The sequence below is a fragment of the Capsicum annuum genome, chromosome 3 (genome assembly GCF_002878395.1).
Source record: "Capsicum annuum cultivar UCD-10X-F1 chromosome 3, UCD10Xv1.1, whole genome shotgun sequence".
Classification (NCBI taxonomy): Eukaryota; Viridiplantae; Streptophyta; class Magnoliopsida; order Solanales; family Solanaceae; genus Capsicum; species Capsicum annuum.
The window spans coordinates 244,045,933-244,118,021 of NC_061113.1; the positions used below are offsets into that span (position 1 = coordinate 244,045,933).

Consider the following 72,089-nt stretch of genomic DNA (forward strand, 5'->3'; position numbering starts at 1 on the left):
GATCCTCCCACTTTTACTGGATCAGATTTTAATGAGGACCCACAGGACTTTATTGATCAAATTCAAAGGGCCTTAGATGTTATGCATGTAATGGGTAGAGATACAGTGAAGTTAGCGGCGTATAGATTCAAAGGGGAGGCTATATATTGGTACGAGGACTGGAAATGATCTAGGGGTATTGATGTACCCCCAGCTACTTGGAAAGAGTTCAAAGAGGCATTTCTTGATCATTATCTTTCATTCGAGATTCGTCAGGCCCGTGCAGATCAGTTTTTAAATCTTCGTCAGGGGAATATGAGCGTGAGGGAGTACAGTCTCTAATTTAATTCCTTGTCGAGATATGCTCCTAAGGTTGTAGCTACTATGGATGACAGAGTTCATCAATATGTGGATAGGCTGGATCCATATCTGGTTAGAGATTTTACCATTGCTGCTTTGAACAAAGATATGGACATAGCGAGGATCCAAGCTTTTGCACAGAAAATAGAAGATCAGAGGCAGAGGAGAAGAATACAGGAATTAGAAAGAGGATATTCCAAGAGGTCCAGATCTATAGGGCAGTTCATGGCATCCCAAGGAAGGTTCAGATCACAGTTTTCTGCTAGACCACCTAGGCCATTATCTTCTTATTCTGCAGCTAGTGCCCCACCACAGTTCCAAGGGTCCAGAAGAAATCAATTTAGGTATAGAAGTGAGAGTCAGAGTTCGCGGATAGTGGGGTACCAAGGGCAAGGAAATATGAGCCAATTGAGACCTCCTCGAGAGCCATGCAATAAATATGGAAGGTATCATTTGGGCGCATGTCGACTAGGGACCAATGTTTGCTTTTGGTGCAGTATGTCAGGGCATATGATGAAAGAATGCCCACGAAGGGGCATAGGGGGTATGGAACGACCTACGGGGTCATTTGTTACATCATCATCATCGATGCCTTATTCAGGAAGGGGTGCACAACCAATGGGTCGTGTTAGAGGTGATAGAAGAGCCACGAGTTCTAGCGGGGCTCAAAATCGTACGTATACTCTAGCGGATCGATAGAATTTAGAGGCTTTTCCAGATGTGGTTATGGGTACGTTGTCTATCTTTTCATTTGATGTATATGCCTTAATTGATCCCAGTTCTACATTATCTTATGTTACTCCATTGGTTGCTGGAAAATTCGAAAGAACACCCGAACAGTTAGTTAAGCCATTTGAAGTATCCACACCAGTTGGGGAATCTATTATAGCTACAAGGGTTTATCAAAATTGCATAGTAACTATTTGTGGTCGTGATACGATGGCTGATCTCGTGGAGTTAGAAATAGTAGATTTTGATGTTATAATGGGTATGGACTGGTTGGCGTCTTGTTATACCACAATTGATTGCTGCACAAAAAAAGTATATTTCCATTTTCCAAATGAATCAGTCCTTAAATGGAAAGGTGAAATTAGCACGCCAAGATGTAGATTTATTTCTTATTTTAAGGCAAGAAGAATGATTTCCAAGGGATACATATATCCTTTAGTTAGAGTAAGGGATACAGAAGCAGAACCACCAAATCTTCACGCTGTTTCGGTGGTAATTGAATTTTCTGATGTATTTCCGAAAGATCTTCTAGGTTTGCCTCCTGAACGAGAAGTAGAGTTTGGTATTGCTGTAATACCAGGTACCCAACCAATCTCCATTCCTCCATATAGAATGGCCCCAAAAGAATTACGAGAATTGAAAGAGCAATTAAAAGATTTGCTAGAGAAGGGATTCATAAGGCCTAGTATGTCCCCCTGGGGAGCACCAGTATTATTTATGCGCAAAAAGAATGGCTCGGTGAGGATGTGTATTGACTATCAGCAATTGAATAAGGTGACTATTAAGAATAAATATCCTCTCCCAAGAATTGATGATTTATTTGATCAGTTACAGGGAGCCAAGTGCTTTTCTAAGATTGATTTTCGGTCAGGTTACCACCAAGTGAGGGTCAAAGAGAAGGATATACCCAATATAGCTTTTCGAACACGGTTTGGTCATTATGAGTTTCTAGTTATGTCATTTGAGCTAACAAATGCACCCGAATCTTTTATGGAGTTGATGAATCGGGTGTTTTAGATGTATTTGTGATAGTTTTTATAGATGATATTCTAGTTTATTCTAGATCAGAAGAGGACCGTGCCAATCACTTACGCAGGCATTACAGACTCTTCGTGATTGTAAGCTTTATTCAAAGTTCTCTAAATGTGAGTTTTGGTTAAAGTCGGTGGCATTTTTGGGTCATATTGTATCTAGTGAAGGGATAAAGGTTGATGCTCAAAAGATAGAAGCTGTGAAGAACTGGCCAAGGCCCACAACGCCTACAGAGATTCGTAGTTTTCTCGGGTTGGCCAATTATTATAGAAGGTTTGTTGAAGACTTTTCTTCCATTTTAGCACCCTTAACCAAGCTAACCCATAAAGCATCCAAATTCCAATGGAATGATGCTTGTGAGAAGAGTTTTCAAGATTTAAAGAACAAGTTGATTTCTACACCCGTGTTGGTACTTCCAGAAGGCATCAAAGGGTATACAGTGTATTGTGATGCTTCCAGAATTGGTTTAGGACGTGTATTGATACAGCATAGTAAGGTAATGGCATATGCTTCTAGACAATTACAGCCACATGAGACAAATTATCCTACACACGATCTTGAGATAGCAGCAATTATTTTTGCTTTAAAGATATGGCGCCACTACTTATAAGGGGTTCATGTTGATATATATATTGACCATAAAATCTTGTAATATATTTTTAATCAGAAGGATCTAAATTTAAGGCAGCGGAGATGACTTGAACTATTAAAGGACTACGATGTTGATATCTTGTACCATCCAGGGAAAGCAAATGTGGTAGTTGATGCGTTAAGTCGTAAAGATATGATGACACCTATAGTAAGGCAAGGAATGATTAAAGATCTTCACCAGTTAGCTCGTTTGGGAGTTCGCCTTCTTGAAACTCCGGATAAAGAGCTTATCGTACATAATGCTGCGGAATCTTCATTAGTAGCTGAAGTGAAAGAGAAGCAATATGCAGATCCTATTTTATTACATCTTAAGGAGAACGTTCAGAGTGGTGCAACCAAGGCATTTGAGCTTACGCGAGAAGGAGTAGTTCAGTGTCAAAACCGATTGTGTGTGCCGGATGTGGATGAGCTAAGAAAAAAGATTATGACAGAGGCACATTGTTTAAGGTATTTCATTCATCCAGGATCAACCAAAATGTATCAAGATTTGAAAGATATGTATTGGTGGAATGACATAAAGAAGAGCATTGCAGAATTTGTAGCTGAATGTCCAAATTGTCAAAGAGTTAAAGTTGAGCACCAAAAACCCAGAGGTTATATGCAATGCATTGATCTTCCAAGCTGGAAGTGGGACATGATCAACATGGATTTCGTTATTGGTTTGCCTCGTATATCTCGGAAGTTTGATTCTATATGGGTGATTGTTGATAGGCCTACCAAATCCGCACATTTCCTACCAGTTAGGACCACTTACACAGTTGAAGAGTATGTGAAGCTGTACATTAAAGAGATAGTTCGATTACATGGAGTGCCAATTTCTATTATATCAGATCGGGGAACCCAATTTACCACAAACTTTTGGAAGTCTTTTCAGAGGTGTTTGGGAACACAAGTGAAGTTGAGTACAGCTTTTCACACTCAAATAGATAGACAAACAGAACATACCATCCAAATACTTGAAGATATGCTACGAGCTTGTGTAATAGATTTTAAGGGCAACTGGGATGATCATTTACCTCTTATTGAGTTTGCCTACAATAATAGCTATCATTCAAGTATCAAAATGGCACCATATGAAGCTTTATATGGAATGAAGTGTAGATCACCAATAGGATGATTCGAAGTGGGTGAAACTCTTTTGTTCGGACCGGATCTTGTTAATCAAGCCATAGAGAAGGTTAAAGTAATTCAGCAACTACTGAAAATAGCCCAAAGTCAACACAAGTCATATGCGGATAGTAGAAGGAGAGGGCTAGAGTTTTCTATAGGTGATTGGGTATTTTTTAAGGTATCACCAATAAAAGGGGTAATGAGATTTGGCAAAAAAAGAAAGTTGAGTCCACGTTATATAGGCCCGTATAAGATCACTCAAAGGTTTGGACAAGTTGCATATGAATTAGAGCTACCCCAAGAGCTCTCATCAGTACATCCGGTATTAAATGTGTCAATGCCTTGAAAGTGCATAGGAGATCCATCACATATCACTTTTACTGAGGATGTGCAAGTTGCGGAAGATCTTACCTATGAGAAAGTGCCTATTGCTATTCTAGATCGCCAAGTTAAGAAGATGAGAAATAAAGAGATAGCATCTGTGAAAGTATGTTGGATAAATCGTTAAAGAGAAGAGATTACATGGGAAGCTGAGGAAGCAATGAAATCTAAGTACCCTCATTTGTTCAAAGATGAAGAGGAAGTTCAAGAAATGGAGTTAGAACATTAACGAGTAAGTTTTTTTTATACATGCATGGGATTTATGTGATGATGTGAATATTAATGATGGACTTGAACTTGTTTCGGTTGAATAACTACGCTAACATTCGAGGACGAATGTCCTAAAGGGGGTAAGGATGTAACACCCTATATTCAAGTACGTGTATTGGCGTATTCAAGTACTTGTATTGGTCTTATTAATATGAAATTAATTTTTTTTATTTTATTTATACCAGAATTTGCCCATCGATGGTTCCATGCGAAGGTTATAGAATAAGCTTTCCAACGATATAAAGATTTTCAAAAACGGATAGGTTTCGGATATAATCGAGCACGTTCGAAACTATAAAATGGTGGCCGGAATATTTGGGAATAGTAAATGTGCAGGAAAATTTCCTGCACACAAACTACAGAGGCCAGCCGAATTTTTGGGTCAAATTCGAACAATCATAACTCTCTTAATATATTGAACTGAGAGAGTTGTGACCTATGAAACTAAAGATCTTTGAGTCTTCTTTCCAATACAATTGGTTTCATCCAAATCCAATATCTAAGTAAGGCTTTATACTCATTTTACTTCAGCCTATCAAAATAGATTTTTAGGATCGACTTCAAATGACCATAACTCTTTGTACAGGACGAACTGGGTAGCCTACTTTATATGAAATAAAATAACTTTGAATTATCCTTCCAACAATACCAATTTAATCCAAATCCGATATCAGAGCAAAGAGTTATGATCGATCTACTTTAGCTTACCAAAACAGTCCACCAAAGGACAGATTTGACATTATTTAAATTTTAAGGGAATTTTGGTCATTTCCTATTATATTATGGACGGAAATATGTGTATATATACATGAATATGAGTTCAAAAACTCATTTTCATTATCAATCGTTGAGGAAGAACAAACCCTAGCCAAACTTGACATTTAAATTACTTTTAATTCAACCGTAGAAATTTCAAAGTAATCCGATAACTGCGTTTGTCATCTCGAGAGCTTCGAATTGCACCTATTATTTGTGCAAACAGGATTGCATAATCAAGAGGTGAATTCTAAGGTATGAATATTGTTTGCCTTTGTTCTTTTACATATGTATATGTGTGATAGAGGATTATATGTATTGATTGTTATTGAAAGGTGATGGAAATAGGGTTATGGACTATTTTGCATGGTTTGGTTTCATTGAATTATGGAAGGTGGATATGGTAATTGAGTTATGGAAGGTGGATATGGTGATATACTATTAATTGATGATTATTTATGTTTATGGCTCAATTTGGTTTAATGGATTGGTTGGAAGGATAAATGAATATAAACTTGATATTGGAGGATATTGTATGAATATGCATGGCATGTGAATGTAATTGGAGTATAAGAGGGTTAAAGTGACACTCTGTATGGTGTAATTAAGGCTTACTACTTAACCACTAGTTTTGTGAATTCAAATAATTGAATTCTGACATTTGGTTGCTAATACTAGATTGCTATATATGTTCATTGTAGATAAGTAATCCGAAAAGACGGGAAGTCCATTTGGAACTAGTATTGAAGGTTGACAGTTAGGTATGTAAAGCATACTCCATACCATATCTTTGGCATGAAAGTGAACAATTTAAGAAAGTTTCCAAAGTTATTCAGTAATATGTGATCCATAATGGTTTTGTATGATGTCCTACGTTACCAATGAACTTGTTTCAACCCTACAAGATGTGAAGACATTCCAATACTTACTTGTTTTCCAAATCTTACATATTTATTGCACTAATGAATGTCAGAAGGTATCCGGTTACTCAAACAAGATCCATGTGCTATTAATGACTCCAAAACGTTTCATTAATATACCAATAAGTTCCTACTTCATTGTTATGGTATTGATGACTCCAAAATGCTTCATTGATATGCCAACGAGTTGTTACTTCATTGTTATTGCATTGATGGTCTATTTATATATCTCTTTTTGATGTATCATTGTTTTAAAGTATCAAAAATAGGGTGGCGACCGAAATAACAAACTCAAAGATTAATTGAACTAAGTGAAGGAAGTTCTCTCTTATCGGGTGGTATCCTAGGGGCATAAGCCTATCATGGGTCGATCCCTATTTATGTGTTTATGGGTGGTATCCCAGGGGCATAGCCTATCATGGGTCAATCCCAGTTGATATGTACTAGAGGCAGCCTAATGGTCATAGTACAGTACAGTAATGATTACAAAGATGATAAGAACGAAGGTAAAGTGATTGAATAAATACAATGTACAGATTGTCACAAGTTCTAGTAAGTGTGGTCCACTTATATTACGATTTATTCACTTGTTTCTAATTTCTATTGAGCTCCTATATCATATGTGATTATCTACAGATTTACATACTCAGTACATATTTCGTACTGACGTCCCCCACGGGGGACCTGCATTGCATGCTGCAGGCACAGGTACCTCAGCTCATACATTGCAGAAGTAGGAGCCAGGATATCCAGTTGCTTTTGGTGAGCTCCAGTTTTCTCAGGGCTTTCCGTGTCATATCCAGTCACTTTTGGTATTGTATAGAAGTTAGTTATACGGCGGGGTGTGTCCCGAGCTTAGTTAAACTCTGTGTATTATCTAGAGGCTTTGTAGACCTAATGTACAGTCAAGGTGGTGTTTTGTTAATAGACGTAGTGGCTCCAACGGCCAAGTATTGTATATACATATATATGTGTACTCGAGCTTATACAGGTGATTATTTTCTTTTACATGCTACATGATGTTGTCCGAATTTCGAGTTGTCATAAAGGTATGCATTGGAAGTATAAGGTTATGAGCTAGTTCTCCCGGGCCTCCTCGGTTACGGGTGCCAGTCCGCCCCAATAGGATTTGAGGTGTGAAACCTATGTAGTGCCCATTATAGACGGTTTTGGAGCCTCCAGCACACTTAACGCGTGCACTTTCTCGATTGAGTTCAACAAGCTCAAAAATATATCCATCTATGAGGTCGTACTCGTATCACTCCCCCCTCCTTCTGTAGTTAACTAGACCAAATCTAATTATCCAGAAACCCTTCAGGGTGGAATCTATGTGGTGTAACCATAGTAATTTTCCCAATCTTGTTAGCCACTATTTTCCAGAAGGATGTGACCTCACCACTGTTACCATTGACTTTGAGGAGAAGGCCAGAGCCCGGAATAGGGATATTTTTAGTAATATTTTTCAAAGGAAGAAATATCTTCTTGCCGTACTATTTGGTATTCAAAACTCTCTCTATTACCCCACAAGTTTTTTCCTTTAAAATCTAGAGCATCATCTTCTTGAGGATTTTAAAACCTTTCTGAGAAATGAATGTGACTTTTGGATGTTGAAATTCTAGAATCAACTGGCTTATGGAAGGGGATAGGAATGCCAAATTCTTTCATACCTCCACCCTAAATAGAAGAAGAAACAGAAATAACATTTAATTTTTTAATGAAAATGGGATTTGGATCCATACCCAACATGATATCAAGAATACTATCTTCTCCTTCTACACTTCTCTCTTCTATACTGCTCTTACTGTAGGGTCCCTTGTCTGCCAATCCAATCCCTTCATTTCTGGATCCATTAGCCCTTTCAGCCACCTCCTCTTGGACTCTGTCCCTTCTTACATAGAGGTCAAAAAATGTTGTCTTCTCCTTCAAGCCCAATAAGGGTCCTGGCCCTGATGGGCTTCACCCTTTCATGTATTAAAAATACTGGGATACCCTGGGTCACCTTCTGTTGACTTCTATGATCACACCTTATCTACCCTCACTATGGATGACAGAGTGAACTACACTTACCTTTGTCTGATTCCTAAGTGTAACAATGCTACTACCCTTAGGAACTTCATACTTATTGGCCTCTACAATACTCAAAATAAGATAGTCACCAAGATTATAGCCAATAGGATCAAGCTCTTTCTCCAAAATATCATTGGGCCTAACCAAGCCAGTTTTCTGTCTAAAAGAGGGGCCTCTGCCAATGCCATTATAGTCCAGGAATACTTAAGGCATTTCAAGATCCAAAAAGGTAGAGCCCTGACTATGATTCTTACGATTGACTTAGAGAAAGATTTTGATAGGCTTGAGTGGTCTTTCATTAGGGAAGCCCTCTTTTTCTTCAAATTTCTTACTGATCTCTCTAAATTCATTATGTCCTATCTTTCCACCTCTTCTATCTCTATCTTTGTTAATGGGGGCAAAACTCGTGCCTTTCAACCATCAAGGGGCATTCGTCAGGAAGATCCCATATCTCCTAACCTATTTATCCTCTATATGGAACTCTCATCTAGAAGGATCAATCATGAGGTAGACACTCTTCAATGAACTTCTAATCGTATTAGCAGAGAGGACCCCCTATCTCCCACCTCTTTTTTGCATATAATCTTACCCTTTTTGCTAAAACAGATACAACTTCTTGCAACGCCATCATCCGGACCCTCAATGGTTTTAGCACCCATTCTAGGAAAAATATTAACCTTATCAAGTCCAAGGTCATCTTCTCCAACAACTGTAGCCCTGCCATTCAAGCTGACCTCTCCTTCATACTGGATATCAAGACCAGTGTATCCTTTGGGAAATATGTTGGTTTTCCAATGTTTCAAGAGCCTCCTAAACTTGCCAATTTCCAATTCCTCTTTGATAATATGCACACTAGACTGGTTGGATGAAAGACTAAATTTCTCAACATGGCTGGGAGGGTCACTCTTGTTACAATATGTCTTGGCAGCATTTCAAACCATGTCGTGCAATTCATTCTCTTTCCTAACAAAATTCATAAGCTTACTGATAGAACCCAAAGAAACTTTATTTGGGGAATAACTGATGCTAAAAAAGATGTATATGGTAAATTGGGACACTGTCACCCTTCTTAAACATCGGGGTTGTCTTGATATACAAACTGCTAGACTAAAAAATGACACTCTTCTTTGTAGCCTTGCTTGGAAATTTCACTCCACTCCTTCTCTACAAGTTCAGCTTCTGAACCAAAAATACTATACCACCCCCACAAAACCTCCTCTATCATTTCCCTTATCTGGAAGAACATCCAAAGAGGGTGGTCCTTTTGTAAAGATGTTATTCACTGGTCTGTTCATGACGACAGAAATATTGATATATGGAATGACTGTTGGGTCTCTTCCCTACGCCCACTCCTCCTCCCTTATCCCAGGCCCCCTTCCCGGATCTTCTCCTTCCCCAAAGCTTGCTTCCCACTTGCATAATGGGGTTTTAAAATTAGACACTATACCCTTCCCTATTCCTGCTTATTTGGAAGCCAGAATTAAGCATACCTTCTTTATAGATCCCACAACCAACTCTAACTCTCCTCGTTGGCTGCTTTTTGGGAATGGTTCCTTCTCTTGTGGCTCTGCCTACAAACATCTGTTTACAAAGAGAAATGGTGACCCTACACATGTTCTCCATTGGAATAGGATTTGGAAATCCAAAATTCCTAACAAACTCAAATTCTTCCTTTGGCTATTATACCACAATAGTCTTCCTACTAGAGCCACTCCAGCTCATAGGGGTATTAACACCCTTACCTCCTGTCCCACTTGTACACACTAGTGGAAAACATATACCATCTCTTTTTTGGTTGTATCAATGCCTCCCCTCTCTAGTTAACCCTCCCCCAGCACTACAAGGGTAACATTCCTATCTCTCTGGACTCTTTTAATGCAGCTAATTGGGTTAATACTAGCAATTTGCTCTAGTATTCCCACTTTGACAACTCCATCTCATGGTACACTTTACTCCTCTTTTGTCTCTGGACCATTTGGGAAACAAGGAACTCAAATCTGTTTGACAACAATTCTTGTATCCCCTCCTTTACCCAAGCTTACGTGAAAGCTTCAGAGTTTTCTCACCTCAGCCATAATCTCCACCCCACTACTCGTATTTCTGTCCTCTTCTCTTGGAGCCCTCCCCCCCCCCCCCACACACACACAAAAAAATAAATATTTTTAAGCTCAATACAAACGGGTCCAGCATAGGCGACCCTGGTAAGGGAGGGACTGGTGGGATTATTAGGAATTCTAATGGGGACTGGGTTGTGGGCTTCTCCTAGCACTTTACCCATGCTACCAACAATATAATGAAGCTCTTTGCTCTCATCCAAGGCCTCAAGCTAGTGTTGGAGCATCGATTGTTACCCATTCAAATTAACATTGACTCAAAAGAGATTATATTGATGCTTGAGCAAGGAAATCTTATATATAACCCTTTTCTTCTTGAATGCAGATTGCTGCTAGACAAGTTGGGATCACTACCAGTCCACCACTGCTATAGAGAGTAGAACATGGCTGCTGATGCTTTTGCTAAACTTGGAGCAAAAATGGAATGTCTGGAAAACTACAATGTTTTTGTATCCCCCCTCCCCCCCTCCCTTTGTAGCCCGGTTTGTTTGGGTAGATGTAGAAGGAACTACCTATATGAAAAGGATCCCAATACCTTCTCCTGGGCATAGCCCAACTGTTTTTGTTTAGAGCCTAACTAAACTCTATCTCTGTAAATACTAACTTTTTATGTTAATGCATCTCCCGATAACCCAAAAAAAATAAAAAATAGAGTTTTGTATTTGATTTAAAATAGATAGATTTTTACTTCTGATTATAATCTTTTCTTTCTTAAAAATCTTATAGAATAACAAATATGTTAGTCTATCCCAAAATTAATAATTTGACATTATTGTTTCACATAGAATATTATATAAATATAACAACTATTCTGATTTAAACGATCTAAGAATTGCTAGTCTTAAGATGTTAGTTTAAGGGATATTCTTAAGCCAAAAATATAAGTCAGAGATATTTTTAGACCATAAAAATAGATGAAGGTTATGCATGTATGAGCCCTTTCCCTAAGTTAAAAGAGTACTTTGGATGGTTTTCCAATTTATAACAATTGCTTCATTCACCTACTTGTATGACCATTTATTACATTAGTGGCTGAAAGTCTCATTGAACCAGCAACAAGAGAATAACGTGACTCAATCACTCAATTGAGTTGAAATAATTAGAAAGAAAAAGACGTGACAATATACTAGTATATAGTAGTAGTAATTTAATCTGTAATAGTAATGTATAGAAATTAATTTTGGCCGACCTAAGGAGTATGACAATTCGCATAAATAAATAAATGATAAAGCTACTTCAGCGGTTGTGAGATTTTAATGACACATCTACCTCACCCCTAATTTCCTTTTAGTAATTAGTGTTTGATAATCTGTTTGACATATAGCATGATTTGAAATCAGTGCATGTTTATGAAATCTACATAAAACTAAAACTTCAATTTCAACATCAAATCATAATTTTTAAAAATAAATTAAATTGCATATCAAAATAAAATTTTAATTTCAAATTATTTCAACCATTCCATCACAATACTCTTACCTATGGAGTTGTGCTCCTTTATTATGGGATGTACGATGGTTGGTGGTCAAGGGTACTATTACAATTTGCCTATCATCAAGATAGCTTTATGTGGGCACCAATTGTTCACTACTGTTCTAAGCAAACATGTATCTATGTAGTCCCACTTTCTATATTTAGATTCCGATGAAATGACAAAGAGAAAAGCTTATGATAATTTTATCTAGAATTAGTGACTAATGTACAGTAAAACAAATAAAAAGAAGACAATGGATTAGCCGTCGGACATGTACTGGTAGTTTGAAATGACGGTTAATACATCGATAGTTCCTTAAATTTTCACTAAGCTTCATCTACATTGATAATCTTGAGCACATTCTATAATGTTCATATTAGACGTTTTTAGCTCAAATTTTTACGGGTATTCTCATGTCGAATATTGGCATTTGCAAGGGGATAAAATGAATATTATCATGCGTTCCATATTGATTTTCAATTTACTTTTAGTGTTTGAATGGCAAAATGAATCAACTTAACTTCAATTGAACAAATTATGTATTATCTACCTTTTTCACAATGATATTGTATTATCTACCAACGTACTATTAGTCGTTTGTGGGAGTGGCAGCATCAATATTTTTACAGTTTATGAATTCAGTTTTCTAAGTTTTTTGGTATTTATGTCATCCCTAATTCTTCCCCACATATTTATTTGTTGAAAAAATAACATAAACGTACAATTTAACTTATCATATTTACACGAATTTTCACTCTTACAAAATAATTATAAAAATCTAAACTAATTATGAATCTTCATTAAATATATCGAGAGCTAATTATGTATCTCGACAAATTCAAAATTGAAAAAATATATCGGAATCTAATCATGTATCTCTACAAAGGATAAAACGTATTTTTGTTGAATGTATTATATGTATTTCGACATGCCCAAAATAAAAAAAAAATGTACCGAAAACTAATTATGTATTTTTACATAGAAAATTGGATTTATCAGAAACTAATTATGTATCTTGACGAATCCAAAATCAAGATTTTCAATAATTATGTAAAATGTCGGAATTTATTTTGTTTGCATGGTATAAATAACATAAATACCAACCTTTTAAAAGTAATTACACTCTCTCTCACTTTTTTAATTACTTTACCCTCTCTTCCTATTAATATACATAACATAGTCGACATATACATAACATTCCGTGTACATGTGAAATTTTTGTAATATGTTTAGAGAGTTGGAATTTCTTGTAATATTGAAAACATAAGATGTGTATTTGTGTAATTTTTATAATTTGTTTCTTGACAGATTGACAAGTACAAGAGCAGTGCTTGTTCATTGATGGACTTAATTGGTCCATTTCAAAAGTGTTAACCCAAAAGCTCAAGCCCAATAATTCTTTTACAATGCTATTCGCAGTTGGGCCCTTCCTTTTAAAGCCCAAGTTTACATGGGCCCATTTTTGATGAGGTTTAATGCGAAAGATTAGGCTTAGATTATGATAGCCCAATCACTAAATTAGTCTGTCATATAAATATGGAAATATTAGGACTTACACAGGGGTGTCATATTAAGGACCATTTTCTAAGAAAAAGTAGTGCAACTATAAATAAATATTTGTGTGCTCTTCCTCAATTGTCTTCATAAATGATGTTGAAAATTAAAAATTCATCACTTATTTGTGATTGGTTTGATTTAAAAAATTGAAAAATAATATTGTTGGAATTTGTTGAGTATGATTGTTAAAGAAGACATAGCAGATCTATTGATTTTTGTAGGACAGAATTGTGTTTAGCTATTGAGAATTATTGTGGTTGTTATTAATTATAATTTTGAAGGAAATAGCCACTTCTTAATACGTAAATAAAAGTTGGTCAAAAACTTTAATCAAACTTTGAAAAGCTTTAAGTATAATGTGCTAGAGTTTGAAACTAGTTAAACTCTAAAGAGAAAGAAAAAGTTATTGCTTTTTTAACAGTATTGATTTATCACAGTAAAATTAAGGTTTTGGTTAACCTTAAAACAGTAGAGTTAAATTTATATATATGATTCAAGAACACAGAAATTAAAATGATCAAAATATGTGATTTATATACTGTAACTTGCTTACTCGGTATGAACAAGGCAAAAGAAAGAAGAAATACATAATTGAAACGAAATAATGAGTCGAGTGAATAAAGTGAGCCTGAGGTCCAGTTCTGATAGTTAACAACGTCACCAGATAAACTTGAACTTATTAATATTATTTGGAACAATGAATATCAGATTCAGAACCAACAAAATAATATGATAGTCCATCATTTGTGAATGAATAAAAATTCGATGATAATCAGATGATCTACAACAGGATTATCTCCATCGTCCGTGCTCCGAAGATGATACTTAGTCGTATTCTTGCTGAGTCATATTTGACCTATTCTTTTGACCACGTATCACTTCCTGATTTTTTTCTGTTTCCCCTACAGCCGGCAATCGTGAGATTAATCACCCGTTCCACTGTCAACATATTAAGTGGTAGAAAACTGATGACAGAATTTTTTTGGTTCACCGGAGATGATCACTTCCTGATTTGCTCATATAGTATGTCTAATTTTTACCCCATGCTGTAGGTTAAAAAGACAGCTGGAAAAAGAAATGATTCACATTAGAATTAGACCTAAACCATATGTAATGATTATTATTTATGATTGTTTCTTTTTTTGCTCCTAGTGGAAAAAAGATTTTGAAATCATATCATTTTATTACTGTCTTCTACCCCTTAATTACTCCAAAAAAGTAAACTCAAAGTACAATGAGTCATGCATTCAATTAGAGCTAGTAGAACCTATATATTCTATTACTCCCACCATTTCAAAATAAGTAAATTATTAGGGTATTTATTGGTGTTTCAAAATAATTGAATCATTGAATTTATTTTCAAATTTACCCTTATGATTTGACAACCAATTAACTTTTGAAAAAGTATTACAAGGTCAGCTTTTTCTTTTTTTAGGGGTAAAAATGAAAAGTTGTGTTAAATTTATGTATTTAATGTTTTTTCTTTAATCTGTGTGTCAAAATCTAACAATTCATTTATTATAAAATTGAGGGAGTACTATATATTACTCATACACTTCAAAGGTTTTATATTGCATGATTATTGAAAAAGTGTGAAAATGTCTAAATTTGTCCCTATAATATACAAAATGGTTTATATTGCCCTTTATTAATTAGTAGTTATAGTTAGGATCAAATTAAATATATCATTATCTTTATCAAATTAGTTCAAATAATTTTGAATACATTGTTGGTTGGCACGTATCTTCACGTGGAAAAATTATAATACACCCCTTTTTTTCTTGAATTAGTAGTAGTTGTTATTTTTTTTTTCCACTTCAATTGATCCTTACTGCTCTAATTGACCAAGTGTTATACAAGTAAAATACTTAAGATGTAATAAGGACAGTTCATGATTAAGACTATTGAATATCTTTCTTAAAGAATGCATAAAAACGTTATAGAAAAGAGATTATAGACCATAAGTAATGTAATTAATATGTAATTTTCGTCATACATATCAATATTACTTCCTTGTTCAATTAGTAATTGAAACAGATATGGGAAATACTCCTTTATCTTTAATCGGAATTCTTAAACTTAAATTAAATCTTAACTATGAAATTGTTTTTGTTAGAAAATACTTTACCCCAATATAAGATTCCCGATATGATATAGTTGAATTTCAATGTGAAAACAATCTCGTCTACGAAATACATTATTTCATCCAATATTAAAGGATCTGTCGACACATAACGTGTCAAACAAAACTAGATCCAAACAAAAATTAACAATTTTTTTTAACTAGATTTTGCGAATAGGCCGTCAAACGAATTTCTAAAACATATGTAGCTATCAAATATGCTAAGCTAAAAACAATTTTTTCTTCTCCTTTACACTCACTTTCATTATCTAATTTATTATTATGGGTCCGTGAACAGAAACAAGATAAAGAGTAATGGGACTTTGGCTTTTGGTTATGAAATATATAATATATAATAACCAGAAAAGGCTATCTCAAATAATAGACCTATAATCTCAACTAGACCAAGTTTCTCCACTTGCACATTTAATTAATTTAAAGCTAATTGTGTCAAGCACATGGACTAGAGGAATTAAATAAATTCCATAAAGATTATTTGAGAAGCAACTCATGATTCCACGAAATATATTTCTACCCAATGAATGATAACTTTTCGGAAATTTGTAGCCGTTTGTCCATGAAATTTTTTTTTTTTTTGGAGTTGGAATTAGAGTTGAAGATGAAGTTGGAGTTGTGTTTGGTCATGTCTTTTTGAATTTTTTTTTAAACTTTTAAAAAATCTTTTTTAAATGTGATTTTATGCCCTCAACTTTTAAAAATTATCAAAATCACTCAACTACTAATTTACCTACTAACATACAACCAAATATTGAGAAAATAATTTATATGTCTTCAATTGATAAAATAATTAACAACAAACTAATTATTATGATTGTTATTCTTCGAAAAGTTGAATAAAAAATATCACAAACACGAGCTAAATAAGTTTATCTAACCATAATCGATTGAATAGAGTAAATATATTTTGATAAATATGATTGATGGATACAAATATATTTTATATATTCTTTAATTTGTTGATGAAAATTCTTAATTACTTTCACTTGAATTAATTTTTTATTGAATTTGATCTTTTTAAAAAAAATTACGGATGAATTATTTCTGAATAGATTAGTGCTAATTTTTTTACTTTTTCTTTATTGATGATATTGATTTTCCTTGAATATTATTGTATCGTAAATATGGATCGTTATATTATGTTTGATATGCGACTTTATTGACCACTTTTTAATAATTTATTAAAATCATAATAGCTATGATATGACATATACAGGAAATTAGAATGACAAGAAAAAAATATTAAATTTCTCACTTTTAAATAACATAATGTACTAGGCCTTATATTTCTATAATATAGTTCATTCAAAACAAAGCTGATATATTTTCGCCATAGATTGTCATTTTTTACGTTAGTAAATTTTGATTAAAAGAAGAAAAAGTGATTAGAATATCTGTAACAATTAAAAATAATGTTGTACCATAGAAAACAAATAATAATTTTTTTCTTGGTAGTTGGTTGTAGTTATAAGAGGTGTTTGTGTAAAAATTTAAAGATTGAGATTATATGTAGTAATAATGGAAGTTAAAAATGGGAGTGAAAAATTGTGAAAAACAACAAAAAGTTGTTTTTACTTTTTGGAATCCAACTCTGGAATAATTTTTCGAATTTTCATGACCTAACACCATAATTTTCGGAAAAATGAAAAAAGTAAGAAAAAAACATGGAAAAAAGGAAAAAAAATTTATGGCCAAACTGACAAATTTGAAAATTTTAGGCAATCTTTATGAAATACTAGGACTAAGTGACTAACATAATTGTCCCGAGTCTAAAATTCGAGTCTAACTCAATTTCAAAAATAAATTCAAAAGATGAGAGTTATTCAACATTAATATTATATAAGTATCAAATTGCGTTTCACTCTCCGATGTAGGTTTACTAACACTATCGACATGCCTAGGCTTGACAACTGGAACTAAGCAAAGATAATACGGGAGCCCTGTGTGAAATAAGAATTGATTAAACATAATTATGATATAAGATTAAAAAAAAGGAAATATTATATATTATAGACAAAATACTATATTAATTACATGATATAATTAATGTTATAAAAAATTACAATTCATAGTTATTTGATAGTTAAAAGTCAATTTTTTTTGGGGGGGTTCTATATACAAATATATTAAGATTTGTATATATCAATTTTCTCTCTCGTGTATTTAGTTTTGGTATTTTTTTTTCTATTCTCTCTATCTTATTGGCTCAAAAAATAGGCAACAATGGAATATCAAAACACAAGATTTTTGATGATCTTCTTCAACTATTTTTTTCTTAATTTTCTCTCAAAATCACTCTAATATCCTTGATTTTAAATTAAAGAAACGAAAACATTGGCAACATCATAATACATGATTATTCAAGAGATCTTCTTCAACTTTCTTCTCCTAATTTTCTCTCAAAGTCACCCTAATATCACAAAATATAATCCTTGATTTTTCTGTAATAAATTATTTTTGCGGATTTTTCACCACAGAAAATCAGTTTCGGATATTTATTGACATTAGATTTAATTTTTAATTTTTTTTATATATTATGTCAGTTAGTCATTAAATTTCTTCGTTGTTCATCTATTTTACAAAAAAAAAATAGAAAAGGGAGCACTCCCCCGTTTTTTTAATTTCTTCATTTTTGCGAATTTTTATTTTATAATATAAATTTTTATATATTATGTAAGTCACTCCCCCTTTGATGGATGATTTATAAAAAAATAAAATAAAAAAAAAGAGGAAAGAATTTTGCATCTTTTAGCAAGGCGGAAAGGAAAAAATATTTTAAGGTATCTAAATCTAAAAGGGGAGCAATGAAGTTCACAGTGACTACGAGTTTGTTTTGTATATATTCTCGTGAAACGAAATTGTTGGTCAATATACATTTTTATTTCAATATATATAGATACGTATATTTTTTTTTGTAGAATAATACATGCATATATATATACAGAGTTAGAGTGTATGTATGTATATACAGTTTGTATTTTTTATATATGCATATACAATTTACATATATGTATATACAGTTAACTTTCACATATATATTTTGAAGAATAATGACAGTTTTAGAGTGCATATATGTATATACATTCAAATTTGTTATTATGTAAAATATTCAAATTTATATATACAGATATACAAATGATAAACATATATGTATATGTTTATTTCGTTTGCATATATGCATATACAGATATACAACAAACAACAGATATACAAATATGTATATTTCATTTGCATGTATATTTCGGTTACAAACAACATTCAAATTTGTATATACAGATATACAAATAACAGATATATAAATAATAAACAACAATTTTGATTTGAATATATGTATATTTCGTTTGCAATATCGTTTACAAACAACAAATATACAAATAATAAATAATAGTTTTGATTTGAATATATGTATACTTCGTTTGCATATATGTATATATAGATATACAAACAACAGATATACCAATATCAAATTTATGTAAACTAATATATAGATATACAAACAACAGATATACAAATAATAAAAACAATCTTTGTAACCTTTAAAACAGATATACAAATACAATTATACACTTATGTTAACAGATATGCAGAAATTCAAATATACTATTACTAGATATACATAAAAAAGAATATTAATAGACTGTCAATACGTATACTATAAAATATGTAGTAGAGTAATGAATGAATATATCACACAAATTGCAATTATAAATGGGATTTAGAAAAAAAAAAAAAATACAAACAAAAATTATAACCTTTTAACAGTTTCTGTGAAAAAAAAATCAAAATTACGAAAATAAAAATTGAACACGAAAATTGAAACACAAAATTACAATTGAAGTTATTGTATACAAAAATAATAGCAATTACAAAATTGACAAATTGACAATTTGAAAGTGTTTGAAGTTTATATTGTGCATTCAATTTTGAAAATCTAATTCGAACCAATAATAAAATCGATTTTCATTATGTTGAAACTGAATCACTTTTTATTGCGTATTAGATTCAAAAAAGGATTTCAGTAAATAAATTTAAGTAAAAAAATAATTTGTGTAAATCGTATATACCAGAATTTTTGTATGCACGAATTATCAACTTTCTCTTGTAGATCACAATTTTTTTTTTTAATAAAAAAATTATCAACTTTTGAGGGAGTAATTAACGCACAAATTTATATTTATTGATATGTTATCTGAGAGAAATAAATGGAAAGTTAGAGAAGATTAAGGACATTTATTAAATTAAAATTTCCTTTTTTATCTCTTTTTGCTTTTATGAATTTTTCCTTCTTTTTTGTATATATATACATAAAACTGTCATTTATTTAGTTTATGAATTGTAAATATTAAAATTTAGACTAGGAAGTTAGTTATAGATACTCCAATGAGACTACATATGAAATTTTGCCAAAAAAAAAGTTGAAAGTCTGATTCAACTCAAAAACTAGTTGGCCACGATAATTTATGAGCCCAATATCGAGTAAAATAAGAAGGATAAGGTGTTCTTGATCCTTGTATCTTATTAAAGAAAATCTACCCTGTTAATTCTAACTCAACCAAAAAAGTTTATTTTAGAGATGAGAAAATATTGAGAATTGCAACCACAATGTGGGACTACTTAATACATCTTCATTCCCATAAATATATTATAGGCAACATCTATCTTTGTATTTCATTTTTTGGGTTATCTATTTTTCCAATCGTCATTGTTAAAATTAGCTAAAAAACGAAAAGAAAAAACAATCATACCTACTTGTTCATTATATTATTCCTTTGATTTCTTTTTTTACCTACTTGTTCATTTTTCCTTTTGATTTCTTTTATTTTTTGTCTTTGATCAAATGCATATATATCTTCTCTTCTTCTATCATATTCTTCCATAAGTCCGTGACAAGTGACATCGTGTTCAATTTACGTAATTCTATTATCTAAATTAAAGAAGAGTAATTAATTGGTATGAACACAATTTTGTGGAATTAATTAACAGTGGAAAAAGACAATTAATTACATGCATCACATGACTTGAGGTGAACGATTCTGACCTTTGTTCCAGTAAAAGTGGAGTAAATCAAGGGAATCTGATTTTTGTTGAATTACTATGAGAATTAGACAAAATTGCATTTTGAAAAATTAGTGTCCGAGTTAAGACCTTTTTTTTTTTTAATTTTTTCCAAAGAAAAAAGAAGAAACTATTTGTTAGGTTGTGGCATTATTTGAAAGATCAATTGTTGCTACCTTGAGTCGAGAATAGAAGTACTAAATGGGTGTATTGGGTTGAATTTTGGTACGTTCGCGAGTTATTAATCTCCTGAAAAATTATTTATATCGAAATAGATTATGTGAAATAGTCTAAACAACGGGCCATAACACAAAACGGTCCAACTCTTTTAAGTTTAGTTCTTTATTTGTTTTCTTATGGTTTGTTTAATTTCTTAGTTTTTTTATGGTTATATATATAAAACAAAATCAAACCAAAAAAGCATTTTTAAAAATATTTTGACAAAAGTGTCTCATGGATCAATTCGCACTGTATAGTAGCCCAACCTTTAGATGCATTGAATCAAAGGAATCAAAATACATTGAGTTTATAACAATGAGCGACTCCTTTACTCGTCTAAACTTGAATGTGTGGCGGGATCAAAATTTTCATGAAATAATTTTACCATCCTTACGTCCAACATCTATGGTTTAATTGGCGATACTATATGAAAAATACATCCATATCATTATGTTTTTCAATGTCGAACCTTCATGTTAGGTCACTCTTCAATAGTATAGGTTTGGGCGTAGTAAGGATGGTGTTGGATTGTCCCACACTTTCTCTATTTCATTTTTCTTGATTTTTATATTCGAAATATATATTTATAGTTGGTTGTCTATTTTAACAAATTAAAAATAAATCATTATTCTTTAATGTTCTCTTTATCATTAAATATTTTTCTAAAGCAATATTAATCGAATTTAGATTTTCAAAAGCTAGTTAATAAGATTAATTTAGTAAATAAACCTCTAACAAACACTTTCTTAAATGTAATGCCATATCTACATTAACCACCATCAACAACATACTAGAATATTTCTATTAAGTTGTGTCTGAAAAGATAAGTGTATGCAGTTTATATCACTACCTCATAGATGAGATAAAAAAATTATTTTTATAGATTTCAACTCAAGATTAGATGAGCATAAAACAAGTAAAATAAAACGGAGTGTGTATTTATATAATTTTAGATTGATACTTGAGATTGAATTAGACTTTGGTGATCTTTCTTTCTTTTGTCATTATAGTGCCCACTCTTGCATGTGCAAATTTGTGGCATCTAACCAAGCTAAGTGCCACATCAAGGAATTCAAAAGAGAGGGAAAGGAAGTTATCAAGTAACAATCAACAAATGTCACTACCCTATCTGTCACAATTCACACCCAACCCAACAAGGCAAGTGGAAGATCCATTCCATTTTCACTCACAATCCATTCCATGCAGTGGAAGATCCAGGATGAAGGGTCGTGGGTACACGCGAGGTTTAAACGCACATATTGACGCTCAAAGCATTAAAGTTCTGCCTGAAGCACACAATTATCTTCTTAATTTTCTGGGTGTTTTTTTGAAGCTTATACCAATTTTATTTTTTTTATATATATATAATGATACTTAATCTGCGTCAAATAAAAAAAATGTCGGACCACTATAAAAATCATATAGGTCCGACCCTGATTCCATGATACTGTATCCCTTTTGTATCTTTTAATCTATTGTTGATATTCATCTGAATTCAAAGAATCAGAACCCGGTGCTTTTTGAGGAAGCAAAAAGATGAAATCATACTAAGATCAGTAGCGTATTCTCGGCGGCTCATACATATTAGTGGCCTAAATAGAGCGGAGATTTCATACTATTAAAAAATAAATATATATTTTTTTGATATAAAGTTCATTTTTGTAGCACTTTGAGATGCAAAATTACTAATGACGTTATTATAATGAATTATTCAATTGATAATGTAGGTAATCCATTAAATCTTTCTTAATTTATAGCACTCGATATGTGTCAAACTTCTTCTAATAATTTTTTTTTTTTTTATGAGAAAAGTTCATTTTTTATTTACGAATAGCACTTAATATTTTTTTTAAAGAACACCTATAACCTTTTAGAGCTTAAAAAAGAAAAATAAGCCTCTCAAATTTGGAAGTCTAAGGTGTCTTTTTCCTATCTCATTATTAGTCATTAGAGCCACACACCCCGGAGAGCAGTGGCGGAGCCACTTTTGCTCCAGGGGTTTATTCGAATCCCCTTCAATTAAAAATTATACTGTTTTTATACTATTCCTATCTCATTATTAGTCATTAGAGCCACACACCCCGGAGAGCAGTGGCGGAGCCACTTTTGCTCCAGGGGTTTATTCGAATTTCCTTCGATTAAAAATTATACTGTTTTTATACTATTTTAAATAGTTAAAAATACTTTTTATACATATATAATAAATGTTGAATCCTCTTCGACTAATTTGTATATATAATTTCGAACCCCTCAATGAAAATCTTGACTCCACTACTGCCTAAACGTACACATAATTTTTTGTGAATGACTTCAGCAATTAAATAAATTAATAAACCACTAAAACAAACAATAATCATAACACATACAATGTAAGTTCACAAGCAAATCACTATAATAACAAACTACGTTGTTTTCTTATATTGATACCCGAATTTTTTTTATTTTCCTTATTGTTTATATAAATATATCTATAGCTTGTATGATCAGCCTTCCAAAATTAACTTAACATGAAAAGTGTCTTTTGCCATTTGTGTTTTGCTTCTTGATTTTAAAAAAAAATTGTCAATTAAGGTATCGAAAGTATTTTCGGAAAAAGGTTTTTTTTTTTTGAATTTTGAAAAATAGTTTCTGCTATTTCTATTCTTACTTAATTTTTTAAAATCATTTTAATGCTAAAAACTTAATTTTTTTTTTTTTTGAAAAATAGTTTCTGCTATTCCTATTTAAATTTTTAAAATCTTTTTAATGCTAAAAACTTGACCAAACTCTTTGACTCTCTAAAGTACTCCCATCATTTAAAAAAGAATGATCTACTTTTCTTTTTAATCCGTTTAAAAAAGAATCACCCTTTTCCCTTTTTGGCAACACTTTAATGTCAACTCTCCACATGACATGTTTAGGACCACAAGATTAAAGAACATTTTGATACATTTGACACAACTTTAATTTAAGGCAGGCCACAAGATTCAAAAGTCTTTTTTATTTTCTTAAACTTTGTGTCAAGTCAAAGTAGGTCATTCATTTTGAAACGGAGGAAATAAGTATTTTTTCTTCAATTATTTTTTTTTAATACCTTTTGAGGGAAGGTACATCTGCTGTGGGTGAGGATTAGGAAATGTAACTATCACTTTGCATCATTTTCATTTAGAGGTCCATGTCCATGTGTCTTGTTTGTCATGTGGACGAATGGCGCTCTTCAATTTGCCATGTCATCATAAGTGGATTTTTCTTATTGTATTATAGTAATATTTTTTTTCAATAATAGTATTGGTTTGTGGAGTCACGGCGAATTTTGCGGCCAAGAAATATTTGAGGGAAGAAATTTTTGATTTGTTGAGGACATTATGAATCTCACTACAGTTGGGACCATATAACTTTGATTTATAGGCCAAAAGCATGTGCTAAAGTTCTACTACTATTAGTGATTTAATGTGTGATGTTCTCTAACATGTCTTTTTCTTTGTGGTTTAATGAATAGTTAGAATGGATAAGACTTTTAAGTCAGTTTAATTAAAATTTGTAAGTACCCAGCTAGCTCGCACTTTGTGGTGATGAGACTTAAAAAGTCTCTCTTAGTAGGCGTTTGGCCATAAAAATTAAAAAATCTTAAAGTTGGAGTTGCCGTTCGAGTTGGAGTTGTATTTGATCATGTATTTTTTAAAGATGTTTTTAGACTTTTGAAAAGTCTTTTTTAAATTTAATTTTATGCCCCAAACTTTTTAAAACTATCAAAATTGTTCAACTAATTTATCAACTGATTATACTCATGAATGGAAAGAATTTTACATCAATGATGAAAGGGATCCTGAGCTTAAAAATAAAAATATACCTATAAATAATGAAAATATACATGTCTTTTAACTTAAAAATCTTACTAAACTATTTACTAACAACATTATTAAGAATAAAAGTAAATTTTTTTTTTCTCCAAATAATGAAGAATCAAATGATCGTGGCAATTTTCATTTCATCTTCATTATAGATGCTAATATTTGTTTACAGTGAAAACAGTTTCTTATGCTTAAAGTAAATTATGAAAGCAATGTATAAGACCAAACAAAAGCTCTCAGTGATGATAAGAGTCCAGTTAAATCCATTTGGATCATTAAAAACTGTGGTTTTCAAGTTCATTCCAAATACTGCATAGCAAATATTGTTGCAACAAAAGTGGCAACTGTCAGAAGCAACTCAAATTGTATTAGCTGATTCTGGACATTGCCAAATTTTATATTGATCAAATCCTCCGTATTATCAATATATTCTTTAAGTGATGACAAGTTGTGTAATATTAAAAAAATTGGGGTTATATGTAATAATAAAAAAAGTTGAAATTGAAATTGAAAAAAAGTGAAAACAACATAAAATAAATTTGGAATTGTTTTTGAAATATATATGGCCAAACACCATAAATCCTATAAAGTGAAAAAAAAAATTGAAAAAAGTGAATAATTTCTATGGCCAAACTATAAGGGAGGGGACATTTTTTTATTTTTTTTTTTAATTTCTACGAATAAGGTGAGGACTTACCATCAGTGAAGGAGCCAGAATTGACCCCCAAGGGGTTCACCAATGAATATATGAACTAATCGAAGAGGTTTGATATCTACTATATATACATAAAAAATAATTTTAACTATGTATATACAATATAATTTTCCATCGAAGGGGATTCGGATGAATCCCCTACCTTATAAGTAGCCCCGCCCCTGTTTACCATATCGGTTTTGTTTTACTTGACATCTACATTAAAGATAAATGTTTCATTAATAAATAAATCAAGATAATTTTATTACTCTTCCCCCTATATTATTGTCAAATATCTATATAAAATAGTAATAGTAGTTAAATTTGGAATTCAAAGTATCATAAATAAGATTAGTTTATCTAGTAAAACATTTTTCTACTTGACACGTTTTTAAGGGTGTATCAAGTCAATAGGGGCTAAGTAATATTAAACCGAAGAAGGATTTTTTAAAAGTTTGAACTATATTAAATTAAATAATACGTGGAAATGAATAGAATACTTTATGAATTTTCAAATTTCAAACTTGTCAATGGAATTTTAATATCCACAAGCACAAAGTAGGTAGATTTTAATACTTACAAACCTAACTCGAAGTCCCAAAATCCTGGTAGCGTAAAGAAGAGAGGTTTGGAATTTACAATGGTGAATGATATTAATACCACCTCTTAAAGAATTGATCAAAAGCAATTAATCAAATGTCGACTTCTTTTCTTTGATATATACGTTATTCAGTACTTAATTAATGATACATTTTTTCACGCTAATTTTAAATGTCTACTTTAATTTGATGTAGACATCGAGTGCCAAATAAGTTTAGAACATACGAAGAGCAATGTACTACTATAGTATGTTGTAATGACATGACAAAATAAATGAATTTCAAACATTATTGACAGTTAGTGTTTAATTTGTAAGTTTAATTACAGTTACCCCCACAAAAGAAAGAAAAGCAGACAGTAAAGAGAAAAGCAAAATAATGCATTAGATTGCTTGTAACTAAAGGGTAAATCAAGACAAATAATAAGGGTCCCATGCAAATCTAGTAACTTTATATGCGTGATGCCAATGATTTTTCATAAACAAATATTGCTAGACTCAGTTGGCTATACCTAGCTTTAATTTGGGAAAGAATCATCATTATAATATTTGCATATGTGCGTGGACGCAGAACATGCCATTCACTAATCATTTCTCATTTCCTTTTTCAATATAAAATATTTGCAAACAAATTAAACGATTCAACTATACATCTAGTGGTTTAAATAACAGACAATACCATATCAAACTTTGAAGTTTGAACGAAATAAATACCGTAGAAAATTAATATGACATAATTAGGGTCGGTGGCATTTGCTATATACAACTGGTCCATTGCTTTCTCACTCATTACAAACATCCTGTGCGAAAAAGTGAAAAAGGCCAAAAAAAGAAAAAAGAAAAGGGCAATACATGGTTATTGGTCATAAAAATCAATTTTAATGTTTTTTTTATTTAGACAATTTACATGAAAGATAAGGAGATAAGTGAGAGTATGCTTTGATTGTCAAGTAAATATATAACTTGCCCTTCTTCACATGTGCATAGAGAATAAATAAATCAACAACAACAAAAACCTATTCAGTGTGTATCACTACCTCAGATGAGATAGAGAAACCGCTTCAGATAGAAGCGCAACTCAATAAAAAAAATATAGTCCAAAAAAAAGACTTAAAAAGAGGTATAAAAGACAATAAGAAATAGCACAATACAAATAATAACAACACATTCACGAATTAAAAAAATCATGTAAATTTCAAGTAAATTAATTAAATTTTGAAATATTTCATGAAGTGCTTTTTTTTTTGGAGTAGAACAAATAATATATGTCATTACAAAAGAAAAAAAAAAGGTTAAAATTAGCTACTAATTTTGATACCTACCGATCGCTAATTAGGGTTAGCAATTAACATTTATTATTTAGTTATTGAATTTGTCTGTCACTTAAAATTCTTATTTGTTAAATTATATTTTATCTCCTCTCGTTGTCACACAGTATTAGAGCATCTTTTTGTAGTTATAAATTGAAATTATTCTTCATCTATCCACAAAAATAGGAGCAAATATCTTGGATAATAATATTATCAGATTTTACTCTATATTTCCTTCCTTGAGGAATACGATCCTATTCCAATCATAAAAAAGAAGTTGAATACGCATGGATCGACATGGTTATCTTATAAAATGTAGCTGTTGGAATATTATTATAATGGAGGAATGGGATGGTTATCTATATTCTCTTATAATATTATAAGAGCGAGTTAAGCAGTTGAAGTAGGCAGGAAGTTGACATGCCTTCTTTGGCTGTTTCAATTGTAATTTTACTATATCACTCTTAATTAATTATTATAAGTTATTTATGTATTCAAAAATTAATAATATTTAATAAAAATTTAAAATAGATATTTATGACATGTCTGCTTCAGTACTTTAATCATAATTTTACTATATCACCCCTAATTAATTATTGTATCCCTAATTAAATATTATTAGTCATTTACGTATTATAAAATTAATAATATTTAATTAAAAAAAAGATAAAATAGATATTTATGACTGTTCCAGTTGTTTCAATCGTAATTTTATTGTATCAGCAAAGCAAGCACGAGGTCAACATGTCTGCTTCAACTGTAGTTTTACTATATCACCCCTAATTAATTATTATAAATCATTTATATATTAAAAAATTATATAATATTTAATAAAAAAATTAAAATGGACATTTATGACATGTCTACTTCAGTTGCTTTAATCATAATTTTACTATATTATTCTTAATTAATTATTATATTTCAAATTGAATGTTATAAGTCATTTACATATTGAAAAATTAATTATATTTAATTAGAAAAAAGTAAAATAACATTTATGACTGTTTCAATCGTATACTTTACCACCGTTAATTAATTATTATAAAACTATTTTTTATAATAATTTTGCTATGTCGCTTCTAATTAGTTTTACAAGTCACTTATGACATGTGTGCTTCATTGCTTTTACCGTGATTTTACTATATCACCATTAATTAATTATTATGATCGTCTAAGCATTAAAAATTTGACAATATTTCATAAATTGAGATAGGAAGAATATTCATATGTTATTGAAAAATAATGTAAAAGACATTGTAAGTCACATAATTAACAAGAAATTTAAAAAATATAAAATATTTGATTGACTCTCGAAACTATATCAACACCATTTAAATTAAAACAGAAGAAAAAATATTATAAATCACAATAATTAAAATTATAAATTATTTCAATAATTTAAATTAAGATAAAAAATATATATATTGGGCCGCGGCACGTGCCATCGATATCTAGTATTATATATATAATACATGCATGCAGATCTTTAATTATTTCTACACATTATTCCATGACATTGAAGTTGCAAATAATTTTGATTTTTGATTTTTATAATATATAGTAAGTTGCATGCGGGAAACGAGCTATACATGGGGCTATGACGAACTAATTTTATTTCCTTTAAATTTGTTACGTAAAATTATATACTTTCTTTTGTTCTAATTAGAAAATGACATTATTGCAATATCCGGTATTAACAATTTGGTTAGTTCACTGCTTTATTCTGAAAGTATTTATTTATATATATAAATTGCAAAAAGTTTTCTGATTCTATTACTAACTTGGACTAGTTTTGGTTGTACGCAATTTCATTTGAAAAATATAAAGAGATGAATGCGGAGATTTAGAATTTTTTTTTTTTTTTTTGGAATAATTAGAATAATTAAATTACTTTGACGATGGCACTCAAAGTGGAAACTTTGTAATGAGAAAAAAATGCATTTCTAAAGTTTAAGTTATATACACGGCCAATATAATAAATATGTAAACCATTATCTATAATATGTAACATATAAATTATCTCAAATTATACATACACACGAATATAAATTATTCTGCCAGGCCCCGTATATATTTCTAAAACTTTTGCTACTTCAACCTTATAACTACAATGACATTACACGAGCTCCACCAATAGTAACTTATAGTGTCAAATTTAAGTAAAAGAAGCATCAATGAATATTTACGATATATATAACTTAAACAAAACTGAGATATACTGCTAGAGTACCAATGATGTTCTAACATACAAGGGGTAGGAGTTGTTATTAACAGACAAAAACTACGATAGTGTTGTCTGTAAAAGGATGTAGGTAAGAGAGGAATCTCCGTAAAACATGTAATCACGAAGGAACAAGGGACCCATCCCTTTTGTTTAATTACGCTAATTTCTCCACTTTTCCCCTCTTTATAAACTCCTCCATTTCCCTCTCTTTTCTTCACAAACACAAATTCTCTGTTTTCCCCTCTGTTCTCCTCATAAAACACAAAGTTACTAATTTAACTAAACAAACCAACAAACAAAGATGGGTACTTCCTCTCTTTCTTTACTATTTCTCCTGTCTTTTCTTCTTCTTCTCCCGTCCCTCTTTGCCTCCTCTAATCCTCAACAAGTTGTTGATGAAGTACATAGGTACGTACATTTTGTTTCCTTCACATTAATTAATGTATGTCGAGCCAAAGAGGAGCGTTGAAGTAACCGGTACCTTGAAAACAGCCTCTCAAGGCTGCATCCAATAGACCCTTGTGATGTGGCAAGAGAGTTCATCTAATTAAGCCCCTTTAGACGAAAAATTACAATGCATGTACAAGCTTAAAATTAAATTATTTTTGGCTAGCACAGTTTTTTGAATGTATTCAATTATTCAGTTGAACCCGTCCTAAATCCATCTCTCATCGAGACAACATTATTTTTGCTAGTACATTAACATTTGGCTTATAATGCAGGAGCATAAATGGTTCAAGGAGGAATTTGGGCTATCTTTCATGTGGTACTGGAAACCCAATCGACGATTGCTGGCGTTGTGATCCCAACTGGGAGAAAAACCGCCAGCGATTAGCTGACTGCGCCATTGGATTTGGGAAGAACGCCATTGGTGGCCGGGATGGTAAAATTTACGTGGTCACTGACTCAGGTGACGATGATCCCGTCACCCCAAAGCCGGGGACACTCCGGCACGCGGTGATTCAGACTGAGCCCTTGTGGATTATATTCGCAAGGGACATGGTCATACAATTGAAAGAAGAACTAATTATGAACTCGTTCAAAACAATTGATGGAAGGGGTGCTAGCGTACACATTGCAGGTGGTCCATGTATAACTATACAGTACGTCACGAATATAATTATACATGGTATTCATATACACGATTGTAAGCAAGGTGGGAACGCTATGGTGCGGAGCAGTCCATCGCATTACGGGTGGAGGACAATTTCTGATGGTGATGGTGTCTCGATATTTGGTGGAAGCCATGTTTGGGTGGACCATTGTTCTTTATCTAGCTGTAAGGATGGCTTGATTGACGCAATTATGGGGTCTACTGCAATTACCATTTCAAATAATTACATGACTCACCATGATAAAGTCATGCTTCTGGGACACAGTGATTCCTATACTCAAGACAAGAACATGCAAATCACCATTGCTTTTAACCACTTTGGGGAAGGCCTTGTCCAAAGAATGCCAAGGTAAACAAACGATAGCGAGGTTAACTTCTATATACTGATGATAATGTACGAGAAGTTTTATGATTAACTACCAAAACTATCACTACTACTTGCTATAATAGGTAAAGTTTATCGTGATAGCGCAAAAATCTTTATATTGTACGACATTTTTTTAGATTTGAAATATTGTTTTATGGTTTATGTGTTAGGCAAAGGTTGCACAAAAATTTGGTGCTAAAAACAATATTCTAAATGACAAAAGAAAATTAGTTAGGAACTATATGTTGAATAGTACAAGACTTTATTAATATACTATTGGAATATATGCAGATGTAGACATGGTTACTTCCATGTGGTGAACAATGACTACACACACTGGGAAATGTATGCCATTGGTGGAAGTGCTGATCCCACCATCAATAGTCAAGGGAACAGATTTCTTGCCCCTGATATCAGGTTCAGCAAAGAGGTTAGTTAGTCATGTCACATCTTCCAATAAAGTACTATTCCATCCTACCCATCCTAATTTATGGAGTAATATACATTTTTATACTGAGATTTATTATTTATAGTCGTATATAAATGTCTGTGACTTGTTTTAGGTTACGAAACACGAGGATGCGCCGGAGAGTGAATGGAAGAATTGGAATTGGAGGACAGAAGGGGACCTAATGTTAAATGGTGCATATTTCACACAATCAGGAGCTGGAGCTAAATCATCAAGTTATGCTAAAGCTTCAAGTTTAAGTGCAAGGCCTTCTTCATTAGTAGGCAACCTTGTGTCTGGTTCGGGTGCACTCAGCTGCCGAAAGGGTTCTCGTTGCTGATTATTATTTCCTTAAAAAAGGACATTAAAAAAGGGAATTAATTAGTTATTTAATTTGAAATTATTCTACTAAAGTTCAGTTTGGAAAAAAAAAAAAAGACCATGTGGTGAGGGTGAAAAAGAAAGTGACAAAAAGTGTAGGGTTGTGCTTTTATTGTCTTTTTCATTCCATTCAAATATTTTTTTTCCTTATTTTTACTTTTAAGTTTTTTTGACTAGATTGTCAAATACAACCTCGACCTGCTATCCTCAGCCTTTGGGACTTTCGGTTCTGTTGGCTTTAGAGAAAGGCAAGTTAAGAAGTGTTGATATATATATATATATACACATCAATATATATGTATTGATTTTTGAATTTCAATTTGTGTCTTTCTCTCTGTGTCTATCTCGCACAATGTTATTGTTATCTTGCGTAAACTAGATGAGCAAAGCACATTACTGTTCAGAAGATGAAAAATGAGAACAAGAATAATACAAAAAAAAATCAAAATAAGATAATTAATCACCTTATATATAGTGACTGCAGTAAAAAAAAAAAAGTGTTTAATCACCTAAAATGTGAATTACTAGTACAATAATAACTAATAAGTTGTCAGTCCAACTTTGGATTATGGACAAGTTGAACTACCAAAATTGAACTGTATAAAAGCTTGCAACTGAAGAGGTACACGAGGTCACAACAAAGCATTATGTGCATTATTTCAACTCCACATAAAAGGGAAGTACCCCTTGAATTATGCCAAGCAATATTGCAGAATGACTTAGCCTGTCAGTATATAGGGCTAGTTCTTATAAATGAGTGGACCACCACGTTGTCCATGCATGCAACATCAAATTTAATTAATTATACTTTTAATGCCCCAATGCTGACATCCAACCAATAGAATAAATCCTTGGATGTGTTAAGTATTATGGAAGTCATTTTTTTTAGAAACAGAAACCATAGAAAATGCTTTCGATAATTGATTGGTGAGTGAAAATAGTATTTACAAAAAAAGTATAATTCTCAAGAGAATGATATTTTCTGTTAACCAATCACAAAAAAATGACTTCTTCTAGAAAAACATTTCTCTGAAAGTAACCTCCTTAATTCGAGCTAGCTCTTTGATTAACTCACATATAGTCTTTTGACCTTCCGACAATGACCGGAAGGGTCACTCAAGTAATAATTATTATTTTAAAAAATTATTTTTATTTTTTTTAATCGAAAAGTTATTTTATGAGATTATGTTGAGTGATGATACGAGAAATCACTCGGTAATGAAAGTATGAAAAAAGTTTGAAATCGTCCTAGTTAGTTTCAGCTCTTAAATTCAATTTAAGCCATGTGAAATTCGTCGTTCATCGGTTTTACTTTTGCAGTTGCTTTTGGTTTAATTCTGCAGCATTTAGTGGTTGAACTTTCTATACCCCGAAAACTAAAGTGGTTGAACTATATAGTGTTATATATGTATACTTTTCAAAAAGAAAGGATAAAAGAGAAAATGCACACATTGATAATCTTTTAGTGGGACCTTAATATATGAGCACTTATTTTGTAGCAACTAATTTTCTGTTGAAAATTAACCATCCACTATATATTCAAAACTTTAATTTCTCCAGTGGACCAGGCATGTACTCCCATTTAATTAGGGCTATAAGACAAATGAAGTGACAACAACACGAAGATAGAGGTAAAGTTTATATATGCTTTATTTTATAAAGATTTCATTTGTACGTGAATTTGATTGGGTATGTTATTGTTGCAATAGTTGTATGATGGACAAAGAACACATAGACCTCAGATTTTTGATTCACTAATTAAGTTACTTTCTCTAAGTTTATAAATTTTTCCATCTCTATTCACTTCGAAATAACTTTAAATATCGGTATGTGAGATTAGTTTTGACGAAAGCCTAAATCAACACAATGTCTTGACATTATTCCAAATTTGATAGATGTGCAAAAAATATTTCCTAATTAGATACAAAATTAATTGATTACCCCATGAATCTTTTTACTCAAGGTCATAACAACTACGTACCAAGACACAAAATGGAGAAATATTAGGGAGGAATACCCCCCCCCCCCCCCCCCCCCCCCCCCCCGCCGAAACCCCCCCGAAACCCAAAGAAGAATAAAGAATGAAGGAGTGAAAAGGAAAAAGAAAAATAAAGGAACCAAAAAATGTTTGACCAGATCATAGGAAGTTCAAATTTTATGGAGACAAGAGAAACAGAAAATGTTTGAACCATATATATTACACTATACTATGTATAGCTCAGTATTAGATAGGACAATCATATTACGTTATGGACAATATAGGCTACTCTTCCCCATATCATAAAAAGAGCTTATTGTCACATGCATTGGCACGCCACTTACCAATTATTTTAGTTTAATATATACTATTCTTCCATATAATAATAATCAGTGTGCTTCTATCCTAGTGACACATTAGCAAGCTTCTCCTGCATACAGTCGTGGGTAAAAAGCTTTATTGTCTCAAGAAATACAGTTTGTGTAATAACAAGAAAACTGACAAAGAGATAATAGTATTATAGTAACAGTCAAGATTACTTTGGCAAAGCAAGAGCTATCCAGATTTGAATAATATTATGAATTCAAAGTTTGAAATTCTTTCACAATTCTTTTTATTTAAACTTCTGATTTTGAAATCTATTGTTCATATTTATTTTAGAGAATTTTTTTAACATATACTCCCTTCGTTCCATTTTATTTGTCACATTTCATTTCTCGAGAGCCAAACTACATAAATTTTGATCAGTATATCAAGACCTACTTTTTTAATTATTATTAATATGAGAAGAATAGCAGTTTATGATATTTTTCATATAGTTTTCAAATATCTAAATTTTAAATATGAAATAATTCTAATTCAATTTAATATTAAAAAATTAATCAAATTACTCTGGTGAAACGAATGTAACAAGTAAAAAGTAACAAAGTTGAGTACATAGAATTTAAATTAAAAAATTATTAGATTTGATACATTCACATTAGGGTAGTTAGAGTACAACATAAAAAGACAAAAAAAAAAAAAAAAAGTGCAAAATGAAAGGGAAAGAAAATGGGTTGTTCAATTTACCCACCACCTTCTAGTAAAACCTTTATTTCGAATAGGAAGGTGTTGAGAAATATGGTTGGGAAAGTAAAGTTTTAACCACTTTCACCAGTAAATCAAAGTCTACCCTCCCTTTTCCATATGTGCCTTCCTTAATTAAAGCAACAACCGACAAAGGTCAACATTAATAAGCCGTTAATTTGGTTCAATTGCCTTAGTGAAGTCAACCTATATATGATTCAACCATGTGGAAGACAAGAAAGCAAGAAAAAATATTCACCTAGCTGGAAAACAACTAATTAAGGTTTAAACAAAATATTGATAATTATAAAGTCATTATATTGTCCAGCAAAAAGCGCTTAATGAGGAACATTTCTTGGGTAAATACTTATATTAGGTATTTCTATTTAACTAAACAATGAAAGTTAACAATTATTAAAGTAAAAATACATATTAGTTAACTATAATTAAGTGTTTAAAAAAATATATACATACAAGACGTATATTTTATATTCATTGAATTTGTGTAAACACACTATATGTGCAAATACCGATCATAATCTTTAGGATAGTTGAGAACCAAAGTATGCCACCAAACTAAAAAAGTTATCAAAATATGTCATATATTTAAAAAAGTATCAAAATAGGCTTAACTCACAAAAAATGTGAGTTATGCAAAAAAAATTTAACGGAAGCCAACTAATGTCGTGAACTGTTTTCGGAAAGTATATAACTCATAAAAATTGTGAGTTATCCATTTGTTTGTACAGAACTCACAATTTTTATGAGTTATACATTTTATTTATTTTAACATAACTCACAAAATTGTGAGTTATCCATTTGTTTGTACAGAACTCACAATTTTTATGAGTTATACATTTTATTTATTTTAACATAACTCACAAAATTGTGAGTTATCCATTTTTATTTTAACATAACTCACAATTTTTGTGAGTCATTTTGATTTAATTTATACGTTTTTCTTCTATTATATAACTCAAAAAAAGTGAGTTATGTACATAAATCGACTTTTTTTGTGAGTTATGTTAAAATAAAAATGGATATTTCATAATTTTTGTGAGTTATGTTAAAATAAATAAAATGTATAACTCAGAAAAATTATGAGTTATGTACAAAAAAAATGGATAACTCACAGTTTTTGTGAGTTATATACTTTCCAAAAACAGTTCATGGCATTTATTGTCTTCCGGTAAATTTTTTTTTTGCATAACTCACAATTTTTTTGAGTTAAGCCTATTTTGAGTCTATTTTAAATATATGACATATTTTGATAACCTTTTTAGTTTGGTGGCATACTTTGGTCCTCGATCAACTCTCCTTACAATAGGATACAATAACTCCTCAAGCTTAGTAGGTGATTAAAATTTGTTGCCTCAAAGATAATGGTGAGATATGATTGATTAAGTCTGATATTAAATTTATATAATATTCAGTTGATAATATAAATTTAACTTGAGACAAATTTAATCTTAGGATACCTAGCTTATATCATCTAACATGAAATTATTTACGCTATCTTTCATATGAGATAAATTAATCTAGAAATTATAATCTCAAGACTATAACTATGATTTCAAGATAATTTAGTTTACTAACCAAATTAAATGACCTCAAAAGCTTCAAATCAACACGTCGCGTCATTCAAATTCAATAATTCATTAACCAGTGTCTTAAAAGAGTTCAATGGTATATTGATCTGTAAGCACATATTCTAATATGGAATATATGATGGTCAAATTTATTTTTAAATTAATATGTAACAATTCCCTAACACGTACGCAACAACGCTTAGGGGTGAGACTTTGTGTACTTAATTATACAATAACTTAAAGATTACAACACTACATTGATGAATAACTAAGTCTTATTGATTAGAATACAATTAAGCATGCAACTTGACGTTCGATAGGCAAGTACTCCCTCTATTCCCACCAATTATTTGTTACGAAAAGTTTTTACATGTTCTTTAAGAAAATATCACGTGCTTGTGTATGATATAAGCTAAGGAGCGTAATTTAATTACTCCATTCTTATTAATTCTTTAGTCTTTGACTACATTAATATATATTCAATAAATAAATGAATTATATTTACATGTCACGTCTAATACTGAATATAAAGTTGGAAAAAAATGATTATTTCTTGTCAACATTTAATTGTTTCGTTTTCAGAATTTTCTCCATTGAAAACAAATTGATCAAATTTTCCAAATGTTAGTTAAGTGTGTGGTATAAGTTGGACTAAAATAGCATCCTACTACCACCAACCACAACGAGAAATTAAATAAACTGCTTTTGACCAAATTTTACGTTTTCCTTTTAAAAAAAATTTTGATAGAGAATCTTGTCTTCCTAAAATAACATAAATTGATTCGATCTGTTAGCAAAGGTTGGTGGTATATGTTGTCCTGGAAGCTATTAAAGCGAAGGGTGTCAAATATTGAGAGGATTTGATTGGATTGGATTTGGGCGAGGTTAAAATGAATTTAGATATCAATAAATTGACGAGTTATTGACCCGTATAAATGTTACTTTGAGGAGAGGATTGGATTGGATTTGGGCGGGGTTAAAATGAATTTAGATATCAATAAATTGACGAGTTATTGACCCGCATAAATGTTACTTTGAGGAGAGGATTTGATTGGATTGAATTTGGGCGGGGTTAAAATGAATTTAGATATCAATAAATTGACGAGTTATTGACCCGCATAAATGTTACTTTGAGGAGAGGATTCGATTGGATTGAATTTGGGCGGGGTTAAAATAGATTTAGATATCAATAAATTGACGAGTTATTGACCCGCTTAAATGTTACTTTGAGGAGAGGATTCGATTGGATTGGATTTGGGCGGGGTTAAAATGGATTCGATATTAATAAATTGACGAGTTATTGACCCGCTTAAATGTTACTTGAGCTAAACCTGGCTAGAAAATCAACCATAATCCAACCAACCTAATTCTTACTAAATTTAATTAATTTATTCGTTTGTTCTTTTTAATGTTTTTATAGTTGATATCAAATCATTTTTTATTATGACTAAATAATATATAAAACTTAAAAAAATATATACTTTTTGGAAACATTTTGACAAGGTTTTTATGAGTCAATTTGAGCGACATATCATCAGCTAAATTTTTAGATAGACTGAAATGAGTTGAGCTAAAATGAGCTGAGAAACTCAAAAGGGATTGAACAAATCATGTTTTCATAGGCTAATTTTATCACATTGAGTAAAACAACAATTATTTTTAGCAATTATTACACTTAATGCTAAAATTAGTTGAATTAAGGTTTGATTAGGAACTTAGCATAATGCTTTATCTAATAATATCTCCTTTAACCCAATCAAAAAAAACAGTTTGGATCGGTGATGGATCAAATATTTATCATTGGGCTAACAAGTCTTAAATTAGAATGGAAGCCCATATATTCATCAAAATGCAAAGTTTCAAATTTAGCTCAAGAGTAAATTTACCACTAAAAAGCAGATTTTATTTATATTAAACGTTTTAATTATTAAGATTATAATTGAAAAACAAATTCACCCCTATTCAGAGGAAATAGATGCATGCCCAAAGAAAGAGTTTATCAACTCAAGCCTGCTGTGTGTTAAATGGTTATTTTCTGTATGGCCCAAATTATATTTGGGGTTATCATAGGTATTAACATCTTGGAAAAAAAATTAACAAATTCAATGTAAAATTTATTTCCACTCTCTTACTCTCTTTTTTTTTCCTTTTTACTGAAAACCTCGACATTTTGCATAATAAATTATGAGATTCAAAATAAAGTTTATTTTCACTTTTCTTCCCGAGATTACTTTCATTTTCATTCTCTTCCGCTCCTTTTCACATTTTATCAAATCAAGCGTAGGTGTATATATATATATATATATATATATATATATATATAATTTATAATCTAATCAACACAGAAACAGTAAGACAGTGAATCAATGATCGAAACTTTTTTAATTTTTGATTATATCAGTTTTGTAAAACCTACTCAGTACTCCCTCTTTCCTATTGTTTCTTCATGTCTATCATTCTTATTTTCCCCAGAGTTTTTTTTTTTTTTTACCCTGTTCATCTCTTCCTCTTAATCTATGTTCTTAATATCATACTTCTTTAACCACACCCCGGAAACTGTGATCTGGCAGCTAACACTCGTCCTCCGTCTATAGTGCAGACTTTTTGGACTATCAAGGCCAGAATTCCTAGGAATTTACAAGTTAATCCATAGTTGATACGAAGAAATTAAGAGACTAACCATATACTAAGGGTAAGAATTTGTAAGTTAATTTACATGGTTATGCATAAACTATCAATTATATATATAAAAACAGAAACATAAATAGAAATATTTTTGTGGGGAAAATATAAGAACTTACATGAAGTAACTAGGAGAGAGGTTTCCCTTTCGGGAATCCCCTTAAAGGTTTGAATAGAAAAAACTTCAAGCTTTATTGAACCAGAAACAAGATGTTACAGAGTTTAGCTGAAAAACACTGGGTTAAACAGGTTGTTTGGGAGAAAGGTGTTAAACATTACAAGGAGATGTGGAGTTGGTTTCTTTCGCTCTCTGTTTTTCTTTTGGATATTAAAGTCTTTTTTGAAGTCTTAGGTTTTAGCTTGATTTTTGATGAAGAGCAACCTTCATCTTCACTTTTTGGCAAAGTGACAGCCATGAACGGATTTGATGCGTCTTTACCGATCACCGTTTGAATCGGACTAGCTGTACCAACATCCGGTACAGTGGATTTCTGAGCATTTATTGGGAAATGCACACCCTTCTCATCCATTTTTTGAGGAGATGGAGAACTCTGAGTTGGGGTCTGGGTTTGTGCATCTGTTTTACTCACTGGAGTCTGTTGTCTGAGTTTTGTTTCTAGCATTTGTATATGTTTGATTAGTCTAGTGTTTTCCATGAGCAATGACTCTTTCTGGGCATTGAGTGTTTTGAAGTTTTCAGTCATGGAAGAACAGTGATTACAATAAATAATCTTTCCAGTTTCCTTTTGTAAGTTGTACTGGGGTATCTGATCTGGATTTTATCTTAGAGAAGGAGATATGTAATAGTTTGGGCCTAAATATCCCCTAGCATGATTTGTAGCTTCTGTAAAATCATTAAAACCTTTAAAAAGAGGGGCTTTAAAACCCTGTATAGAATCTAATACTTCTAACCAAGTTTGAAAAATGTCATTAGTTTTTCCATGAATTACTACATAGTATTTAAAACGAGACCTACTTTTTTCGGCCATGTAATGACATAAAGCATTCATAGATGCCATGAAATGGTTTCTATTTTGTCTGTTATAAGAAATCCAGAGGTTATCGATTAAACACCTTTGGGGTCTGTCTAAAACATAGTCTGGTCTTATTCTAAATGATATATTGCTCTCAGGGTATGCTATTAAATTAAATGGGCCGAAATAAATTCGTTCCATTGTCTCGAGGGATTCTAATGGTCTAAAGTTTAAGTTACCTAACATTGTCTGTTGGTAAGCTTCTGAGGATGAAGCTACCCCTTTGCCTTTGTCTGTAGGAGCTTGTCCTGTTGGTCTCATGCTGAAAACAAATGAATGAACATTAAAAATTTATTTAGTTATTCCCAGCTGTAATCTACTTAACTGGTCAGCTAATGCGTTCTCTTTTCCTTTTATATGTTCGAATACTATATTCTTATAAACTGATATGGTATCTGTAAAATTTAGCCATCTTCGTCTACTACTTGTTTTATCATTTATTTTTTGATGGAATTTAACTATAGCCTCACAATCTGTTCTGACTAATATTTCTTCTTTATTTAGTATATATAGTTTGAAGGCATTAAGGCCATATATGATTGCTAATACTTCTAAGTCTATGGCACTCATATTACCTTTTTCTTTATACGCGCCACTTTGATAGCCACAAATTTGTTCTTCATTTTTATTACTATATTTATTAGGTCTTGCTTTTAAAATAGCTCTCCATCCTAAATCACTTCCATCTGTTTGAACTATTAGGTAGTCTGATTCTAATAGAATTTTTAAGTCCGGGATATTACTGACTCTTTCTTTTATCTTTTGGACTAATTTAATATTTTCTATATTAAAATGTTTTTGGCCTTTGCTACCGGTTTTTGCATATAATGGTCCTGCTATTTTTCCTAAATCTTGAATAAAATTTCGTGCATAATTGACTAATCCTAAGAATTTTTGTAAATCTTTTGTTGTTTCTAATTTATCTGGCATGTCTAGTACCTTTTTTGCTATGTGTGGTTGTAGTTTTACTTTTCCATTTCCTAAAGTAATTCCTAGAAAATTAATATAAGTTTTGCATAACTCCATTTTCTTTTTACTTATTATTATACCATGTTTAATAAATAGTCTGAAAATTACTTGTAAGTGTCCTAAATGTTCCTGCATGGTTTGACTAAATACTAAAATATCATCTACATATACTAGGATAAAATGTTTATATTCTCCGAATATGTTATCCATTTTTCGTTGAAAAATGGGCGGAGCTGTTTTTAATCCAAACGGCATAACTAACCATTCAAAATGTCCGCTTGGACATGTGAAGGCAGTCCATTCTATGCTATCTGGATGCATTTTAACTTGCCAGTAGCCTGACTTGCAATCAAATTTACTATAAACCGTTTTATTTTGAATTCTATTTATTAGCTCACTTTTATCGGGTAGTTTGTAAGCATCAGTTCTAGTATTATCATTTAATCTTTTGTAGTTAATTACCATACGAGCTTTTCCTCTTACTTGTTCACTATGATTTCTTACCATAAAAGCTGCTGATCTATGTTTAGAGGTAGATCTTCTTATTACTCCTAATTTTAAGAGTTCTTTTATTTGTGTATCAAATTCTTTAGTATCTTCATTATTGGCTTCTATAGGTGCCGTTTTTATTGTATATTCTAAATTGATTATATCTAATTTGCACATTATCTCATTGGCTTCCCAATGGGCTAACGGTTTTTCCCCTATTATTTCCATTTCGTCTAATATAGAGATTATATTGTCCAAGTCTTTTGGACTGTTTATTATTCCTATTCTATCCATTCCTTTTTTAAAATTATAAAACTGAGTTTCTATACTTATTAGGGTATAGTCTTTTTCAATATCTGTTAAACATTCTTGTCCTTCTGCATTAAGCAGTGTATAATTTCTAACTTCTTCTAGGTTTTCTTTTGACAGGTTGCTATTTTGGCATTGATTGTTTTGGCAACTGTCACAGCATGGTTCGGGACGAATTCTTTGTTTATTTTTGTTTAGTGTTCTATATACTGTTGGTAATGTTGCCGTTTGTACTGGTGTATAAGTCAAATTTTTAAAGAGCATTATTCCGTCTCTTGTCAAGAGACATCCGCCCTGATTCTGTATACAAAATCTTAATCCTATAACAAAATCTGATCCTATATTTAAATCTCGTGCTAGTATTTTATTAACATTGTAAACTGGGTTATAGAATTGATTGCATGTATTCAAAAAGCTTAGTTGAGCTTTCTCTATATAATAATTATAGATATTGTGTGATCCATCCATTTGAGTAGCCATTATAGGTTTTTCAAGTATTTTTAATAAATGTTCTGGCACTATTTCTTTATTGATTAAACAGCTAGTACATCCGGGATCTACTAATGCTAGAGTTTCTATTTCGACATCTTTTATTTTAATTTTTACTAGAACTTTAATAGTAGAGAATTCTTTATCTTCATTGCATATTAGATTAGTATTAGTATCTTCTAAATTCATAAGTTCTGCTTCTAATTTCTCTAAATGTACTGCTTCTTGGGTATCCGTTTCTTCTAAGGTGATTTTTGTTTTTTCTTTTTCTAGAATATTTAGTCTTTGTTCCAGATCATTTAAGCGGGTTTCTAGAGTAGAGACCCTGAGGTTTAGTATTTGATTTGTCGTATATTTTTGTCCATTATTTATTTCTGATTCTACTTTTATTTTTAAAGTATTTTCTATACAATTTATACATGCCTCTAGGTAACATTTTTTACATTTAGCTCTGTTGTCTTTACTTGGGTACCAATTACAGATACGGCATCGATTACTATCTAAACCCTTTTTTCTTTGAAATTCATGTATACATTCTTGATTAATATTCATTAAATTATTAATCATTAGGTTGCTTAGGTCTAAATCTTCCATTTCTTGTCCTAGCTCATTAACTAGGTTATCCTCGTCTGATTCAGAAGAGTCGGATTTTTGATTATCTTTATCATTTATGTCAATACTTATTATTGAGTATATACTTTCTGTATCTGACATATATTCATCTACGTTTAATAAAGTTTCTTGGAAATCTTCTATTAGTTGAGAATTTCTAGTTCTATTATTGTTTCTTTTAGGGCATACGTTGGCTAGATGATCTATGCTGCCACACGTATAACATTCTAGTTTATTTTTATAATTTCTATCGTTTCTATATTTTCTAACATATCTATCTCTATTTAACCAAGGTTTTTTAGCTTTTGATTTTCGTAAGAAGTATTGTTTTCTACTATATGGTTTCTGATTATTTCTTTTCTTATACTTTTTATGTTGTTTTTTATCATAATTCTGAGTTGTATATATAACAGATTTACAGAAATTCATTTCGTTTCTTTTCAATTGTTTTTGTATTTGTATGTTTGTACATTTTTCTGTTAATATATCCATTATATGTTGTGTTCTGTGTCCTATTGTCCATTTTAAATTTGGGTTAGCAACTACCCCATCTCTCTTATACCATCTATCTTCTATTTCTCTTCCTAAGGCTCCTGGTAATTTATTAAATAATTTTTTACCTAATTCTTCATTAAATGTATTTCCACTGACAGTACAATAATAGAAGTAGTCTTGTAGGAATTTCTTTATATATACCCAATGTGAAATGCTTAATTGTTCTAGTTTTATTAATGCTTCCTTTTGTAGGGCTAATAATTCACTATTTGGATCTTTTCCTGTTAGTAACATATGCATTTTATTTGTAAAATTATATGGATTTGGTCCCATACTTAATAGAACCTGGAAGTCATATGGGCAGTTTGTCTTAAAACTTTTCCACGTAGCCTTTGCAGATTCTCCTAGAAAAGTTTCTAAATATTTATACATTGTTTCTGTATCTGTTTCTGTATAGTGTCTTAAGTAATCTGCAGCTACTATTCCTTTCCATAAGTCTATTACTGTATCCCACATGTGGGGATCATGGGCTGCTATATTTAGAATTTTACCTTTACTACCCCCTTCTTGTAGTTTAATTGGTTCTTCTATTGGCATTCGTTTACCTGCTGGTTTTATATGATCTCCCCTAAGTTCGGTATCTGGGTTTATCCTAATTGCTGGTCTTCTAGGTACATTACCTGTACTATAATCTATTGGCTGAGGATTAGGGTTTGTTTGTTGGAACGGGCTAGCACTTGAAGAGCTCGTTGGTTCCAATTCTGCTAGTTCTTTATAACTGATAGTAGAACTTAATATAGAAAGTGTTTCTTCATCTTTTCTTTCAAAGCTAGTTTTGTTATTTCTATATCCTAAATTATCGTTTCTTTCTAAGCAGTTTTTGAAATGTTCTACACATTCTTCAATTTTCATATCGGCTTTTTGACATCCTTTACATTTAAAAGTTATATAGTGGTATTCTTCTGCTAAAGTTTCAGCCTTTTCGATGGCCATGTCTACTTCATATCCTTCCTGTAAAACTTCTATATTCATAAATTCGCTTTCTGTTTCTATATTACTTTCTGTTTCATCGTCGTCGAAATTTCTTTTGGTTGTGTAGTTATAATTTGTAAATCTTACAGAAGTTTCTCCTTTACTTGTAGTATATAATAGATGAGAGTCTGGTGTAAAAAATTTTGGTTTAGTAAATTTATTTAAATTCCATTCTAAACCTGCGTATATTTCGGGATCTAATTTTATTGGTTTTATTAAACTTATGCCTTTGTTTCCCATTATTTCGACTACATCATTTACTTTTAATTTAAATTTTGTATTACTGCTTAAAGTTAATTTTCCAATAAAACCTATGCACATTAGTAAATTATTTCCACTATTCATTTCTTCGTATCCCTTAGTCTGAATTCCTATTTTAATATTTTGTCCAAATTCTTTTAAATTCATTAGGAAGTCTGGACTTATGTAAAATATTCCTCCATTATTAGTCATATCTACTTCTGTTAATCCTATTATTGATTTCTTTATATCGGACCATCGGTCATCGTATATTGTTATTAGTACTTTGGATCCTAAATTTTTTCTAGTTAAACCTTTTATTCCTATAACTATCAAACCCATATGCATTAATACCATTCTATTTTTTAGATGTTTTAGAGAGTGAGCATTTACTAGATTTAATATTTTAAAGTCTTCTCCTATGGCAGATATTTGTTCTTCTCTATAATGTCTATATAACTGGTTATCTGTCGAAAAATATCCTGCATTATATAGTGTCTTAGGATTTAGTAATTTTAATTGATGTTGTTGAAAAATTTGTAGGTCTTTGTCTACATCTATTATTTCGTTGAGTTCTTGATTCTGTTCTGCATTAGGTTGTCGTCTGCTTATTCTTGCTAGTATATTATTATTTCCTATTCTATTTTCTGAAAAACTTACTCTTTGTCTATCTTCTCCTTGTCCTGTATTATTTTCGAAGGCTCTCCGTCGATTTGATAGAAAGTCCATTTTTGCGGTTTTCGTATTATATTTTTTCGTTCTTGTTTAGGAGTTAATTCAATTCTTTTTAATTGGTTAACTAGTTCGTCTATTTCTAGGTTATTTTTTGGTTGGGTTTCTTTATTTATTAAGATATCTATTTTCTTATGTAGTTCGGGTAACTCTGGCTCTTTGTGGAGAGGTTTTTGAGCTTCTTTGCCTTTTATTAAGATGTCTATCTTTTTGTGTAAGTCTAATAGTAATTCTATTATAGTGTTATTTTGTTTTAGTAGGATTTTATCCGTTTGACTTGAAGGTATATGCCTAGATAGTCCTTCAGGGTCACTATGATAATTTTTTGATTTTTCTAGTGCTTTATTATAATTTAAATCTTCTTCGCTCATGAGAGTGATATTTCTTCTAATCTTTTTGTTATTTCTTGTAAGTCTTTAATTTCTGTTGTTAAGTTTTCTACCTGTTTTACAAGCCTAGATATTAGTTGAGTTGTTTTTAGTTCTAATTCTTTAGGTGTTTCTATTATGGTTGCTATTAATTTTTCAATTTCTAATTTAGTGGGTATTTTTTCTAAGTTAAACTTATGGTTTAAATACTGGATTTTTCTATCTATTTCTACTTCTTGTGACTTGAGATAATCTAGATTTTGTTCTATCTTTTCTAGTGTCTTTCTATATTTATTTTGAGTAGCTTCTATTTGGTCTAGCGTTCGTATTAAACTGTTATCTTTTTCTTGTATTTTTTCACTTGTATTTATCAGGAAATCTATAATTGTGTTGTATTGTTTATCTTCGGAATGTAAAATATGTTCGCCTTGATTAAAATTGCACCTTATGGTAGAATTATTTTTTAATATTCTATATTTCTTTTCAGGTTGGAAACTAAGATCTAGGTAATCGAGATGTTTTAACGAAGCTATCTTGCTATCCTAGGTGGTTTAGGTTAAGGTATTTTTTACTTAGCTTAGTTTGATATCTCAATCTACTATTTGTATAAGTTATATCCAAGTCTACTTCTTGTATATTTTCTATTAACCTAGATTTTTCGCTAATTAAAGCTTTTTTATAATAGTTAGATGTTATGGTAATTATTTCGTCTGTTTCCTTAAAGTTTAAAATATCTGTTTCTAGATTTCTTATTTCTTTCTTTAGCAGCTCTAATCTTTCTACGAATTGTTTTCGAATCTTTACAAGTTGATGTTTGTATATAAATTCTCTGTAATATTGTTGTTGTATTTGCCTTATGACCTCAATGTATCTTATTGACATTTATTATCCTAGCTGATAAACTTTTCTTCTAATGCGTTCGTTAAGCCACCTTATTGCGGAAGTACTATTTTCTAAGTCTCTCTCACAACCTTGTATTTCCCAATTTACTGCGCTCAATAAGTCGTTATAATAACTTGTATATATTCTTTTAACTTTTAGTATCATTTTTTGACCTTCTTCTAAATTATGTAGTTTAGTCAATATGTTGTTTCTTTTTCTAATTTCTCTATATAAGTAGAAATACATACACCTTATATCTTCAAAAGATCTATGTTTTTTCATAAAAATTTATAAAACTTTGCGAGTTAGTAGGTAATGTTCCCAAAACCTTCTCGCTCTGATACCAAATTGGTCTGATATTTCAATAAAGGTATTTCAATAATTTATAATCTAATCAACACAGAAACAGTAAGACAGTGAATCAATGATCGAAACTTTTTTAATTTTTGATTATATCAGTTTTGTAAAACCTACTCAGTACTCCCTCTTTCCGTTCACAAGTGTATCACATGGTATTATTAGTGTATCTCAGGAATTTTTTGTGTATTCATAATGTATATAATGTTCTATAATGCATGAAAAAACGTAACACACTTTATTCTAGCGTATGATACGTGTGTTCTTATATAATTATTATACTTATGCAGGTATAATATTTTTTTTTAATACTTATTACTAGTGTGAAAATAAAAAATTCAGAAAAAAAAAATCTAACCGGCTATCTAATGTTTGAACCGGTACACTACAAATGTAACTTCCCATAAAGAAAACTGGCCCATTAAACTTGGACGCGCTGTTCTAAATTTGCCAATTTTCCACTACTTACAAAATACAACAACAAATTTAAAATGAATTATGTGGGAATACCACTTACAAAACATATATATATATATAAGATTTGTCTTTAATTATACAAATGAGATCCTCATATAAAAAACTCTGAAGCAATCATTACATTATGTATGAGGCATGTACCACATTATCTTTTACCTTATAAAAGAAAGAAAAATGATATGTAAAGGATTGAACTTTCTTTGTGAAAAATAGTTACCAGCTGCAATGGACATATTATTCTATTTTTTTAAAAAAAGTGGTTGTTTTTGCTTAATTTTGATGGCGCAAATCATTTGTTTTATTGTTGTTCATAAACAACATCACTAGTTAAACAGTAATTTAATTGACTCGTTTGAGTAAACATCACTAGGTAAACATTATTTATCTGATAGTACTTTTTTAGTGGATTTGACTCCTCTTCATTTTTCTCAAGTTGATCTTTAGGTTTATGACACTTTTCTTATTTAAATAGTAATGGTATAAATTTTTAAGTAATCTAGTGCCTTAATCATGGTTAAAAAGATCTATATTACAATCATTTAAGTCTCTTTAAGTTAATCTCATTTTAGCTTTTTAAAAAATATTTCAGCAATTTTTAAGCACCACAATAAATGATTTTTGTTAGTTATACGTAACTTGTTTTCATAACTTTTTAAAAAAAGATTCTTTGTAGACTAAATTTCTGCCAATTCAAATCAACATTTAAATAAATTATTTTATGAAGAAAAAAAATTGTAAATTATAAAATTTAATTTTCAGAGCATCTAGATATTAAATAAAAAATATTAAAATTACTTTGCCATCAAAAATATCAAAAAAAATATAAAGTGATTTTTTTGTTAGATAAACTTTTTGTTAAAAAAGTAAAATAGATAGAATATTTAGGTCGTATCTCACTGTAATAAAATAATGGAAGAAATCATTTTATATCAAAAGTTTAATGTTGTTTAATTGAAGTAGTTTCATTCCATATTAAAATTTTGAAAAATGAATATTTTCTTACCAAATTGGAAAACTAAAATACCAGCCTCTCTTTCTTTTAGTCATGGTTAATTAGTATGCTTCTTTGGTTAAGAAAATTAATTAATCTAGATAGTTTATATTTAAGTAGCATAGATGTCATATATCTAAATAGGAACTTGGAGAAAATGGAGATAAGAGAAATAGAGAGGAGCTAATCCCCTTTTTAGTTGCTATAAGATACTTTTATAGGAAATATATAATATAACGTAGTATGAAAATCGATTATATTCTAAGGACACTAGATTTTGTTATATTGATATGTTATTATATATGTTATTCCATTTTGTTTTATGTTTTATTTTGACTTTGTTTACTATCTTTGGTCCTGAGCCGGAGTTCTATCGAAAACAATCTCTCTACTTCTTCGGAGGTAGTGGTATGGATTGCGTACATTTTACCCTCTCTAGACCCACCTATGTGGGAATACATTGGGTATGTTGTTGTTGTCGTTGTTATAGATGATGATTATTATTGACTTATACAGATATTGACTGTGAAACAATGATAATATAAGTCCAGCCTCTACATTCATGGAGGACAACATAGTATATTTAAAATAAGATCAATCAATTAATTAAATTTTTGAATAATAAAAAAGTCATAACTGAGGACCAAAGTTGGCCACGAGGCATCTCCTACTTGTGGTATTGTTATTTATTATGCTAAAACAAAATTTAAAATATGTGTCTATGGGGATATAACAAGAACATTTCTCCGCACAAATTTCGTATATAAAAAAGAAAAAAAAAAAAAGGGTATATCGCGATTCGCAATCTACCCACCACGTCAAAGTCAAAGCTATCAGCAAGGCAAGGCCAAATCCAACTTAGAATTATTAAATTAAAACACATTGAATTTTTGTAGGGTCGTTACATTTTATTTTATTTGTCATATTACGTGCATTTTCTTATTCAAATTATAGCAAGTAATTTCTTGTGCAGTTCTACGCAGCATTACTAATGCATGAGAAATTGACTAGATTAACACTTTTTACGGTCATCTTTAAATATAAGAAATTTTACTAACGAAAAAAAGGTGCTAATTATTAGTAAGTCGTAAAAGCACAATTCATTCATTCATTCATTCATTCATTTCTTCCTTCGGGATGGTTGGTTTGGAGGGTGGTTATTCACACAGGACGATCTGGGATTGATCCATCCTCAGTGTCTTCTAGGTTGAGCCTGTCGCATAGGACTTTCCTAGTGCGGTTTACATCTTTGGTGTGGTTTGGTTTGCAGGCTATTACACAGTTGGAGGTTTACCCACTGCTCACACAAAGTGCTATCCGAAGGGTTGAGGTTGCGGCATTTATGGGTTATATATCTTGGATTTTAATAAAAAAATAGCACAATTCATGTGATCACTTTTCAGCTACCAAGCTATTTTTACTTCACAACTCTGTCTGATTTATATTTAAGAAACATAATAGAAATATCTACCTAGAAGAAAATAATGGAGAAACATTGCACATGCTTTTAGAATTTATTGAATAAGCCGACAATGACCACAAGAAGGTTATTTAACTCGGGATTAATGATTTAATTCTGGAGGCCATGTCAATACCTCTTGGCTAAAGAGAGATGTCAATATATATATATACACCCACTTCGTTTTTTCTTGCATTATATGAATGTCTATTCATATTTATGACTGAGGATAAAAATAAAAAACGACAGTTAATTATGTCTTGATTTTCAAGAATAACAAGTATTATGGAATATTTATTTTTAATAAGGATGATAATTGATAAGTATATATGAAGGAGGGAGTAGTTTTTAATTAACTAACTTAGGAAAGTGTCAAAATTTGGTTAGTGTTAAGAGAGGATTAAGATGACACTTCACTTATATGTAGTAAATAGAAAATGGAGGCATTTCCGACCTCTGAAAAATTCTAAAGGCCGTTTTACTTTGCAGTCTCCGCCATACCTGTCGTTTACCAGAAAGGGAACATAGAAATAATTCTACATGTTCAAGGATTAAACTGAAAATATTGATCCAAAAATAATTTTTTTAATGTTCACTAATATTTGTCCACTATATTCATTTTTATTTATCAATTGTCACTTTAATGCATAAATAAAAGACAATTATATTTCTTACATTTTACTTTTAACAGTAATTATTTATTTCATAAACTATTTTTAAGTCTAAATTGGAGAAAGTAGACATAAACTATGAAAGTATCAACCAATTTGTTTATCACGGATGCCTATGGAGCATAATGATATGAGTGTGAAATTTGGTGGGTTTTTATTGGATCTTCTATTCTATAGGCGCCCTTTGTGGTTGGTGGCTCACTCTCGCTGGATAAAAAGGGAACATGCCAAAATGACCTTTTTTTTGGGTCCTTATTTTAATGTCAAATATCACTAACATGGATTGTGATGCAGTGGATGGATCTACTTCCGTCTTAATCAAAGATCGAGGGTTTGACCCTGGATATGAAGAAAATTCTGTTGGAAGCGTTGCCACCTAATGAAAAACAAAAACAAAAAAAAAAGTCAAATATCAATTTAGAAAACTTACGGTTTTTTTTCTCAGAAGCTGATCAGTTATTACAATCAGTGTCATTAATCATGAAAACTGAAGAAACATATGAATTTTTGTTGTTCACTGTCTTAAGTATTTTGAGTAGATGCAAAATACTATTTGAACATTTAATCCAAATCGTCTATTATGACGCATGTACTTTTTTTTTCATTCATTAGGGTTGCGCATAAAATATCAGAAACCGAATTACCAAATCGAACCGAAGAATTCAGTATTTGGTAATTTGATATTTGATATGGTAATCGGGAGTAAAATTTTAAAATAATGGTATTTGGGTTAATTCAGAATTGGTAAAAAATATTACTATCATTTGATATTTAGTATTTGGTATTTACCGAATTCCAAATTATAGTTAAGTGATCATAGTATATATCCATAGGTCACGAGTCCAAAATTAATATTCTACAAAAGGTCAAAAATACCTAAAAGTCTATAATACTATATTCATTTTAAAATTTTAAAATGAAAATCACTTTTAAAATTTTTATTGTTAGCAACAGTGGACAACATGTTCAAATATGAAGATATTGTTTCATATTACTCACGTTTTCTGCATTCTGGTTCTATCTATCAAGACAACCTAAACTTGTCTAGTCTTGATGCAACTTGTAGATATATCTAAGTTATGTCCAATGAGAGAGTTGATGCAGAGATACTCATTTCCTTCCATATCTAAGTAACTAAGTTATCAAAAAGGTTTGACACTATGTTGTATGATTTTAAATATCTCATAAGTAATTCTTGATGAAAGGGTTAGTGAATTCTTTTATTTAAGCTCACTCACTAGTCACTACGAGACAAATATTTGAGGAACAAATGTGACTACTATCTTTCGGAGTCATTTTTGCATTAAACAATTATTATGTTAAATCAGCAGATGATGAATGAGCTATAAAACATCACTGATGAAGTGTTAAAAAAGTGTTGTTTCCATAAGGCATAGGGCAGAAACTTTATCTTGTGTTTTGATTCAGTTCTAAAGTAAACTGTTATAGTTGGCCTAGAGTAGAGTCTACCAAATGTAACTTTAAAATGGTATTACTAAATACCGTACCGAATCGAAGTTTAATTTACCGATTACCGAATTACCAAATCGAAGTTTAATGATATGGTATTTGGTATGTACTTTCATTTACCGATTATCAAATTACCGAATTCGAATTATGATAATATCGAACGCCCACCCCTACCCATAATAATGATGTGTTTATATCGGAAGTTGGGTTAAGGAGGAGGATAAATTAATGATTTAACGGGTTGATCAACCCCTTTTGTGGATGAGTCCAATTCAATAGTTATTTCCAATACCTACAATTAAAAAACTGTTAAGCATTTAAACTTACAGTTGATTAAAAAGGCATCATTAACTATTCATGAGTAAATTAGCCTTCAATGTTGCCGAGTAGTTTCGCTACTAAATATGGGGATTTCCCCTAAGTATTTTGTTTCATAAATTCTGTATGAATTTTGTTTCAAATTTCAATACAAGTAGATTTTAATTAGACGTAATTATTTTACTGTCCGATTAAAAAGTCGGTTATTACGACTTTGATTAGATGATACTTCCTCCGTCCTAAATTGAGATGATACATTGATTAAGAAAAATAATTAATAACATATTTAGTTTATCATAGTATCACTATTAAATGATGTTTACAATTTAATTTGAAGAAAAAGTAATTAATACAAAGGATAAAACATGAAAAAAAAATTGTTTTTTCTTGATTAATGAAAAAAGACAAGTAAAATGAGAAATCAAATTAGGAAATTTGGGACGGATAATTTGGGGCGGAGGGAGCAAGCAAATTGGCAAATATCTGCCTCCCATTTCCTAATCTCCTTACATATGGCACATTGATTGCCTCTTACATTAATTAATCATGTTATTATTCTATCATGTCTCAACCACTGGCGGTTCTAAGTTTCCACTATTATAGGAGGAGATAATGTATGAATTTCTTTAAAGAGAAAAAACTTGTTGGATGGACCTGCTTCGTGATCAGTGAGAAACGTGGAATTCATCTTCTACCACTTTAATTTGTCATGTGTACATAATATTCATGATTTAAAGTTTATGAATTGTTATTGCTATTTTGAGTTAATATCTATAATAATTTAATAATTACATTTGTTTTTTTTGTTAAATTATTGATTTTACGTGAACATGTAATTGCAATTCTAGTAGGTCTTCCACCTGATCTCCCATTCTCTCAAATGTGTAATTTTAAAAACTTTAGCCATATGAAATTTGAATTTTATTAAAGTTAATTTCAAGTATTGTATATGTGAATTTATTTCAAAATCGGTACATATAATAAAAAACGAAAGGAACAGATGCAAATAAATAACTGCATCATGAAATTTTGCTATAAATTGACGGCACTAATTATTGTGGCTAGTATGCAACATATTTTATTTACTCCTTTAATAAGCAAGAAGAAAAATATTGGAGAAATACATATTTTTCCCTGAAATATTTTAAAAAATTCATTTATATATCTAATTGTCTGGCGTTTCAATAAAATTAGTGGCCTAAAACTATACTGTAATAAGAGACCTTAAATATATACACATACATATAAAATAATATTGTAATAATTTAGAATTATTTTTTTTATTCTTGCATATTAGTTGTTTTTGGCATAGTATATTTAAAAGACACATAATATTTAACTTCACATATTAATATAATTATTAATAAAAATAAGAATTGATTCTAGTTAATAAGAGGTTAGCCATTTATTTTTAATGCATAAGCTAGGATGTTATTGTTAAAACTTTATTATTAATATGAAGTTTGAATTATTTAATTCAAAGTTTTAAAATATTTCTAGTAAAATTAGATAGTGTTTTCTTTCTTTACTTTTTTTTTTAAAAACTAATTTTTTAAAACATAGTATTTCACAATCTTTATTATTATTTCAAGTGAAGTCGAAATTATAAAATTTACTATTAAAATTTTTAAGACCTCGAAATTTTTGGAGCTCTGAAGCAAACGCTTTACTAGTCTTACCCTTGAGCCATGTGTCTATGTTCGAAACAGATTTTGAGGTTCTTTGTCATTAAGCAAAAAGTAGATTTACTAAATATCCATAAACATATAACTATAAATTTAATTTTTATCATTACTATTATTATTATAAAGTTTTAAATTAAAATGATCATAAGAAGAGACATTCACTAACTTTGAGGTCTAAATTCAGCTCTGCCATTAATCGTTCCATCGCATGATTGAAGATGCTTGGTTATGGCCAATCCTTTAATTGTATAATATATTCTAGCGTCATTGATCCTAATGTTGAATCAACAAATCATTATTCTAGAAGATATACGACTTTAATTAACTTGTCTTACGGGTAGAATTACATTAATTAAGCATTTATATATTTCCAGTGACAGTACGGTCTAACCTTTCGTGTAAATTAAATATGAGACTTTCATGCAAATCTATTTCCTTGTACCAGACACGATTTGCCAACGACGCTTAGCTTATATGTTTCAATAACAACATGAGGACAATATATAATTGGAAATTTTTTTTTGTCCTAGTTGTGGTTGGAATTTATTTGCAATTTGAAACTTTCATGACTGGGTCATAGTATTTGCTTATAGGGATTAAATTAACACGATATCAGTTATAGATTATGAATTAATTTTCAAAGTTGAGCTAGACTTAAACTATGTTCATTTTCTTGTCATTATTATCAAAGTCAAATCCGCCTCTGTTCAATTTATCCGATGTTTCACCTCCATATGACGTTGGGGGAGCATCCCTCATGAATTAACTCTTGGAATTAAATGATTAGCTAGGGTCAAAATTCATGTTCTTATCATTGGATAACATTTTGGGTGACTAACTTCCCCATATGTTTGCCTTGTAAATTTTTAAGTAAAATGGAATTTCATTATTTAAGTGAAAGAGACAATAATATGTATCTGCCAAAAATGTTCAAAAGAAGCACCTTCCTTTTAAACCTGTAACGAGCTCCTTTGATGTGTCTGTATCCTTTTGTCAATGTGCCCATCAATTAATACTCCCAAAGAATGTGGAATATTCAAAAAGGCCATTTAATTTGTCTACTAATAGTTCCACTTGCATGCTTTGCCTGCTAAAGGGCTTTAGCTAAAATTTGCACATTTGTAATAATGAATTGACACATTTCTAGTCGCTTCATTTTGTTGGTGAATTAGCTAATCAAAAATATCCAATGGAATTTACTATTTCCTCCGTATCAATTTATATTACTCCCAACGTCTCAATTTATGTGACACAATTTGACTGAACATGAAGTTTAAAAAATAAGAGAAGTCTTTGTTAGATTTACTAATATATCCTTACTAAAGGCACTTTAGTGCTACTTTTTGGTTGATTTTTCTTGTTAAATGAGACTTAGTAAGAATAAAATGGGAGTTATGACATTAAAAGTTGTCAAATAAAAAAAACGACACTCTTTTTCGGACAGAATAAAAAAATATGTACGGTGGGAGTACTCTCACTTCCTCTTAGTTAGTCTAAAAAAAGCATAACATTTATAACATGTCTGTTTCAATTGCTTCAACTGTGATTTTACTATACCACCCTCAATTGATTATTATAATCATTTATGTATTAAAAAATTAATAATATTTAATTTAAAAAAGAAAATAAACATTTATAACATGTCTACTTCAACTGCTTTTACCATAGTTTTACTAAATATTACCCTAATTAATTATTATAAATCATTGAAGTATTAAAAAATTAATAATAATTAATAAAAAAGGTAAAATAGATATAAATATGATAAATTAACTCTTGATATTTTAAATTAACTTGACGTCTTATATGAGGTCCACTTAATTTTTTTCACCAATATTTTTTATAGTAATTTTGCTATGTCACTTCTAATTAGTTGTTGTAAGTCATTTAAGACATTTATACTTCGTTGCTTCAATCATGATTTTATTATATCACCAATAATTAATTATTATAGTCATCTAAGCATTGTGCCACTTAAATTGAAATAAAAAAAATATTATAAATCAGAATAATTAAAAATTTATTTAAAAAATATAATTGAATAGACGAAATAAAACTTTGGATAAGGAGAGTAACATATATTATTCAAAAATTACATAATTTTTTTCATAAATTAAAGTATTTAACTATTTAAAATGCCGAAAAACAATTTTATATGTTATATATTTCAAAAAAATGTAAAAATACTATAAATCACAGTAATTAAAAGCTTAAAAATTTTAAAAATATAAAATAGTTGATTGACTCTAGAAATTATATTAGTCTCACATAAATTGGAATAAAATAAAAGTATTATAAATCACAATAGTTAAAAACTTAAATTATTTTTAAAATATAATTGACTATTAATGTCACAAAAGTTTGGACAAGAAAAATAATAGTACATATTATTTGAAAATTACATAAAAAATATTATAAATTATAATAGTCAACGAATTAAATTATCTAAATACCTATTAAAAGTATGATTGATAATCTAATTCTATTTGTGTCATATAAATTGAGATTAAAATTAATATATGAAACCCGTGCTAGATCTCGAATGAATCTTAAAATGTATATGCAATTCTTTAAAAAAAAAAAAAATATATTTAAATATATCAAAATAGTAAAGGCAAATTCTAATACAGTATATTAAACAATGTATAAGAACTAATGTTAATATAAATAATATCAGTATTTACTAATAGAAGCATTACTAATATAAACATTGCTAATATAATCTATTCAAAAAGAAAAGTGATACACTCTAGCAAACGACTCCTACGTTTCAATGGAAGGAATATATACAAAAGCAAAGTTTGATAAAAAATTTACAGAAGGATATTTTATAAGTATATTTTATCGTGTTCTCAAAGTCAAATATCTTAAATTAATATGACTGATGGTAACTTATAATTTCTCCTTTTTTTTTTTTATAATTTTCAAAACACTTTAAATTTAAAATATTAATTTAATTTAACTTTAAAAAATAAGTAGACAAATAAAAGAGGAGGAAAAATGAAAGCAAAGGATGTTTATGTCGGCTTAGTAGGAGAATACGATGCAATTTTGGGTTATTAATTGCAACTCACATGTGATGTAATATGCAATAACAAGATAACCCTTTATCTTTTCAATAATCAGTCTCTATTTTATACAAGTGTCAAGTCATATATATCAGTTTTATTCTAATATTTTATATTTAATATGGCAAATCTCAATCATATGATTAAAGATCTAAACTTCAAAATACATTGAATTTTGTTATTTATAATAATATGAGTAAGTTATATATAATTATCTTATGAGATATTTTGGCTCCTTCAAAAATACTATTAAGTAGTTAATACATTGTGTATTCATATTTTAAAATTCATAATTGAAATCGACATCAATTTAATTTATCATATATAAATAAATATCTTAATGTTGAGACACGGACCGACCATGTACCTCTAGTATTTTTAACATACGCGACAGATAAATAGAAATCGAAGATGTACTTAAAATAATACACAATAATGATTAATGACATGAGGTGCGTTCTCCGGTTCAAGCTCAGCCTTGAGAAACTTTCATAATATTCTTAAAAAATTATGTATAAATTTTAAAAAATATCAAATTAAATAGTAAAAATTTGTAAATGACCGAAAATCACTTCTTCTGGAAGATATTATAGAAATTAATAGTAATTAAAAGGAGATTTTGTGAAGGAAACATTGCACATGCGAAAATGTAAAAGTGATTGGACCAGCATACAAATTGACTTTTCCGAGTTCTCATCAAAGCTGGAGCCACGTGAATCATATTATTGTGGTATTTTAAGTTTTTATACCATGAGGATTTTCCAAATTCTACTGTAACAGGACACAATGGTATCTTAATAAATTTTAAATATTTAGATTTTACTTTGATCTGCTGCGTGTGAAAATTAACGTTGACATGAAAAGTTGATAAGAAAACAAAATGTGTACATAGGGAAACTTCTAATGCTATGAGGGTTTCTTTTTTTTTTTTCTTTCCCCAGGGAAAACAGCAAGGGTGGGGTCAAAATTAAGAGGATATAACCAAAGATAATTAAGAATCTCTGTGTTGGTTTAATCAAATAAATTGATATTAAAATCAATTAAATAAATGATCATAGAGATGGCAGAGGATAATTCTCATCTTGCAGACCAAGAAGAGTTAAGAAACTACCCTTCCTAGAAGGTGGTAGTGAGATTAGATGCTCTCTTAATTTGTTCTTGTTTTGTTGGTTAATGGTAGTTTCACAATAATGTAACCAAAAAATTAAATATTTTTATAATTTCAATGGTGTCAAATTTTTCGATAAAATCATATAAACTAATTGGATTAAAATGGATAATATTGTAAGAATATGCACAGCGGAAGCAATAATTCTACAGGATCAATAACTTACGTATAATCTTAGATAACATAACTAAAACGAAAATCAGAAAACTTACCTCTTAAAGATTTCACAAAAATCATTTAATGCCTTAGTCTCCAGTTCCACCGTCTTATACTATATCGTGATTAGCCTCTTTAACCAACACTTGTGTGGGCAAGTGATTATTGGACTCAAAGAAAAGATGGAATTCACTTTATCTTTCGAACCCTAAACCCTATTTATTCTTGTTTTCTCATAAATAAGAAAAAATCAAGACGCAAACGTTTTTAGGCCTCTCTAGTTGTCTAAAACGTTTTAGACCTCTTTAGTTGTCCAAAATGTTTTCAACCATTTAAAGTCAGAGGATATTATTTTCCTTCCAGAAGACCAGTAAATAATATTACTTCTTCTAGTAAGTTCCTTTTTCTTTTCCAAAATTGATTAGTTAATCAGATATAGCAGGGACCACAGATTTATTAAGAGAGGCTTTCAATTGTGATATTAATTCGGTGATGAAAGAATTATCATATCATAATAAATTACAAATTATTCCACTAAAAAACTGTAATTGCACACCTCGATTTAATTTTGAAATCTATCGTTACATTTTATTTAACTCCTCATGTTAGAATTACCAACACCAATCAATTAAATTTAATTCATTGATTAATTTAATTCTTTATTTATAATGCTTAACTTATTTCACATAACGGATACAAAATCCACCTGCAGGGTTTTCACGTGAAAACTTATAAGCAACTGTAAAGGGGTGTCTTTTATCTCAAGTCCGAAACATGGTTCTATCAACTAATTAATATTTCACTAAGTGATTCGTCATCATCCAACCAATCAGGAATATGTTGACTCACAAAAGAGTCTCACCTTTTAATAGATTAAAACGGCAAAACAAACCACATAGATCATAATAATTATATCAAGATTAAGAGTATAAATACATGTAATGGACTAGAGAAATCGTTTACTAATATTCAGAATATAAACGAATATCTCTAATTGGTCCGTTCAATACATACGAAATGTACTAGCACAAAGAGGTGGAATACCACCACTCCCATAATTAAGATCAAAATATATTTAATCTTGTGCTACAATCACAAGATGTTTGTCCTACCTCATCTTTGACTGTGAACGTTAATTTATTACTTATAAGAACCGACAACTTTACTCTTCTGTGCATGAGTTAAAATATTCCATACACAAAATTGTCTACTATATAAGCAAAGGACACACATGTTAACACAATGATCTATTCAAATAAAGATTTTATTAATATAATAAATAGTCTTTGCATGGGATAAAAATATAATACTATAACACAAATTACATGATTAATAGTATATCCTAACAATCTCCCACTTAGACTCTTAACCATGATTGCAAAACTTTAACACCCATTTCTTTCACATGCTTATCAAAAACCTTCTGAGTTAAGCCCTTTGTAAATGGGTCTGTCAAATTGTTCTTTGACTCAATCTTTAAAACTCTCACATCACTCCCTTTGAGTTATATCCCGAATCAATTGATATTTTTTCTCAATATGCTTACTTCTTTTATGGCTTCGTGGTTCTTTCGAGTTTGAAAATGCATCACTATTGTCACAATAAAGTGATAATGGTGTTTGAACCGAAGAAACAACTCCAAGCTCTTTCAGAAAGTTACCGAGCCAAACAGCCTCTTTAGCCGCCTCAGAGGCAGCTATATATTCGACTTCCATGGTGGAATCAGCAACACATGATTACTTGATACTCCTCCAAACAATGGCTCCACCTTTTAAAGTAAACACATATCCTGAGGTAGATTTTCTAGAATATTTATCCGACTGAAAATCTGAATCAGTATACCCAATAGGTACAAGATCCTCGGAGTGAAAGACAAGCATGTAATCCCTAGTCCTTTTAAGGTACTTGATTATATGCTTAACCGCAGTCCAATGTTCTTGCCCAGGATTAGACTGAAATATGCTAACCATGCCAACAACAAAGCAGATATCTGGTCTAGTGCACAACATAGCATACATGAGGCTCCCTACAACAGAAGCATAAGGAACCCCTTTCATTCTCTCTATCTCATCGGTCGTTTTGGGCGACTGATCTTTTGATAGAGTAATTGCATGCCTAAAATAAAGGAATTCCTTTTTGAAATTTTGCATGCTAAATCTTGCAAAAATAGTATCAATATAAAGTGTTTGAGATAAGCCTAATATCCTTTGTTTACGATCTTGCATAAGCTTGATCCCAAGGATATGAGACGCTTCTCTCAAGTCTTTCATATCAAAACGCGAGGACAACCACTCCTTAACAGAATTCAACATGCTGACATTATTTTCTATGAGCAAAATGTCATCTACGTACAGAATAAAAATGCTACTCTGTGTCCATCCAATTTTTTATAAATACATGACTCATTTTCACATTGATTAAAATTAAAAGTCTTAATCGAATTATCGAAAAAAGTATTCCATGTTCTAGATACTTGTTTCAAACCATAAATGGATTTCATAAGTTTACAAAACTTATGTTCATTACCACTTTCCATGAAACCTTCTGATTGTGCCATATAAATACACTCGTCAAGACTTCAATTTAGGAAAGTCGTCTTGACATCTATTTGCCAAATCTCATAATCATAATGAGTAGCAATGGATAAGAGAATCCTAATGGATTTAAGCATAGCTACCGACGATAAAGTTTCCTCATAATTAATTCCTTCTTTTTGAGTAAACCCTTTCGCAACAAGCCTGGCCTTAAAAGTTTGCACTTTTTCATCCACACCTTTCTTTTTCTTAAAGATCCATCTACATGCAATGGTTTTGACTCCCATAAGTGGTTCTACAGGTTCCCAGACTTGATTGGAATACACAGAGTCCATTTCAGATTTCATAGCAGCAATCCACATTTTTGTATCTTTATCATGCCGAGCTTCGGTGTAATTAAGAGGTTCCGTATTAGGCTCCTCAGGGATTCTATCATACGATTCTTCCAAGAGCGCAAGCCGTAAAGGTTTTCTAATAATTCTCCCACTACGACGACTAGTCACTACAAGATCTGCTACATTTTGAACTAAATTTTTAACACCCTCAATATCTTCCTGTACTATGACAGGTTCCTCGACATTGTCCTGAACGTTTTCCTCCACAATTGCAGGCTGATCGACGTTACTCCCACTACTTTGAGGTAGTATAATGTCAAGTGTTTGCTGTTGTGCAAGCCCTTGTCTATTGACATTTCTCCCGTTACGTGGATACAGTGGTATGTCAATAATGGTTTTTGGAAATTATTCTTGTGTTTCATTATTCGTTATTCTATTGCCCAATTTCTCTAAAACAATTTTACTTCTAGGAACGTGATTCATTAAATAATCCTTTTCAAGAAATCTAGCATTTGTGGAAACAATTACCTTCTGTTTCTTAGGACAATAAAATAAACCTCCTTTCGCCCCTTTTGGATATCCAATAAAAATGCACACTTCTGTCCTAGATTTCAATTTATCAGTTTTTCCTTTTAGTACATGTGTTGGACAATCCCAAACTCGAATATGCCGTAGACTAGGCTTATGCCCACTCCATAATTCAGATGGGATTAAAGGTATTGATTTTGAAGGAACCAAGTTCAAAATATAATTTGCAGTTTCTAATGCATAACCCCAAAAAGAAAAGGGCAAATCTGAATAACTTAACATTAATCTAACCATTTCCATAAGAGTTTTATTTCGGCATTCTGCCACACCATTTTGTTATGGTGTTCCTGGAGCAGAATATTGAGATGTAGTTTCTGATTCTGATAAGTATTTAATGAATTCCACAGAAAGGTATTCACCACCATGATCAGATCGTAATGTATGGATATGTTCGTTATGTCGCTTTTTCGTTTCCACCTTAAATTGTTTGAATTTTTCAAAGCATTCAGATTTACAATGCAACAAATAAATGTATCCATATTTTGAGTAATCGTCTGTGAAAGTCACAAAATATTCAAAATCACCTCTTGCTAGTATATTCATAGGACCACACAAATCAGTATGAATTAATTCTAACTTATTTTCAGCTCTATTTCCTTTGGAAGGAAAATATCTCTTGGTCATTTTACCTTCTAAATAGGATTCACAAGTTGGAAGTGTCTCCACTTTCAATGAACTCAAAGGTCCATCAGAAACCAACCGAGAGATCCTATTTAAGTTAATATGACCTGGACGTAAGTGCCATAAGTATGTTTCACTCAATTTTGAAATACATTTTCTTTTATGTGATTGATCAACATTATTACGTTTCATTTTTTGTAGCATATCACGGGAAACATCAAATACAAATAAATCATGTATTCTAGGAGCAGAAATAATAAAATGCTTATCAAACTTAATAATTGCACAATTATTAGCAAAATAAACATTGTAACCATCATCCATTATACTTGAAACTGAAAACAAATTCCTTCTTATAGAAGGTACGTAAAGAACATTATTCAGTCATAAAACTCTAGAACTACTAAACGAAATAGAAATATTTCCTATAGCTAAGGCTGGTGCTGGTTCCCTATTTGCTTGAAACATGTTCAGTTCATTTTCACTTAGGCGTCGTGTTTCCTGAAATTCCTGCAAGGATGTGCAGATATAATTAGTGGCTTCCGAATCTACAGCCCAAAATTGGGTAGAAACAATCGCTAAAAATGTTTCAACGACATATGAAAAATATGTACCTTGTTTCTGCATCTTAGCTATGTAGCCGGGACATTGTTTCTTATAATGACCAGGTTGCTTGCAATGGTAGCATTTATCCTTAGGCTTAGCCACACCACCATTAGCACCTAAAACATTATGAGGCTTCTTTTTCTTTTTCTTTTTGCCTTTTAGCTTAGAAGTCGAAGACGAAAGTTTGTCAACCGTTAACGCTGCAGGAGGAGCTTGTTGCTTAATGATATATTCTGCCGCTTGCAGCTCATTCAACAGTTTCGCAAGAAATAAGTCCATCTTATTCATGTTATAATTCAAGCAAAACTGTTGAAAACTATCTGGAGGAGTCTGTAGGACCATCTCAACCTGAGACTCCTTATCAATAACCGCACCAAGTATTTCCAACTCGTTCAATAGGCTCATCATTTACCGAAGTTCCTCTACCATTTTTGTGGTCAAAAGTGTTTTCATGGACGTCTGCTTTGCAACACGATTTTGCTCTCCGAACATCTCTTTGAGAGATTCAAGCATATCATAGGCAGTAGTCATGGACTGATCTTGATGCTGCAATACATTTGCCACAGAGGCAAGAATGTAGCATCTTGCCATCTCATTAGCCTTGACCCACTTATCGTAGGCTTTAATCTCATTATCAGTGGGTTCATTTGACTTAACAGGACATTCCTCACCCAGCACAAATTTAAAGCCCTCAGCAGTAAGAACATTATCCAAATTACATTTTCAGTCCACATAGTTAGGGCCTTCTAATTTATTTTGATTCAGGATAGAAGTTAAGAGATTGAATGAAGACATGGTTAATCTGTTACATTATCAAATTAAAATAGATCATTAGACATGTTGCAGAATAATAAAATTCTTCAAAAACACATCACACATATAACCATGCACATAAACAGTTAGAATCGTTAGGAAAACTTAACCATTTAAGCAAATATACATTTAATGTCAGATATTTTATCTCTTAAATAAAACAGAACCAACTCATTCGGAGAGTCAAGTGTTGGTTTAAGTTAGATAAATATCATATTTCATAAGTATCTTTACGAATGAATCAACATGTAACTTAGTTGAAAAGTTAATACAAGTTATCAAAAAGAAGAGACTATAAAACAGTATTACAAAATACAAGTTTAACCGATGGGGAAGATGACCGATGTCAACATGTAAACTCACATTATGTACTATTATTAACTACTGAAAATCATAAGAAATGATCCCTATCACCACTGGTTTGCAAAAAGTAATTTTTTCAGAATTTTTAATTTTTCTGAAAACATAAAAAACTCCCCAAAGCTCATCAAAACGACCTCGAATGGCCAAAAAATGGTCGGGCTCACAATTTGCTGTGAGTATTGTTCAGTGAGTCTTTTTCAATAAACGTACCAAATTTCAGGTCATTCGGAGTTTGTCAGAAGACTAAAAAACTCCAAAATGACCAAATCGGCAATTATTGGCCGAGTTGTTGCGAGGGACAGCAAGGCTTCCTGCACTTCTTGGCCTTACTTCTACTGTTCATACAGTGAGTAACGACTATAGTTGGTTGTAGTCGAGACTCATCATCGTTTTGCACTTAATCTACAAAATTAATTTTCACAAAATTATGCAAAATTCGTTTTATGCTTTCTTGATGATAAACTTATATTCTGTTGGAATCAATAACATCATCAAAATCATGAAAAACAGCCAGCAACAACATGATATCAAAAGCATGAAAAGCAGCCAGCAACAACATGATTTATACAATTATTATCCGCAATATGTGCAACAAATCATGTAATTTCTTTTACATTATCTAACATATGTACGAAGACTATTGATACCAATTGTTAAAATATGCACATCGGAAGCAATAATTCTACAGGATCAATAACGTACATATAATCTTAGATAACATAACTAAAACGAAAATCAGAAAACTTACCTCTTGAAGCTTTCACAAAAATCATTTAATGCCTTAGTCTCCAGTTCCACCGTCTTATACTATATCGTGATTAGCCTCTTTAACCAACACTTGTGTGGGCAAGTGATTATTGAACTCAAAGAAAAGATGGAATTCACTTTATCTTCTGAATCCTAAACCCTATTTATTCTTGTTTTCTCATAAATAAGGGAAAATCAAGACGCAAACGTTTTTAGGCCTCTTTAGTTATCCAAAACGTTTTAGGCCTCTTTAATTGTCCAAAATATTTTAGGCCTCTTTAGTTGTCCAAAACATTTTTAACCATTTAAAGTTAGAAGATATTATTTTCCTTTCAAAAGACCAGTAAATAATATTTCTTCTTCTAGTAAGTTCCTTTTTCGTTTCCAAAATTGATTAGTTAATCAGGCATAGCAAGGACCGCAGATTTATTAAGAGAGGCTTCCAATTATGATATTAATTTGGTGATGAAAGAATTATCATATCATAATAAATTACAAATTATTCCACTAAAAAACTGTAATTGCACTCCTCGATTTAATTTTAAAATCTACCATTACATCTTATTTAACTCCCCATGTTAGAATTACCGACACCAATCAATTAAATTAAATTCTCTGAAAATTTTAATTCATTGATTAATTTAATCCTTTATTTATAATGCATAACTTATTTCACATGACGGATACAAAATCCACCTGCAGGGTTCTCACGTGAAAACTTATAAGCAACCGTAAAGGAGTGTCTTCAATATCAAGTCCGAGACATGGTTCTATCAACTAATTAATATTTCACTAAGTGATTCGTCATCATCCAACCTATCAGAAATATGTTGACTCACAAAAGAGTCTCACCTTTTAATAGATTAAAATGACAAAACAAACCACGTATATCATAATAATTATATCAATATTAAGAGTATAAGTACATGTAATGGACTAGAGAAATCGTTTATTAATATTCAGAATATAAACGAATATCTCTAATTGGTCCGTTCAATACATATGAAATATACTAGCACAAGAAGGTGAAATATTACCACTCCCATAATTAAGATCAAATTATATTTAATCTTATGCTACAATCATCAAGATGTTTGTCCTACCTCATCTTTGATTGTGAACGTTATTTATTACTTATAAGAACCGATAATTTTAATATTCCGTGCATGGATTAAAATACTCCATACACAAAATTGTCTACTATATAAGCAAAAGACACACATGTTAACACAATGATCTATTCAAATAAAGATTTTATTAATATAATAAATAATCTTTGTACGGGATGAAAATATAATACTATAACACAAATTACATGGTTAATAGTATATCGTAACAAATATCACATCACTAACTTAAGTATTGTATGACTGTAAAATGATTGAAAAGATTATACAATCGTTTCTTTGGTTTCTTGGTGAGTGTACCTAGAGGCATTCAAGAAGACACTCATTTAATCCAAATTATAAAAGTATTGGCATATTCTGGTTGTATGATGTTATTCTACCAAATTTTGTGTCTATGTTTTTCTCTTTCCAGTCCTCATTTGTTAGAATCTAACATGCCCTCTCATTAAATCCTTCGGCCAACCTCAAAACATAAACAACATTTGAATACTGCAACTTTGCTTTCTTATTATACTATAAACTATGGCAACTTTATCTTCACTTTTAACCTATCATTGTCAACTCTGCGCTTTTTGCCTCTACTTTCCCTAACAACTCTTTTTTAGTGACTTTTATATATACTGTTACGTTGTTCATTGTTTCAACAATATCAAGAGTTATCCAAATCAGTAGCGTTATATAATTTTACAATTTCATTTTTGTTTTATTAATGGGTTCACCATCAATGCCAACGTATCTACATTGTGAAAGGTTTGTCATTTATGTACCAAATGTACGTACATAGTTCGTGTTGGCAAATATTGTTAGTTTGAAATAGACGAACTTCGTGAAATTAAATTTTGGAAAGCAAGTGCATACTTCGTTCATCCCAATTTAAGTAAAATATCTCATTGGATGTAAAAATTAAGAGAGAAATATGATTATTATTTTTGACATGTTAGACATAATAATTTTAAAATAGAAAACTGATATTCTTTCAAAAACTATCTAAAAATAAATATTTGTCGCATTGATTTATATGGGAGGCGGCATTAGATAGTCCATTTAACAACAACGGGTAAAACGAAAACGAATACTGGTTCTTACGTGGCATTGTACGCCAACATGGCCTATCACTTTTGAATTTATTAATCAAGAAAAATGTCCAAACGGAATTGTAAATGAAGATTTGGATGACACGTCAGTCCCTGATTAAATGGGAAAGTGGCCATTTCTTTAATTTCTGGCTTTTGAAAGTTGGTAAAGGCCGTTTTATTGCCAATTCTCGACCTTGCGTCCCATTGACGAGGTGGTTTATCCATATCTTGGTAAGTCTCCACAAAAAAATATCCAAGGATAAAAATGGAAATTTGTTTAAAACTCAGACAATTCACTTCCCACGCTCTCTGAAGCATTTAACCGTCACGCATCAATATCTTTGTTTAAACTCTTTCAATTTTATTTTATTTAATTCTTGTATTATAGATTAATATTTTCTTTTGTGTATTTTATAAATGAAGAGAGTTTCAGTACTGTTTTCTTATTTCTTATTGTATTCTTAGTACAATACTCAAAATAGTATTACTCAAGTTTAACAAAAATAACATGTCTAGCACATTCCCACAGTCTATACCATTACTTTAAATAAAGTAGAGAGATTATTTCTCATATACTCCTGGCTCAAGACAAATAACAAATAAAAGATATTAAAAGTAAACAATAAAAAGGAGACGACAATACTAAATAGTAAAAAAAATAAGACACCCACAGAGTAATATTATAAAGTAGCTATACGGAATCACAGACATCACCTAAACACAACGAACAAAAGGCTACAAGGAACTACAAACAAATATACAAACAGAGCACTCTTTCCTACTATTACGAACGTACTCCTATCTACTACCCTTTTACCATAATCCGCATCCTACATATTTTTTTTAAGCAAGAATCATATCCTCCGTAAGTTCTAACTGCTGCATGTCCTATCTAATCACCTCTTCTTCAATATTTCTTTTAAACTTTAAAATTCTAAAATATTTATTATTAAGATTAATTTAGTAAAATATACTTTTAATTTTTGTTTTTTTTTTAAATTATGTTATTTCAACAGATGAAATAATACAAAATGAAAGGAGATGGAGAGATTGGTGGGCACGCATTGAGAAACGTGCGTGAATTTTTTTATGAATTGGGATCATCCACGCTGTCAAGCCTTTTGCTTTTCCATTGGTCAGGCACGTTGCCTATATATACAGAGATATGCGAACCATTAATCGACACCGAAAACTAAAAAGAAAGCGTAGTGTAAAATCTGAATTATACCCTGAGGAGAACGAAAGCTCATTCAAACGATATTATTACTCTCTAAAAACTTTGTCCTTATGTCGCTCAATAACTTTGCCGCCACCGATGGTAATGGATTTTCCGGCGAAATGCCGGAACCCGACATTCAAATCATCACCTCCGGTGGCCGCCGCATTCCCGCACATTCTACTGTTCTGGTACGGAATTTAGTTAGATTTATTCGCGCTTGAACGAACTTCAATTTTACTTTCAAAACGGGAGAATTGTTAATTGAACTAAATTTTGGTCCCATTATTGGAAAATATATTTCAGTTCTTAAAATTTTCTGATTATTTTTCTTTCGCGCACATTATTGTAGGCTTCGGCTTCATCTGTTCTGGAGAGCATACTGGTTCGGCCGCAGAAGCGGCGGAACTCGGAGAAAACTATTCGGATTCTCGGTGTTCCCTGTGATGCTGTTTCTGTATTTGTTCAGTTTCTCTCTTCGTTCAAGTGAGTTTCCTGATTCACGCCGAATCCTTTTCACCTGTTTTTTCATATCTTTACATTATTCTCGTGAATATAGCTTAGTTCATTGGCTAATTGAAATTTCATTTTGTTTGGGAGGATTCGATTCCCCACATGTAATCCCCTCACCTATTTCCCCTTCGTCTACCAACATTAAAATAAAATAAATAAATAAATAAATAAAGGTGTTACGTTCAAAGTTTGAATCCTGGTTGGCATGAATCATGTTAGACCTGAATTTACTGGAGCTGAAAGTGACTATTATCATCCATTTCACTCGTGTTTTTTTGTATTTGCACGTTATTTCACGAGTCTTGCTCAACCTTTGAAATTTGAATGGATTTGATTATGCTAGATCTAAGTTTTTACTGTAGCTGAAAGTGATCATTAGCTGTAGATAATTTTAAATTTGATTGAAAAGATTGGTTGTTGGCCCCTAAACCAATCCCTGCCTCTCATTTATTTATAGTCTAACATATGGGCCATTAATGTATCTTGGATTAATTAATCATATATTTCTCTCGTTAATATTCTGTCAAAGACAAGCGTTGGCGGTTTTAAGCTTTCCTCTACTATTGGAGGAGACCAACGTTTTTTTCTTTAGAAAAATCTAAGTGTGCGTAATGACTGAATTGCCCTTGTGATCAGGTGTACTGAAGAGCAGATGAAGAAACATGGAATTCATCTATTAGCACTTTCTCATGTGTACTTGGTACCACAGCTAAAGCAGAGATGTACAAAGGGGTTAGCTGAGCAATTGACTGTTGAAAATGCTGTGGATATGCTTCAACTGGCTAGGCTTTGTGATGCACCTGATGTGTATCTCAAGTGCTTGAAATTGATATCAACCAATTTCAAGAAGGTTGAGAAGACCGAGGGTTGGAAGTTCCTCCAAGATCATGACCCTCAACTTGAACTTGAAATTCTCCAGTTCATGGATGAGGCTGATTCGGTATGTTTAGATTGAGATCTTTACCTGTTCTGCTATGTTAAAATTTGTCACTTGACAGTGAAGCAATAGGATTGAATAAGTAGTTGTACAATTATTGGCGCATTCGTGTACCATTCGGTGTTATATTTACTCAAATCAAATTTGGAATTTTGTTATTATAGAGGAAGAAGAGGACAAGAAGACACAGAAGGGAGCAGAAGTTGTATTTACAGCTAAGCGAAGCGATGGATTGTCTAGAACACATATGCACTGAAGGATGCACCAGCGTAGGGCCATGTGGTGATCATCAGGAGCCCTGCACAAAGAAGCTGCCTTGTAGCAAATTCAAAACATGTCAAGGCGTCCAACTCCTTATTCGACACTTTGCTACATGTAAGAGAAGGGTGAATGGAGGCTGTTTGCGATGCAAAAGAATGTGGCAGCTCCTCAGATTACATTCATCTATCTGTGACCAACCTGATGAATGTCGAGTTCCCCTGTGCAGGTATAAACGATATTGAGTTGCTGGTTTGATTTTTACTATTTTTATACTTGCATCTACTTGATAAGATGAACCTGTCAATTGGCTTTGAAGACACTTTTCCAAGATATTATGAAGGAAACAAACGTTAAAGATGCTAATTTTTAGTGGAACGATCTGGCTAATTCCCTGAGTTGGAGAATGAGACGGTTCTAACTACGTATCCGTATAGATACTTATGTGCGGCCTTGTAACGTTTTCAAATGAATTTTCAAGACTAAGATGTTGTTTAAGTGATTTGTCTCTATAGAAAAAGCAAAGAACTAGCGGGCATGGACTTGTCTGTTTTCTCTTTAATTTTGATCCACTTAGGTTCCCAATTGGCAAAGAGCAGCCATTACCCTTTATCAGACATTTCATACCATAGACATAGGCAGCCTTAAAGAGTTTGTCAATGCCATCGTAGCTTTATAAAGTCCTTACACATATTAACACTTAGAAACAGGACCAGCCTTTTCGCCGTACTCCCTTTCTAGTTTCATTTTACTTGAAATGTCTCTATCTGATGTCATCTCTCTAAAAGAGGTGTCTTTATCTAATTTCCTATAAATATCTTCTGCAAGTTGTTTGAGTAACCTTACAACACGTTGGAATGGATAAGGTCGAACTGTGTTACCTAAATATCAGCTTTAAGTAATGTAGTTTTCCCTGTTTATCAGTAGGGCCAGCTATTTTTCTTGTTTGTATCCTTGGTAATTATTGAGTCTCTAACTATGTCCAATTCTGCATTACAGACAATTCAAAGTGAAGGTGCAACAAAAGGGAGATGATGGGCTATGGAAATCACTTGTCGAAAAGGTGCTCTCAGCCAGAGCCTTGTCCTCCTTATCTCTGCTTAAAAGAAAGAGAGAAGAGGAACCAAGAATGAACTTAGACCATCATGAAGTGAGAAGCTTCTTGACAACGCAGTGTCACTAGTTGTGAAGTTCAGTACTGCTACTATATAATCTGAGAATGATTGCAGGTAGAATATTAGTGGATGCTCAATGGAATTAGCAGCCTTTGTTAATATGTACTATATATGTTCTACTGTAGAGGTTTTCCTTTGTGTGCCTGTGCCAGTCTTGAGTTGGAGAAATCCTCCGTAAATGCGGGGGTATTTCAGCAGTAGAGTTGTATAGGAATGGATTTTGTACATGTAGTTTATGGCTTTCAATTATATGTTCCTCCATTTTGCTAGATGATCAAGTAAACTTGTGAGGTAAATAAATTTTTGTTACAGTATTGTTTCTTTTACAGTTAATCAGATTGCTAAATGAACCCAACCAGCCCGGGAAAAGGGCAGAAAGGAATAAAAAGGAGGAACCAAATTAATTAGTCCACCAACTAAACTTGTAAAGGAGAGGACCCTAAAGAAAGGAGAATAAAGACATTGTCTTTTGCAAGTTGTAATCCTTTCAAGAGTCTAGAGCCTCTGAACAACTACTTCAAAATTGACCACAGAGTGTGGTTTGCTTATCCCCCTTAGGCTAAAAAATTATACACTTACCCTCACCCGGCCCCACTTGGTGGGAATATACATATG

The 72,089-nt window shown here is 31.1% G+C and overlaps 2 protein-coding genes across 2 annotated transcripts; both read left to right on the forward strand.

The window, feature by feature from the left end:
* Positions 1 to 29,549: 29,549 nt before the first annotated feature.
* LOC107862632 (probable pectate lyase 18) lies at positions 29,550 to 32,099 on the forward strand. Its single transcript, XM_016708262.2, has 4 exons — positions 29,550 to 29,878; positions 30,193 to 30,933; positions 31,243 to 31,381; positions 31,515 to 32,099. Exons 1-4 carry the CDS (start codon positions 29,772 to 29,774, stop codon positions 31,737 to 31,739), a joined length of 1,212 nt encoding a protein of 403 aa, XP_016563748.2. The 5' UTR covers positions 29,550 to 29,771; the 3' UTR covers positions 31,740 to 32,099.
* Positions 32,100 to 68,541: 36,442 nt separating this feature from the next.
* LOC107862631 (BTB/POZ and TAZ domain-containing protein 1) lies at positions 68,542 to 71,785 on the forward strand. The gene is made up of 5 exons (XM_016708261.2): positions 68,542 to 68,782; positions 68,944 to 69,077; positions 69,741 to 70,044; positions 70,206 to 70,528; positions 71,299 to 71,785. The coding sequence occupies exons 1-5, from the start codon at positions 68,663 to 68,665 to the stop codon at positions 71,480 to 71,482; spliced, it is 1,065 nt and encodes a 354-aa protein (XP_016563747.2). The 5' UTR covers positions 68,542 to 68,662; the 3' UTR covers positions 71,483 to 71,785.
* The last annotated feature ends 304 nt before the right edge of the window (positions 71,786 to 72,089 follow it).

What these genes read in the sequence shown, in the direction of transcription:
- LOC107862632 (XM_016708262.2), top strand. Translation starts at nt 29,772, where the DNA reads ATGGGTACTTCCTCTCTTTCTTTACTATTTCTCCTGTCTTTTCTTCTT. An exon ending in CTTGTCCAAAGAATGCCAAG is followed by an intron (nt 30,934 to 31,242) that starts GTAAACAAACGA and finishes GAATATATGCAG; the next exon opens with ATGTAGACATGGTTACTTCC. An exon ending in ATATCAGGTTCAGCAAAGAG is followed by an intron (nt 31,382 to 31,514) that starts GTTAGTTAGTCA and finishes GACTTGTTTTAG; the next exon opens with GTTACGAAACACGAGGATGC.
- LOC107862631 (XM_016708261.2), top strand. Translation starts at nt 68,663, where the DNA reads ATGTCGCTCAATAACTTTGCCGCCACCGATGGTAATGGATTTTCCGGC. An exon ending in TCATGGATGAGGCTGATTCG is followed by an intron (nt 70,045 to 70,205) that starts GTATGTTTAGAT and finishes TTGTTATTATAG; the next exon opens with AGGAAGAAGAGGACAAGAAG. An exon ending in TGTCGAGTTCCCCTGTGCAG is followed by an intron (nt 70,529 to 71,298) that starts GTATAAACGATA and finishes TCTGCATTACAG; the next exon opens with ACAATTCAAAGTGAAGGTGC.